At 38.6% G+C, this 57,345-nt stretch overlaps 1 protein-coding gene across 1 annotated transcript; it reads left to right on the forward strand.

Annotated features, from left to right (window-relative positions):
* On the forward strand, positions 33,824-37,584 carry LOC109825669 (RGG repeats nuclear RNA binding protein A-like). Its single transcript, XM_020392533.1, has 6 exons — positions 33,824-33,846; positions 35,144-35,549; positions 36,025-36,181; positions 36,292-36,477; positions 36,579-36,635; positions 37,281-37,584. Exons 3-6 carry the CDS (start codon positions 36,029-36,031, stop codon positions 37,518-37,520), a joined length of 636 nt encoding a protein of 211 aa, XP_020248122.1. The 5' UTR covers positions 33,824-33,846; positions 35,144-35,549; positions 36,025-36,028; the 3' UTR covers positions 37,521-37,584.

The following is a 57,345-nucleotide window of genomic DNA, read 5'->3' on the forward strand; positions in this document are numbered from 1 at the left end:
TTTTGATTTTTCTATATGGTCATATTAATACTTAACGCTAGAATGAGGGTATTAACACTTAGCTCCTAATCATTTGGAACACATGGTATATATATATGAGGGATTCCTTGTTTGGATTTTTCGCCCGATGTACTAGTTTCGTTTAGATAGGGGTTAAGTGAGAGTATTTGCATTATAGATTGTTAAGCATAGATATTACTAGTGATTCATATCTAGGGATTAATGATATGAGATGTGTATGAGAGGGTTTCCTTGTCTGGATTATCCCTTCTTAATGCTTTTCTCATATTATTAATTACTAAGATACAATTGCGGGATTTCGAGGATGAAATTCTTTTAAGGGGGGAAGAATGTAAAACTCCGAAAATTTGAATATAGTGTGATAAATAATTATAAATATGTTATATGGTGAAAATAATGTATTTTGATGTTTGAGTATGATAAGAATTGATTTGAGATCAATTCAATGTATATTTGTGAATATATGAGTGTAAATAAACAAAACATGCACAAAGGCCAAGAGTGAAAATCTGAGAATTTTGACCAGTTGAGAGTTTCTATATTTTTCATATTGATTCAGTTAGAATCTGGAAACGTGTATAAGATCAAAGTTGTAGGTCTCTTCAATATCTTTCCAACGAATCTTAAATCACCTCATTCCGAGATCGTATGTGAAAGTTACAACCTTTTTACCGAACCCCGGTCTGAGCACGGCCCAGAACTCTGAGCAGTCGACCGCCGTGGTCGCTGCGGTCGACCGCTGGGCGTGCAGACGCCAGTTTCGGTTCTGTTTCGGGTTAGTTTTGTTTATACCAAACCCGGTTGTTATCCTAGTTATATATACTCGTTTTGAAGCTCTCAGAACCCTCTTTCAAACCCTAATAGCCTCAGCCCCCCTTCTCTCTCTCCTCTCAAACCCTAACTTCGTTTTTGGTGATTTTTGAGGAGCTCGAAGGATTTGCGATGGATTTTTGTATGGATCAGCAAAGGGGATCATTCTCTTGTGAATCCAGGAGCTTTGTTCACCTTAGAGGCGAGTAACATCTCGCCCAATCTCTCACCTATGTTTTTACAAGCTTTTCTAACGATTTTAATGAGTTTTCTTGAGCCTAAATCACTACTTTGCGTATATAGATAGATCTTTATGATATGAGATGTGAAAACCAAGTATTTCAGTTTTTAAATACTCACCAATGATTTTGGTTAAAGAGATCTAAATCTAAAAATGCTTTATTAAGAGTTAAAATTTCGATTTACTATTTTATAACTTTTAAATCATGTGTATATAAGTTCACAAATCTTGGTGATGATTTTGTTTACATGCTAGATGTTATTATATGATGATTCATATGTATTAGAATGAGTAATATATTGTTTGGAAGCATGGATGTATTGTTTGGATCGATTTCGAAGCAGAACAGAAACCTGGAAAAGCTTCTGTCCGTTTCGCGGTCGACCGCATGTGACGCGGCGGTCGACCGCTGGGCGTTCTGTCTTGGAAGCATGGGTGTATTGTTTGGATCGATTTCGAAGCAGAACAGAAACCTGGAAAAGCTTCTGTCAGTTTTGCGGTCGACCGCGTGTGACGCGGCGGTCGACCGCTGGGCGTTCAGTCGAGCAGAATGCCTCTGCCCTATGCGCGGTCGACCGGAGTGGTCTCTGCGGTCGACCGCCGCGCTGTTTGTGTATATATTTGTTTTGGTTGTGTATTTTATACGCCCGAGGGGTCGCCTTGATTATCTGACACTACATTGCAATGATAGTGACTTGTCTATACATGTGAGTTGACACTTTTGACACAAGTTTAGACCCGCACATCGAGACACGTGCGAGTATAGGATATGTATATCTTTCCACATATACCTTTGACAATTGCACCTCTTTACTTATAGTCCATGTGTTGGGCATATCTTACTGTTGATCCATGTGTTGGATACTTATCATTTCGGTCCATGTGTTGGACACGTATTTTATTCAGTCCATGTGTTGGACATGCATTCACATTTCAGTCCTCGTGTTGGACTATAATCCATTGAAGTCCTCGTGTTGGGCTACAATTTATTTCAGTCCTCGTGTTGGACATTTACATATTAGACCACGTGTTGGACATTTACATATTAGACCACGCGCTGGACATTTGTTAAGCTATAAGTATGACACTCATCTAAATCAGGACATAACTTGATTACATGAGATTTGGACATGATAGCTACCTAGACTGGACACGACACTTATGTGATATTGACATTTGACACTTATATGGTTTTGACGTGACTTTTGATTAAGTATTAAGATGAGCTGTTTCTTTTAGTTTATTATTCATGTATTAGACTTTGGGTTTGGTAATTAGGGATTTACAATTTGAGATAAAAGGTATATACATGAGGGTTTCCTTGTTTGGATTATTCCGCTCGACGTACCTATGCTCGTGTTGTAATTTCCTAAATACTAAAACCCATTATTTGCTAGGAGTAATGATTTTAACTATTATGTAATAACTGTACTTTCTGTATATAACGAGCACTTTCCCTTGGGGTTGGTTGTGATGTTGCTCGCTAGCGCTTTGACGCTCGTTGTCCCTCCCCCTTTCAGGTAACAAGCCAGGAGCCCGGAGAGTCGCAGGTTGATGGCGACACACTTTAGTGTTTAGCTGACTATTTTTAGATATGTTTTATTTTGGAGCTCCACTGTAAACTGTGTTTAGACATTTGAGGACTTTATTCTAGATGTGTAAAGGTTGTGTGCCTTATTTCCTTTACTCAGACTTGTTGTATTTGAGATTTGTTAAGAACTCCAGTTTATTCATTTCAAATATTGACTTTGTATTCCTGTATGTTGGATGATGAAATATTATTTTGATCTCTATCATTTCATCAGTTATCTCTTGTAGTACTTTATTGACTCTACTAGAGTGATAGAATTGGGATGGTGAAACATGTTATTATACGGTGTGGTGCATGGCAGGTTTGACATTCTTGGTTTCACCTTGGACTGCAGCCTTGTGTGAACCCAGGGGCGTCACAGAGTTATATATAAAAATATTTTCTTGAGTGATAACTGGCTCCAATTAGGTTATCTAAAAGTTATCAAGTGAATTTAGTTTTTACTGACTTCTTTAATTTGGCAAGTTGACCGAATTTTGTGGGTAACCTAGGGGTTTAAAGGCTTGTTGTATACGCTAAATACAATCGCGATTCCTGTAAAAGTGAGTTAGGATTTTCTTTTTATTTTCTTTGCTAGAGGACTAGCAAAAGTTTAGGTGTGGGGGTATTTGATAATCATATTTTTATTACAATTTTATACCCTCATTATCTATTTTACATGAATAAATATACCATTAATAATTGTTGTTAGATTAGTTTTCACATAATTGAATGAAAATATAAATAAATATTATTAAATGTAAAAACCCTCAAAATCTCTCTTCTCTATTTTTGTAGCATTTTAGAAGCCAAAAAAATCAAGCTCCTTGAAGGCCAAAAGCCCATCAACAAATGACTACACCCAAGGACCGGACTTGGCTGCAAATAATTAGAATGAATTGGGTTTTTATGCAAAGCATTGGATTTCATGACCGGACTTTTCTTGTGCTGGCGCTGCAATCAATGGGCCGGAGATTTTGATGAATTGGGATTTAATGCATTGGACCCAATTGGCTTGGATTTTCACAAGAAATACATTGGGCCGGTTTGCTACATTTTCATTTTATCAATGGCCGGACCAGCTGGATGAAAAACTTTGAATTGGGCCGGATTATTTTTTTTGGACTGCTGATTGTCATCAAGACCGGATGCAAACTGTAGGCATCTAAAATTGTCTACGAGAGCCCGCACGAAACTCGAAGCAATGAATGGGTGAGTCAAGAAGATTCACCTAATCAGCTCGCGCGCGTCGCTTAGCGCACTTACACCATTCAGCCCGTGCGCGTCGGTCAGCGCGCGTACGTCAAGCCAACTCGTGCGCGTCGGTCAGCGCGCGTACGTCAAATCATCGCGTGCACGTCAAATCAACTCGTACGCGCCGGTCAACGCGCGCACGTCAATCAGCCCGCGCGCATCGATCAGCACGCGTATATGAACCAACGCGCGTTCGACGATCGGTCTCACGACAAAGCATACAAGTCAACAAATCGACCGAATACGCGACAAGAATAAGTCCCGGAAGAAAGAAAACAGAAAAGGGAAAAAGTCGGCGAACCCGCGCTAGCGCAGGACGGGATGATCCGACCCGCGCATGCGCGGGTCGGATGATTCCGACCCGCGCGAGCGCGGGTCGGGCACGGGTCGGATGATTCCGACCCGCGCAAGCGTGGGTCGGATGATTCCGACCCGCGCAAGCGCGGGTCGGATCGGTCTGCCGCGCAGTAATGTACCCAAAACGCGTTTTGACGGTTTTAAAGTGGTTTTTCGCAGGATTCATCTGTTCCAGGGGTTCTTAACTGACTTGAGATCATCTCCAAACATGGTTAGGCTGTTGTCAACTGAAGATAGAGCCAAATCACTTGTTCTTATCCAAATAACCGCATCCGAGGCCTATAAATATGAGCCAAAAGGCCTCCATTTTCGAGATCTGGAATTTTACCAAGAGGACGAGGTGCTGCTGGATTGGAGAGTGAAGGAGCACGAAATTTCAGCGAAGCTCAGCGAGATCCCGGCGAACTTCAGCACAAAGGAGAAGCCGTTCGAAGGATCCGAAGCCCGTACGTCCGTTCCTTGAGATTAGGCTTGGTCTTAATCTCGAGAAGAGCCCTGATTTCGCTTTGTTGATCTCAGCGCTTCAAACAAAAACCCCTTTTGGTGAAGGCGAAGCTCTGCCGAATTTTCCTACAACCGGATCTGATTCGCGGTCGTCCACGGATTAACCCCGGCACCGGCAAAGAACCCACGCAAGCAAGAGCCGATAAACGGATCTTGTGTTTATTTTCAAGAAAGTTATAATCTTTTATTCTTTTGTTGTTTGAATTCATTTGTAATGCTTAAAGTTTAATGAAATCAATGACTAAGGTAACTTTTGACGGAAACAAACTGGCGACCATAGTGGGAGCCGACAGCCTTTCTGCGAAGGCTGACGTGTCGCAACCTCGGATCCCGATCCCGGTTGAAACGGAGGTCGAATATGAGTTCGACCAGCAGATTACGAGGAATACTTGTCCTCCTCCTCCAGATCGGCCACTCCTCGCAGATGCAGGAAGGCCTACTCCAGGAAGACCCATTGGACTTCAGCTGCAGAAGCCCAAGAAGAAGATCTTCCCGCCACCGCTGCACCCGTGGCTCACAACGCCCCGTCGGCATCCGACGAGGCTAAAACTACAGATCTGAACCCCTTAAGCAAAGGGTCGACTGTTGATGATGTGCCCATTCTATCAAAGAGAGCACGCCAGAGGCGACGCCAACGCCTCGCACGCCAACTGGCCAAAGCCTTGGAACCAGTGGATGAAATCCGCTATGAGGCGGATCTGAAGTATAGGAGGTGCCAACCATCACAACAGAGAATGGACAGCCCCTCCCCTTTCAAACCAGCGAAGAACGAATGGGTTCGCGTCAAAAGGACCCGATCGACTCTTCAAGAGCGGATTCACAAACGCCGCGCATTGCTTGCACAAGCAAAAATTCTTGTGCAAGAGGCCAAGAAATTGGAGAAAGAAGGAGTGGAACATAAGCCACAAAGACAGTAGCAAGTATGGAGACCAAAGTCTAAAACGGCGGCCAAAAACGTCGAGAAACGCGGGTCACTCCAATCCGACCCGCGAAATCGCGGGTCACTCCAATCCGACCATCCGACCCGGCAAAACGCGGGTCACTCCAATCCGACCCGCCAAAACACGGGTCACTCCAATCCGACCTTCCAGCCTGCAGGTCGTCCAAATCCGACCTTCCAACTTGCGGGTCACCCAAGTCTGACCCGCAACAGATTCAAGGCAGAAGATGTTCTGCACCTATTTCTTCGATTCCTTCGAGTTCCACACCTCCGGTTGAAATTTGTGACAGTGTGGATTTGTCCCATTTTAAGATGACCATCAAATATCGCCTTGGCCCTTCACCCGATGATCGAGGCAAAGCTCCGGTCAAAGAGCGCTTAGGCCGATTGAATGAATCTCGAGCACATTGTCAGGCTGGAGGTCGTCATCCTAAGCAGTAGAGGAGAATGTATAATGAGAAAAGTCCCACAAATGACCGCATTAGATTGCGTGTTGAAATCCAGGAGCATGTTAAGGGCCGACATTCACAAAAACGTCGCCTCAGACATGTGACTCCTGAAAATGCTAACAAAGCTTTGTATCCCCAGAAGAAAACGTACTCATCAGACGAAGACGTTATACCTAGGAAGTCATGCCAACATACGATAGGTTGCTCCAGTCATCAAACTGACGAGTTATACTATCAAGCTGGGGGTGCGAACAAATCCAGGAAAATGAGTGCCCGGGACACAGATTCTCACTGTCCATGTGCCAAAATCATCAAGGCAGTTTTGTCAGAATGTTGCTGTTCCAAGACCACCCCGGAGAGAGTTTCAGTATTTGAAAGAATCTCCACCAAAACATCTGAATCCGGACCAAGATGTTTCCGAAAGAAGAGAGCTGCTCTCCAAGATGATGAATTTCCAAGAGCATCTGTTAACATGACCGGGAGAGGAAAGTCAACGCGACACTTCAGTCCGGATCAGTTTGCCGCAGTGTCCCAGCGTATAACTCGATTGCGATCGGGGACCAGTAGACGAAGGGATTACCAAAGAATGCAGAGGGGACTTCCTTCAGATGATGAAACCTCGGACGCTTGTTTAGATGTTTGCTCGGATGCTTGCTCAGCAATGGCTTCCGATGACACCGCATCGAGTGCAGGACAACCCTACGAATCACTCATGATTAGCGCCGAGCAAGTGGCTAAGATTCTTGAGGACGCTTTAACCAAGCAAAAAGATAGTTTTAAATTTGAAATGGAATTGGCCATGCAGCAAATGAGGGAGATGCATGACCAGCAAATCGCGACACTGACGACTCATCAAGGAGAGTCTAGTCTTCGCAATAATCCGAATCAAGATGATAACGAGCGGGAAGAGGATAATGCCAACATGAACACCCCTCCCGTCAACAACAATAATGGGGGTGGCCCTTCGGATGATAACAACACAAAGGAGGATCACGTTACTTCTCCCCGAAATCACTCGAAAATAGATACGAGTGAGGATAAGAAAATGAGGGACTTGGAAAGCAAGATTAACGCATTGATGAGTGCTCAAGAAGTGAAAAGGTCTGGGATACCATGTCCATATCTAAGGGAATGGGAATCAATTCCATACCCGGCGAAATTCAACTTGATCAATTTTACGCCGTTTGATGGGAAGGGCTCCCTAACCCAACATTTGATATATTTTAAGTCCCATTTAGGAATAATCTCCGGGAATGAACCCTTAATGGTGCGGTCATTCATTGGCACTCTTCGCGGAGCAGCCTTCGATTGGTATCGCCGCCTCAAGCCGAGGAGTATCAGCAGTTGGGATGATATGGAGGACATGTTTCTGACAAACTTCTTCGATGACGACACCGAGATTTCAATCGGCACACTATTTGACGAGAAACAGAAAAATGGTGAGACGGTCGAAAACTTCGTGAAGAGATTCCGAAACAAAGCAATGAACTGCAGGGATCCGGTCAGCAAAGACTTTATCCTCGAGACTTGTCACAATAATCTTTCATTGGACATCCTCGAAGCCATGGGAATAGCACCACCAAAGACCTGGAAGGACTTAAAAGTGCAAGGAGAACGAGTCGAGCGATTCCTTAAAAGGAAGAAGGCAGAAAGAGGTCAGACGGCAAATAACGCTCCACAACAGAATTTTGCCCCTAAAGGTAAAGGAAAAGCACAGGCGAATGCGGTGGACGCGAACCAAACGTTCGAAGTACAAGCACAACCGCAACAGCAGCAGCAGAAGACGCCTCAACAATCAAGGTGGCAACAACAGCCCCAGAAGCAAAAGGCCTCAGAGCCGAAATTCCCAAAGGTCTATTCGTTCAAAGAGGATGAAGTTCCCGGTATTTTCAAATACTTTATAGAGAACAACAAAATCAAGTTGCCTCCGGTCCAGGATCAGGAAGGTGCTAAAAGAATTAGCGATCCAAAATACTACGCATTTCATAGAGCGGTGCACCATCCTACCAAGGCGTGTTATGCCCTTAAAGACAAGATCCAAGCTCTAATCGACGTCGGGGTCATCACTATGAAGCAACCTAAGGAGAAGAAGGTGGGTGCAAATGCAGTGTTGATCAGCTTCGAATCGGTCCCGTTGAACTGGTTTCAGCCCGAACCTGTGATGAAGGTTGCAATGAACACCGTGAACGATGATCCTTATAAACAACGTCAGAAGGGACTTGTGCCACACACGGCCCCGAATGGCGAAGTTCTCTGGGTTCACCCCGACTTGATTGAAGATGAACAGTGGACCGGATCCTCTTCCAAGAGAAAGTCAAAAGGAAAAGGAAAGTCCTGCTATGGAGCCTCTGCTATTCTAGGAGAAGATGACGAAAGCATCCCAGCTTTCCCGCTTTCCGAAGATGAACAAGAAGTCTTTGCGACCCGGAGTGGAAATGAGTATCACTTCAAGTATCCGGATGATTCCGAGCAGTTAGCTAAGCAGGGGGTAACCAAAACCGTTCCCTCCAAGACATTAGCAGAAATGGGAATTATCACAACTCCTCCAACACCCGTAGTTGCAGAGAAAACCCAACAAAAGCAAAAAGGGAAAGAACCCTTATACCAAGAGGGTCAGAACCCGAAGCAGTCTCGATTCAATCTACCGATTGGAAGAGACAAACCGGGAAGTTCAGGCGCTCCACTTTATTTCAATATTATGACGCAATTAGCCAATATACCAGCTAGAATAACCCTATATGAGCTGCTGCGTCTTTCAAAGGACACAAGGGAAGCATTACAAGAGGCCTTGTCTAATTCTGAAGTCTTCCTGACTCGGATCAAGCCATCTCCTGAAGAACCAGAGCCGCCGGTTCAACATTGTAACCTCGTGACGCACCGTTTTCCTTGCATTTCTTTCACCAAAGAAGACATGCAAACGAAGAATTCAAAGCATGACCAGCCCCTATATTTTACCGGGCACATAGGCTCCAGCGTTGTCAACCGGATCTAAGTCGATCCGGGTTCCGCTGTCAGCATCATGCCACTCCGATTGATGTACAATCTCGGAATACCGGCTTGTAAGTTAGCCTCTACAGGCACTACGATCTACGGATTCAACACCAGTGGGTCCAGACCATTGGGAAAAATTCGAGTGAAGTGCCAGATTAGGAATTTGAAGTCAGAAGTCACATGCTACGTGATTGACGCGGAGACCTCTTATAACCTACTGTTGGGTCGACCCTGGATCCACGGTAATCTTATAGTCCCATCAACTCTCCATCAATGTCTCAAATATGTGGACGCCAATAATGAAGTCAAGACGGTGGTCGCGGATAAGCAACCGTTTAAGGGGTTGGAAAACTACTTTACCGACTCCATTCTATACGGTGCCGAATCCGATACTGAACCATCGGCTCAAGGAACGGACAGCGGGGACGAAGCTGATACCGAAGCTGGGTTTGATTATGATGGTGGTTTTGTACTTAATGATATTGTACCCATTGTAATCAATCTTGACGATGAAGAATCATCGGAAAGTAGTTGTAATTGGCAACTTGCCGAAGAAATATCAATAAATGATGATTTAGAGTATTCGTTGTGTCTTGATAATATCACTAAGGAACTGTATGATGACCCTGACTTGTATATGCCACTTCAATCATTGTGTATGACAAAAAAGCAGGTACAGGATACATGCGGAATGACACTTATCATCCCCGCAAAGACAGGAGGTGAAAGAGAAGTTATCTACGATAAAGGAAGAGAATCTCCGATACCCAACCACTTCTTGGAAGAGGGGGACAATGACGATAAACCTGCCCCTCATCTATTTAGGTATAACATGAAAGTGCGCGATCTCATGGAGAAGTATAGATATGATTTCACGCTAGGAGAAGGTCTTTGCTTTGGTCGAGGTCCGCGAGTTCCGCCCCGAATGGCCTATGTACCAAAAGGAAAACCTGATGATTATTATCGCCACAGAAGAGGTTTAGGTTATGTCTCCTCGTCCGATGACGAATGTTGCTGGCAGGTCATTGACCAGATCGCTAATAAGGGAAAAAATGGATATTCTTCCGACTCTTCAGCCTGGGACTCCGACGCCAGTCTCGGAGAAATGTTTAAAAAGCTAATGGTGAACATGACTACGATTGATCCTGCTACAATAGAGGAAGACGATCAAATGCCAACTTGGGAGGACCCTTGGGTTCATCACTTGAATATGCAATACGGTGATAGGTTTGAACAAAGAGAACCGCCTACCGAAGATCAAGTAGTCCAGGTGAACATGGGTAACAAGGATAATCTGAAGCCAATATTCATTAGCGACAGCCTCCCGCCAAATGAGAAAGAAGAATTAATCTCTCTCATTAGGGAATACATCGATGTGTTCGCTTGGAATTATGAAGATATGCCAGGGCTCGATCCAAATGTAGCAGTGCATTGTCTCAATATTAAACCGGATGTCAAACCTGTCAAACAACAACAAAGACGGTTTCGTCCGCAAATTATGGAGGCAATCGAATCCGAAGTCAAAAAGCTTATCGATTCGGGTTTCGTCAGGGAGGAGCAACATCCTGAATGGCTTGCCAATATCGTCCCAGTCCTTAAGAAGAACGGGAAGATCAGAATTTGTATTGATTTTAGAGACCTGAACACTGCATGTCCAAAAGACAATTTCCCTCTTCCCATCACGGACGTTATTATTGACAACACGTGCGGATTCGAGAGAATGTCTTTTATGGACGGGTTATCTGGTTATAATCAGATAAAGATGCACCCAGATGATGAAAAGCATACCGCATTTAGAACACCCCTCGGTGTTTTCTGCTATACGGTTATGCCCTTCGGCTTGAAGAATGCAGGTGCCACATATTAGAGAGCCATGTCGAAGATTTTTTAGGAGCATCTCCGAAAGACTGTCGAGTGTTACGTGGACGACCTGGTCGTAAAAAGTCGCGACAAAAAGGATCACATCAAGGATTTAAAGATAATGTTTGATCTGATGCGGACTCATCAACTAAAGATGAATCCTACCAAATCTTTTCTCGGAATGTCCAGCGGTAAATTCCTTGGATTCGTCGTCACAACTAGGGGTATTCACATTGATCCTGACAAAGTGAAGGCGATTAACGAGTTGCAACCTCCGAGAAACCTTAAGGAGCTCAGAGGACTACAAGGACGGTTGGCTTATATCCGTCGATTCATTTCGAATCTTTCGGGAAAATGTCAGCCCTTTTCCAGGCTTACAAAGAAGGGCGTATCATTCATATGGGACGACGCTTGTCAAAAAGCGTTCGAGAGTATTAAAGAATATCTCTCAAAATCCCCTGTACTCGTTGCACCGAAATCGGGCAAACCGTTCTTGATTTATGTCAAGGCGACTAGCCACTCATTAAGTGCACTACTTGCACAAGATGACGATAACGGTCACGAACAGGCAGTATATTATCTAAGCCGGACCTTGGTAGGTGCCGAATCCCGGTATCCCATGATTGAAAGGGAATGTCTCGCCTTGGTGTTCGCAATCCAAAAGATGCGACACTACTTGGTGGGGCAAACTATCTACGTCATCTCCAATGTTAACCCAGTCAGAATATTCATGACACAACCTACTTTCATAAACTGGCGGTTAGCGAAATGGGCTTTACTGCTGTCCCAATACGACTTGTATTTTAAACAACAAAAATCAGTTAAGGGACAAGCTATTTGTGATCTCCTGGCGGCAAACCCAACTACAGATACCGCCGAGGTGTACGATGATTTGCCAGATGAAACCCACGAAGTCAACGTAACCTCCCATCAACAGGTGTGGCGTTTGTACTTCGACGGGGCCTCTCGAGCGACCAATGTAGCAAGTGCTCCTGGACCCTCTAAGATTTCCTCCGGAGTTGGAGTTGTCTTAGTTTCCCCAGGAAAACATGTGATGCCTAGAGCTTACTCGCTGACCGAGCCGTGCTTGAACAACGTAGCCGAATATAATGCGCTGCTTATTGGACTCAGCTTTGCCAAAGAGCTGGGGGTCGAGTATCTCGAAGCTTTTGGTGATTCTCAACTAGTAGTTAAACAAATTCAGGGAGAGTATGAGGTCAGAAATCAAGACTTGATACCATACCACAAGATGGCCGTTGAGATGGCAGAATCGTTTGAGGGATTCTTCATCGAATACATTCCACGCTTACAAAACACGTACGCAGACGCGCTTGCAGCATTAGCTGTGTCCCTAGCACAGCCTCCCAAAACGGAACAGTTCGTTACGGTGAGAACTCACCAACTCTTCGTGCCGATCTACAATAAAGATGATAAGGAAGAGAATATTAAAGAAGTACATTCAACTCAAGTTGAGTTCGAACCTCGAGATTGGTGTTTTCCTATCATAGATTACGTCCTGCACGGAATCTTACCATAAGACGTGAAGGAAAGGGACTCGATCCGACGAAGAGCACCAAGATTCTACTATAACATGGAGAGTCGAACGTTATATCGCAGGGGGTACGACGACTTACTACTACGTTGTTTGTCATTTAAAGAAGCAGAAGAAGTCCTGAAAGAGACGCACGAAGGGGTTTGTGGTGCACACCAACCTGGCCCCAAACTTTATGACCGCATCAGAAGAATGGGATATTATTGGCCCACCATGATTAAAGATGCGGTCGCATATGCCCGAAAGTGTCACGCGTGTCAAGTACACGCGAATTATATGCACCAACCCCTGGAGCATTTGCATCCGTCGGCTACGTCATGGCCTTTTGATACTTGGGAAATGGATATCGTTGGTCCCATAAATCCCCCGTCAGTCAGAGAAGACCGATTTATTCTCGCGATTACCTATTACTTCTTCAAATGGGCTGAAGCGATTCCGCTCAGGGAAGTTAAGACAAGCAACGTTATTGCATTCATCAAACACCATATTATTTACCGATATGGTGTCCCAAGACGGATTATACACAACAATGGTCCTCAATTCGTCAGCAATGCCTACATTAAGTTTTGCGAGAAGTTCAGAATTCAGGACCTCTCGTCAACGGTGTACAATCCCGCAGCAAATGGATTAGCTGAAGCCTTTAACAAGACTATCATCAAGATTCTATCAAAACTCGTAAAGACTAACAAACGAGATTGGGATGATAAACTCGGCAAAGCACTATGGGCTTACCGCACCACAGTTCGCACGCCTACTGGCGCAACCCCGTATTCCTTAGTGTACGGGTGTGAAGCCGTCCTTCCGTTGGAAATACAAATTCCATCTCTTCGAATCGCCCTCGCAACCCAGATGACGACCGAAGAACAACATCAGAATCGTCTCGAAGAACTCGAGATGCTCGATGAAAAGCGCTTAGAAGCTCAACAACACATTGAGTTTTACCAAGCCAGAATTTCTCGAGCTTTCGACAAGAAGGTTCGACAACGGAGTTTTAAAGAAGGGGATTTGGTTTTAGCTGAGAAGCGGCCTATGATCCTTAACTCCAAGAAGAAAGGCAAATTTGAACCCAAATGGGAGGGACCATTCGTAGTAGAGACAGTCTACTCGAGTGGCGCATATCGCCTAGTCACCAAGGACGGCGACCGGCTTATGATGCCGATAAACGGCAAGTTCCTGAAAAATACTATCCTTAGTATCTTCAAGATAACTAATGTATCGGGAAGTTCCCGGAAGAATACCACATGGGGTATTCTTAGGGATAACCCAGTCACTGTAGAAGTGATGAATAAGAAATCCACGTTCGAACTCTGAATGTCGGAATGTTTCTTCTTATTATTGTCAAATTCTCTAACTCTAATGAGTTATTTTTGTGAGACGATATCCAATCCTTTGACGGGTTAGTCTTTCCTCACCAAACCATCCGCCGATCAAATTAATCGACGGTGGACTCACCAAAATTTCTATCCGCCAGTCATTGGCAATTCTCAGACTCAACATGTTAGGTCCTAATCACTTAGCATTAAAGTCCTCCTTTGAGTGATAGTACGAGTTGACATTTTCATTGCTACCTGTATTCCACTCTCTTTGCTTTCAGGTCAAACCTATAAAAGTTAGGGCCAAAGCCAAATTCCTCTCTCGATTCCTTCCATGAACGAGAGGTCCACTTTCAATTCGAACAATCAAACCTATAAAAGTTAGGATTGTTCCCAATCTCACTTAGTCAAGCCTACAAATAGTTAGGACTAAGACCAAGTCATTCCTTTTCGATAAACGAAAGTCTGCCTTTGTTCCTTTTTCCATCAAACCTATAAAAGTTAGGGTCGAAATTGGGCTTTCTCCTCAATAAATGAGGGACTCTTTTTGGATCAAACGACCAATCCTATAAAAGTTAGGGTCGTTTGAATCTTTCCGATTCTCGGAGTGGAGATCCCACTCTTAGTTTTATCTTTTCGGATTCTGGGGGTGGAGATCCCACCTTGAGTTTCCTTTCCAACTGAAGATAGAATATAAAATTCTTCCTGTTCAGTGCAGGGAGATAGAATATAAAATTCTTCCTCTTCCATTTTCCAGTCCGTCTTTACTCTGAGAAAAGACACAATTCCCAACTTCCAATCCGTGCATTTTGTGCACGGGGAATTTTATCTCAACTCCTAAATAGAGATAAGCCTACGCCTAACACGCGTTATCGGTTTAGTCTTTCATCGATTGAAAAAGATACCGGAGTTTAATTCTGGGGACTTTTATCCTAAATCCTAAGTAGGGATGAGTCAACGCCTAACACGCGTTGCTGGGTACCTTTTCCCATGAGAAATAGTGAATTCTATGTATTCAAAATCATAGCACAAAGTCTAAGATAAGTAATTCTTTTAGCGCAACGTCACATGTGAGACGGGTTTAAAATTCACATGCTAGCCCGATTCAAACGGTAATCGGTAAAGGCATATCAAACCCGTTGAAGGCTGGGGGTTTGCCAAAAATCCTAAAGTCTATGTCTAACACACATTGCCGGTTTAGTCTTTCACCGATTGAAAAAGACACCAGAGTTTAAGTCTGGTGAATTTTATCCTGAAACCTAAGCAGGGATAAGTCGGCGCCTAATACGTGCCGCCAGTTTGTCTTTTACCGTAAAAAGTGACCAAGTCTACGTATTCAAATTCGTAGCATTAAGTCTAAAGGGGTTCATCCCTTTAGCATAACGTTACTTGTGAAACGGACCCAGATAATTCACAGGCTAGCCCGATTCAAACGGTAATCGGTAAAGGCATATCAAATCCGTTAACGGCTGAGGATTTGCCAAAAATTCTATAAGTGTTATGGTTGATTATTCTAAACAGAATGAGAAATCATAATGAGAATTGAAAAAAAAAAGCACGGAACAAAACACACGAGTCATTAATAAAAAAAGTGTTCAGATACAACAACACCAATCACTTTACATTGTATTTTTGACTAATAATTTCCTGCTCAAGCTTGATTAACTTTTCAGCATAAGCACGTTCAAGCTCACGCTGCAGCTCGATTTTGAAGGAGTCCTCAGAAGCAGATAAGAGTTGGGCGGCTTCTTCCTCCATCTTGGCTAATCTTTCCCTTGAGAGCATCACTTTGCTGGATATCACGGCCTTGCTATGCTCCTCGCCGGCCTTGGTCACCTCCAAAATAGTTTTTCGCTGTTTTGCTTCCACTAGTTTCCGCTCAAGCTCCGCTATTTCGGCATCAACAGAGTCTAATGACGAGTCGATTTCACGCAAATGATCCAATCTTTCGGAAAGAACTCCCTCCACTTGGTCGACACATTTTCTCTGCGCCTGGATCCCAAGCCCGACGGATTCTCGAGATTCACGCCATGACTGCACACGAGCCTCCATTCGCGCAGCAACATAGCCAGAAACACTAACAGATTGAAGCTCTTGTAGTTTCACAAATCTGCATTCGAATTGATTTACATTGTCGATCAAAGCTTCAGCTATGTCGAGGGGAACAGTGTCCTTTATTAAGGCTATTTTACGCTCAAGGACCGGCCGAAAATGGCTGAAAGGGATCCTCTTCTCCAGAAGCTTGCCAATCAGTGACTCTACAAAATTAAGAAAATTGCTGACCTCCAAGCAGAGGAGGAGCTTATCTGGGTCATCATCAGACAATAAAGCCTCAACGCGCACGCGCAAGTGAGATGACGATCCTAGGAAGAGAAAGCGCAAAACTATGAATATCCAGAAATGATAAGTCAGAAAAATAAAAGGAAAGGATAGCACACGGGATTTACCAGTCCCCGAAGAGCTTTCTATGACCGAATGCACTACACCTGCTTCTCGCCGCTCAACTTCATGAGTCGCAGGGAGCATCATAGGTGTAGTAACCGTTGAAGCAGCAACTCCTGTAGTTGGTCCCACGGGCAAACTCTCGCTAATAGTTGCGGCAGGCACGGTAGTCGGCATTCCTAAAGAAACCGAGAGTTGCCGAGCGTCAATAACAACTCCTGCCAACAGCAAGAAATCAAGACCCTCGAGAACGTCAGATATCCCAACAATAGTAGTTGCATCAGTCTTAACGACTGGTCCTACAATTATAACACCCTTACGATTAAGTCTGGTAAGGAAACGATTTTCATAAGGACAAAATCCATACCTGCAGAGGAACTATCCTCGAGGACTGGTTCAACAATCTTAAAAACTGGTTCGACCGTCTCGATGACCGGGTCAGCAGTTTCAACAACCGGTTCAATAGCATCTCGGCGTGTTTGCTCTGACAGCATGTCATCGAGTAGCCTATCGCCCGAGCCCAAAGGGTCCTGTATAGGATCAGACAGGGGTGTATCGGCTGCATGATGAGAGGTTTCTTTGTCATTTGAGTCTTCCGTTGAAGCATCTGGAGAAAATTCTAAATGCTAAGACATGAAAAAAGAAGTTGAAAATCAGCAATGAAAAAAAAGTTAAATTTACCTCCTATGGTGACAACATGCTCTCCAACCCCAACGTCACCAGTTGCCTCTTGTAGTTTTTCTAAAAGAGCCAGAAGCATATAAGCAATTAGTAGAGGGACGAACTCTGAATCGTTTAATACCCAAGATTGCCATCTAAAAGTCGTACTACCGGTAATAGGTGTACCTGGGTTAGCAATCACCATGGACGAATCAGATCCCACGATGATACCTTCGCCAATCTCAGGTGCCACGTCTGTTTCGGCACCTGGCAGATCTTGATTCGCTGCCTCATCTGCTTGCGATACGAAGCAAGATTCTCCAAAAAAGCCTATGTCGGGAGAGGAGGGATCGCACATCATCGTGTCTTCGTCGTGACCCCCTGGGACATAGAATTTGCTAAGTTCGAAGCTTGGTAAAAAAAATGATGACAATGACTGAAATATTACCTTCCTCACCAACGAGTGTATCGTCAACCGCCTCCGTTCGAGAAGTATGGGGTTCAGCGCGTCGCTTGATGGTCAACTTCAAGCGTTTAGTAGGTCGCGTCTCTTTAAGATCTACAGGCATGTCCTGTGTAGATGCAGCGCGTGACTCAATTTGCAGTCCTGCTTGAGTTGTAACCCGAGATCGAGTATGTGGGACAAGGCTACATCTCCCCTCTTCTTCTTCGGAATCTGCATCTGAAAGTTCAACAATCATCCTATTGTAAGTTGGCAAAATTCTCCATTTTTTTCGAGCCTTAAGTCGACGAACTCGATCAGCAATCGATAAGTCCTATAGTTCTTTACAAAAAGATTCAGACAAACCTGCAGCGTCTTCCTCGAAGCCACTGTTGACTTCTGTAGCACCACCAGTAGCGACTTCATCTTCTTCGAAAGTTTCCTCCTCAGAAGCAAATGACTCCTCTTCTATTTCCTTCATTTTCTGCTTTCCTTTGCTTGAGGGGCCAGCTATCTTTCCGTCGCGTCTCTTTCTTTCCAATGCATTCTCTTGAGCTACCCTTTCAACAATGCGCGCTGCAGATTCAGCTATCAGCTCTTTAATTGATCGTAGAGGGACGAGTTCACTAGCAACCATGATCCATCTACAATATAGATATGTGAGCTCTAAGCGACGGTCGGCATTCGGAAGACTAAATCTAGCGCCAGTACAGCCCGTTACGTTCCACAGCCAAGCACGAGCGCCGTCCACTAGCCCACCGCGAGTGTGAAACTGTTGGTTTGGATTCTCGATATATAATTGATCATATCCAAACTGACGGGCGAACCGACATGGCAGATAAGTGTAGGCTGTCTAAAAATCACAATAGATAGCTGATCCCCATCAAACACCGATGATGGAAGTTACAATCTGACGACTTCTAGAAGGCTACAATTTGAAGACTTTCACGTAGATCGCTGAAGGTTACAATCTGACGACCTTCACGACAACTGATGAGAGCTCTAGTTCAACAGCCTTCACCATCAACATCGAGAGTTACAATCTGACGACTCTTGCATATCAAAGAGCTAAAGTAAAGATTACAAAATGACGATCTTTGCAACGCTTCGCTCCAAACGCAGCTCAGATCCGCTGCCAAACGCAGCTCTTAAATCGTACAAACGCAGCTTCCAAATTGCTGTAAACGCAGCTCAGATCCGCTGCCAAACGCAGCTCTTAAATCGCTGCAAATGAGCTTCCAAACGCTGCGTCCGAGCTTCCAGATGCTGCGTTCAAGCTTTTAGGCATTGCGTTTGGACACAGAATTCATGCCAGAACGCGAGCCTGCGTTTGACTCGTTCAAACACGAGCTAAACGGTTTCAAAACCGTTTTCCCATGATCTGAGGAGATCACAACTCTACTCAAGAGTGATTTAAGGGGCGGTTACATCCCATTAGCCCCACTTAAGAGCGAATTAAGGAGGTGGTTACACCCCTTAATCCCCTATAAATAACAACAAACTCAACAGAGTTGGGGAGATCGGATTTTTTATAATCAGATCGAGGAGTTGGATCGGTTGGAGCTTTTGAGATCGGCAACAAGATCTTCTTCATCCTTGGCTTATAACCGATTTCGGTTAAATCAACTCTTTCATAGAGTTTCAAACTCGTTCAGAGTTCTCCACAACGTCAAATCGTGAGGAGAAGACCACGTTCCAGTGAAACAAGACGTCGGATCGTCAACGAGAAGCAAACTCGACGTGAGCATTCGAGGGAGGCATCTCATCGCTACCGTGAAGAACCCAGATTTAAACAAAGGGGAGAATCCAGATCATTCTCCTCTCTTTTGTAATCAGGAAATCCAATTGTAACTGAGATTAAAGGAATACAAATCAATTTTCCTTCGTTTCTTTTACTGCAAATTTTCCACCAAACAATAAGGCTCTAAATAACAGCGCCCCTTCACTCTGAAAATGAGATGGCCCGGCCTTATGTTCATGAGCCATCTGAAACAGCCAACATCAAGAGAAGTCCGGTCAGTCCCGGGTGCTTCCACATCAGCAAGCATCCCACTATATCTACCGACAAATCGAGGAAGACATGGGTTAACTACCCAACCCTTGTGCATGCGCAAGCTCTTCCTGATATCTGAGAAGGTCCGAGTTGGCCATTTACACTCCTCGTATAGTTGTAGCAAAGGAGTAGACAGATCTGCACTTTTGGGAGGTGACATCAAGTCGGGGCGATGAAGAACCAACCACCCCATCAGGAGTAGACAGATCTGCACTTTTGGGAGGTGACATCAAGTCGGGGCGATGAAGAACCAACCACCCCATCAAATAGGTATAAGGGAATTCTGTCTTCGGCGTAGGGATCTTCGCAGATGGGATCTCATCAGTCTGAGTGAAAGTTGTAGTCAGTTGGCGAAGCCCACGATGGATACCGGCGATCATTGCTGGCAAAAGAGATAAATTCTTCCCATAGGCAAGCTGGACAGGGGGAAACAATACCTCAATCGGCAAGGCATCTGAAGTTTGATACGGCACCACGCACTTCTTCAACCAAAGTGCGATATAACCGGCCAGCAAAGTCTTAGGATGGATGGATTTCTCCGCTTGCAATAAGAAGGTCCTGAACTTGGTTCCTGCACAAAATCGGTCTTGAGCACTCGCAATGGTGTAAGAGCGGGCGTCACATTTCTTAATTAACTTGTCAATCTCCGAACGGGCCAGCGGTTCCAGTTCACAAATAGTCTCACCAGTTTTCTCCAAATTCTTAAATAAGTAACACGAGAATTGCTTCAAACTTATCTGAGGAGACTTCTTCCTCGCAACAAGGTTAGTTCCGGCCAGAGCAATCTGATAATGACACGTGAGTTCCCATAACGTGTCGTATCGAGCGGCCTTATGTTTTTTTAATAGATGTAGCTCCCGGTTGGAGGGAAAATATTCCTGATACGGCATGTTTCCCATTTGAAGTCCGGAGACTTTGTGCATCTCATGGAAGGGTAATCTGAATTCCCTGTTCCGGGTAAGAAAGGTGTTGGTATCGGGATTATACAGCTCTATTAATCCCAAGAAATGGTTAGCATTCACCAGTAACCCGTATTGAGTGGCGCGAATAGCTTCATGCAACCCTATCAACTTCAGTTCAGCACCCTATCGTTGAATGACATAACCTGTCATCCGCCCCCACCATGCTTTGTCTGAGGAATGAGACCAACCAAAGCATCTGTAATTTTCAATAGGTAACTCTCGTCCTAGTTCAGCGAGACGATCCCTCACGGTGCGAGCTATTATAGGTATCTCCCCTGTAGGCGGCTCCTCCAACCCCATTACGCCAGGTTGTAATCCTGTAATGTGTCTCCTACCGGTAGAACCCGGGAGTGAATGACCAGTGACGTATCCACAAGGAATATTGGTGTGCTCTTCTGTCAGAATCCACGGCATTTGTCGCATCACCGCTTGTCCCCGCAAGTCGGCTAGCGAATGATGGCGAGGGAACGGAGGGAGGTATATTCTTGAAGGCAAGAATATACAAATAACAAAATCTCTCTTATTAGTTGTATATCTTTTATTCTTTTATTCTTTTATTCTTTTGTTATTTGTATATTCTTGCTCATAATTAGTTGTATATCTATCTTACAAGAATATATTTGTTAATAAGTTTTAATTGGCATATAATCGGATTAGATTAGCATAAGACCCTAATCACCCCACCTCTAGGGTCTAACACTTTCTTTTCTGCAGACTCAACCCTATTAATTAAAAAAACAATCTGGTAATTTAGCCAAATTGACATGTATTTTAGTTTTCGTTTGGGTACCATAGTGTTTTCTTTGTTGTGTTTTTATAAAAAAAACACTATGGTGTTAGACCCTAGAAGGGGGGTGATTAGGGTCTTATGCTAATCTAATCCCAATTAAATGCCAATTAAAATTATATAGATCAATGTGTTCTTGCAAGAAATAGATATGAACAATAAGAACAATAAGAATATGAACAAATAAAATATGAGACAAGCAAAACGCAAACACACGATATGTTCACGAGGTTCGGTCCCCACAACCTACGTCCCCGCTCCTCACCTCGAGGAGATATCCACTATCACTATCTGGTTTGGAAGCCGGAACTTCTACACACTCGGTTTACAAGTTCACCAAAAACTCTCACACTACACAATCACTCAACAATCACACTTTACACACTAAGTGTAGGAATCTAGCCCGTGTCCTCCTCCTCAAGTGCTCGATTATAACCTCTCCCTAGGTTCGTCAATCGACGCCACTCCTATTGGATTTGACCCCGTCTCTCTCTCCTCACACTTCTCTCGGTGTACAAGTGTATTACAAGTGATTCTCACAAATAAAAGTTAAATACAATGATTTGTTCTCAATTAACAAGTGAGAACACAATGAAGCTCACACTCACTAAATCCCACACCACAACCCACAATATAATATGAGAATATAAAGCTCAATAAGTGTGTTCTTAGTTCTAGAGAGGAAGAGCAGCAATGGGGTATATATAGTACCCCAATACAACAGCTAAAAGTAGGCAAAAAGACCAAAAAACCCATTTGAAAAACTAGCCGTTATACACATCTGGCAACTCGATGGTCGACCGGTTCGGTCGACCGGAAGGCATAAAAACTCAAAGAATCAGGGTTTAGAGCTGGCGGTCGACCGACGGAACTTTCGGTCGACCGGAAATTCTCTTGGTCGACCGGTGCGGTCGACCGGAAGGCACTCTGGAAATTGGCTCAGAAAAAGAACAACTGTCGGTCGACCGTACCGGTCGACCGAAAACTGACATATGTAATATTGACAGGTTTTGGGCAGTTTTAAAAATTCATTAAAAATATCAAATCACATCCAAAAATAGTGAAACTTTGGGGAAAGTTTCTAAATGATGAAATGAACATGTTTGAACAGGAATTTTTGGAAAAACAAATTTCATTTGTGAAAACTACCTGTTTTTGAAAAAAAGCTTAGAAAACCTGTATTTTTATGAAAGTGAAAGTTGATATAGGACTTGTAAATATTCATATATATATTTTGCATATATTATATGTATATAATGAAGTACGAAAGAGCTGTAAACATGAGATAAAGATATTTTAACAACGTTTGATGAAAAATCATCTATATGATAGAAAACGTCAGAAACCGTGTTAAGTGTATATATATTGAGCTTAGATATAATCATACAATATATGTAAGTAAACCAAACATATACTATATTGAGCTTAGATATAATCATACAATATATGTAAGTAAACCAAACATATACCTAGGTAAATCCACACGAATGAACTTGAATCTTTAACGCTTGATTGACGTGTGTTGAAATACCTGAAAAGAGAGCATGAACACAAAACACTAGAAAACTTATTAGTAGTAAATTGTTTGTCAAATCATCATCAAAACTATAGGGTCAACAATCTCCCCCTTTTTGATGATGGCAAAAAATTTATACATGAATATAAAATATAAACTGATAACCCACATATTAGCTAAAGCATAGACAAAACATGCATGAATGATCACATAAACTCACATATGAATATGAATAAGTATATGAGCTATATGTGGATTTTTCTCCCCCTTTGACAACATCAAAAAGGGAAAAATGAAAGATAGGAGCAATGCTCCCCCTGCTTATGAGCACAGATATAAAACAATAAAGAAATGTATGCCAAAAGCTCCCCCTGTCAAATAGAATAAATGATACTAAAGAGTATGTAAAGGAGCTAAGCAAACTAACCAATCATAAACAGTACATAAAACAAAGAGCTCATTATTAGCAACTTATTTTCCACACACCAAAAAATATGAATATTGTTTCAACTATGCATTGATCATAGAGGAAATCAATCAAAACACAATAAGTCACAAACCATCAAATAGGCATTAGAAACTACATAGTTTTGCATAAACATAGATTCGTCCACAAGGTAGCAAACCACACACATAAATCCATAGAGTTATTACACTCAAACAAAATATAGCTTTCAAGTTTTACAACCCAGAATAGAACATCAAAACAAATAAAAAACATCACATAGAACAACTCCAATAAGCAGCAAGATCACTCATCATCATCACCATCATCATTACCACCATCACCACCATCACCATTGCCATCAGAAGATCCTGATCCTTCAGCAGAGCCCTCCTCAGAGTCAGACTCAGAACTACAAGAGGTATCCGAAATCCCAAGAGACTGACGCTGAAAGGAAAGAATAGTCCTAACATCCCTCTGAATAGATGAGACCTGATTCTGAACGTTTGAGAACTGAGTCTCAAGACGGTCCAGTCGGTCATAAATATCAGAAGCGGATGATGTAGCTCTAGAACGGGAGCGAGAGGATGATGAAGGAGTGGAATCAATGGACATCTGCATTCTAGAAAGAGAAACCTTATCAAAGAAGTCTCTCTTTGATTCAATCTTAGGTTCATTTGAGAGGTCAACGTTGAAGTGTTGGAAGATGAGGGTGAGAAAGGAGCCAAAATGTAGAAACTTGGTATGCTTTGATGCCATGTTATTGACAAAGATAGTTGCCCAATTTACTTTGATTTTGGCAAAAATGGCATAAACAGCATTAATCTTATCAGAAGCAAAATGATCAAAACTACCGGTCTTAGGAATCAAATTTTGAGCAACAATTCTAGCAATGAGTTTGGCAATTGGATTAAGTGAATTGTTGTTCATAGGATAAGAGAATCCGGGTTTAAACATTAGTTGGTTGGTAGCAGGATCACTAAGCTCAATAGACATAAGATCAACGTCACCTGTTGGGATTTCAAGAATCCCCGCAAGTTCGTTGGCATTAAAGGATATAGCAATGTTTTTCACAGATGAGGTAATGGTCAAACTACCATCAGCAGAGGATGATGTGGACAGATTGGCATAAAACAGATAAACTACAGCAGAGGATGATGTGGACAGATTGGCATAAAACAGATAAACTAAAAAAGGATAGAAAGGAACTTTATATACCTCATCTAGCAATCTATTAAAAAAGGATAGAAAGGAACTTTATATACCTCATCTAGCAATCTATCTAACCCAACATTATGAAGGATGAACTGAGTGTCATACATGAATAGCTCGGGATATTTGATATACCTAGTTGGGAGAATTTTCAATTTACACAGTTCCCTATATTTCCTAACAAGAGATTTAAAAAGCAGATAATCCTCATAATGTGAAGCTTTTATAGAGGAGGAACTAGTTTCAGGTTTAGATCTCTTTTTGGAGGGCTTAGGAGGCATGATAGATAAAAGAAATTATCAATTTCCTGTAAACAATAAAGAATTTAGAGCAAATTAACAAATTGCCCTAAAATAGAAACCCTAGATTAAGAAGAGTAAACACTAGATCAATGACATAAGATCAAATAAATAGGAAAGAGATCATTACCTAGCAAAAACTGGTAGAAAACGACGGAGAAATAGGATTGCGGTCGATGGATGCAGGCGACCGTGAAGAAATTTGACAGATTGAGAAAAAATTTCGAAATGAGGGGAAAGAGAAGAGTCGGGTCAAGGAGATGGTGAGGGAACGGCTGGGATTAATTCAGGAGATAGATTAACGGTGATAAGCAAGACGGGTTAAAAACAGATACCCAATAAAACCAAAACCCGATAAGTAAAAAGGATCGCTGCTGCAGGAATTTCAATTCGGTCGACCGACGCGGTCGACCGGAATGATTACAGAGAGACCTTCGGTCAACCGGGTCGGTCGACCGCGAGAAACTGAAAAGCACAGGTTATGGAAAAATTGTTTTGAGAGTTTTTTATAATTTTGACCTTTTGGAAATCTGTTTTATAAAATACTAAGAGTTTTATAAGATATATATAAGTGTTTTTAATTATAAAAACATAAAAATAATTTATTTTTAACATAAAGATTATAATTTGTCAAAAAAATTTTATTCAAAAATAAGAGCAAAAACATAACAAACCATCAAAAACAAAAGGAATACTATACAAGTCTTTTTGGTACCCAAATCATTTTGGTACCACTAGAACTTGGGACATGACCCCTATCATTTAAATCCAAGGCCCTAGGGTTATGAACCCGTTTGGGCATATTTTGTGCATCGATACGATCAAAGCAAAAATTGTAAACGTGACCCATACGATTGCAATTTGTGTAATGTAGAGGTTTGAATGGTTTACGTTGACCGAAATGGAATGCACGTGGTTCATTTGCAAATATAGATTTTTCTTTGTAATTATTTTGCAAACGAAAATTTCTTTTCAAATCGAAACAAAACATGGTCAAATGACCAAAACGACCACAATAATCACATTTATACACATGAGCATGTTTATGATTTACACTATGTGTGTGTACATGTGTTTGTGATGAAGAAGCTTGATGGGATGCACAATCATGTGTAGGCTTGTTAATTTTTGGTGCATTATGACAAAATTGAGCTACATGGCCTTTAAGACCGCAAATAGAATATTTGTGAATTTTGTCATACATATGTTCATAGTGAATAGGTTTCTTAGAAGAATTAACATTGAACTTTGCACATAAGTCCATAAGCTTTTTATTATTAGCAATACAAGTGTTTAGTGTTGAATCTAACGTAGATATTCTTTTTCTCATTTGATTCAACTCATCATTGTGCATGCAAGCATTGCTACTAGAAGTAGGATAAACAAGATTACTCATCATAGATTTCAACTTATCTACTTCTAACATAGCATCACGTTTTTCATGAAGCAAACTAGCATTTTCAATTTTCAAATTTTCATTGCATTCTTTAAGAATTATATTTTCATTTGCAATGAAATTAAACTTGGTAGCTAGTGTTTCATGAATGGATTTCATATTAACATACTTACTCTTTACATCAATATAGCAATTGTGTAATTTTTCAAACTCAAGAGCAAGTTCATCAAAAGTAAGAATATCATCGTTATCGCATGCCTCACTAGGGTTATCACCTAGTGGTATTGTACATGGGCATGAGGCTTCCTTAGAACTCAAAGTAGGATTTTCCAACGCTTGTTGAATAGCCTCTAATTTCCCTTTATGTGCTTCAATAAATTTCCACAAAGCGTGAGCACTATCAAAATTAGCAAATTTGTTAGAAAACGATGAGTGAAAGGCACTAATCAAATATTCTAACAAAAGCTTATTCATGTTAAACAATCTTTTATCATTCTCACACCATTTGGATTTTTCCAAAGTGGGAACAACATAGGCATCCTCAATAATTTCCCATAAATCAAATTGATTAGATTGAACGAAAAGTTTGAATCTAATACGCCATTGAGCATAAGGAAAAATATCCAAACGAGGAGCAATATTAATAGCATATCCTAAACAAGATGAATCATACATATCCATAAAGATAAAATGCAAGAGGCACAATGTAATTAGATTAGCACAAATACAATAACTTGGATCTTTAACTCAAGGCGGTTAGTCCTTAAATCAAAGAGCACCAAGCTCTGATACCAATTGTTAGACCCTAGAGGGGGGTGATTAGGGTCTTATGCTAATCTAATCCCAATTAAATGCCAATTAAAATTATATAGATCAATGTGTTCTTGCAAGAAATAGATATGAACAATAAGAACAATAAGAATATGAACAAATAAAATATGAAACAAGCAAAACGCAAACACACGATATGTTCACGAGGTTCGGTCCCCACGACCTACGTCCCCGCTCCTCACCTCGAGGAGATATCCACTATCACAATCCGGTTTGGAAGCCGGAACTTCTACACACTCGGTTTACAAGTTCACCGAAAACTCTCACACTACACAATCACTCAACAATCACACTTTACACACTAAGTGTAGGAATCTAGCCCGTGTCCTCCTCCTCAAGTGCTCGATTATAACCTCTCCCTAGGTTCGTCAATCGACGCCACTCCTATTGCATTTGACACCGTCTCTCTCTCCTCACACTTCTCTCGGTGTACAAGTGCATTACAAGTGATTCTCACAAATAAAAGTTAAATACAATGATTTGTTCTCAAATAACAAGTGAGAACTCAATGAAGCTCACACTCACTAAATCACACCCCACAACCCACAATATATAATATGAAAATATTAAGCTCAATAAGTGTGTGTGATAATAGTGAATGAAACACAATAAATATAACTCAATGAATATAGCTAAACAAATAAAAGTGAAACAATAAGCTATATAAAGAAGAGTTTAGAAAACTTCTCAATGGACAAGAAGAGCTGAAGAAATGATGATCCCAATAGGATTTGCAAGCCTCTTCTTGTTGTAGAAAAACTTCTCTTGAAAACTGAACTCTTAAACAGCTCTTAAACGAGATTAACAACTTGTTAAATAGCAAACTTGGATTTCTTGATAGATTGAGAGGAAGAGCAGCAATGGGGTATATATAGCACCCCAAAACAATCCCAAATACCTCTCGTCACTTGATTATCTACTCTTAACAGATAGCGGAGAGCCGGAGTGTTATGAATAGGCAGTGCAAGTGAGTGAATCTCAGCAGTGGGAGCATGCGATGCAGGAGTAGATGGATTCTCTACTCACTAATGAGACATGGGAGTTAGCCCAGCTACCTGCGCAGAAGAAAGCCTTGCAACTCAAAGAATCAGGGTTTAGAGCTGGCGGTCGACCGACGGAATTTTCGGTCGACCGGAAATTCTCTCGATCGACCGGTGCGGTCGACCGGAAGGCACTTTGGAAATTGGCTCAGAAAAAGAACAACTGTCGGTCGACCGTACCGGTCGACCGAAAACTGACATATGCAATATTGACAGGTTTTGGGTAGTTTTGAAAATTCGTTAAAAATATCAAATCACATCCAAAAATAGTGAAACTTTGGGAAAGTTTCTAAATGATGAAATGAACATGTTTGAACAGGAATTTTTGGAAAAAAAAATTTCGTTTGTGAAAACTACCTGTTTTTGAAAAAAAGCTTAGAAAACCTGTATTTTTATGAAAGTGAAAGTTGATATAGGACTTGTAAATATTCATATATATATTGTGCATATATTATATGTATATAATGAAGTACGAAAGAATTGTAAACATGAGATAAAGATATTTTAACAACGTTTGATGAAAAATCATCTATATGATAGAAAACGTCAGAAATCGTGTTAAGTGTATATATATTGAGCTTAGATATAATCATACAATATATGTAAGTAAACCAAACATATACCTAGGTAAATCCACACGAATGAACTTGAATCTTTAACGCTTGATTGATGTGTGTTGAAATACCTGAAAAGAGAGCATGAACACAAAACACTAGAAAACTTATTAGTAGTAAATTGTTTGTCAAATCATCATCAAAACTATAGGGTCAACATATGGTGTTGTGTTTTCCCTTAAAACGTTTTCAAAACATCATGTTAAGTATTTATGGTCAATGCTAGTTTGACCCATTACAATATTAGTATTAAACATAGTATTAATATATTATATATTAATTATAATAAATTATATTATAAATAAAATGTTATAATATTTAGTTTACATTATTATAGTATTAGAAGTACTAAATATAATGCAATATAAAACTATATAATGTATTATAATATTATATTGTACTTAGTGAGTTATATTATATTATAATTATTACATATTATTTTCAAATAATTATATATTTAATTATTTTCGTATATCAATTTGTTACTGTTATATATTATATTAATATTTTTATAATAATGTTATTATTATATAATATAATAATATTTTATATATTATATTACATTTACTGTATAATATATTATAATACTATTATTATTATTTTATTATTTTATTTTAAATATGTTACTATTATATAATATTTTACAATTATTAATTTATTATAGTTTATTTATTAAAAGGTTAATAATATTAATATAGCGATTATACTATTATGTAGTATATTATTATATTATTATTTATTATCAATAACTTTTTTATTTATTTTTTATTAGTTTATTTATATTTTATTATTATTTATTATTATATAATACATTGTTAACATATTAAATACTAGTACTTAATATGTTATTATATTGTTATATAAGATATTTTATTTATTATATTTTTATATTATTTAATAAATATTACTAATCTATTAGATTAACTATAGTATAGTATACTATAGTATAGTATTGTATAATAAACATGTTGTTAATAACTCTATATTAATTACATTTAATATATTATGTTAGATATTATATTAACACATTCTCAAACTCAAAACCAAAACACCAAACTTAAAACACTTTTTAGGTGTTTTAAAATAAGTGTTGTGTTTTTAGTTTGAGGATGATTTAACTCAAAAAACATCATGGTTTCCAAACGCATGGTGTTTCGTTTTTGACAAAAACACAATGGAAACAAGTAAAACACCACGATATCCAAACAGAGCCTAATTAGAAATTAGAGTTTTTCTTCTTCAAAAAACACATTTTTTCTCTAACCTATTGATTGGATCGTGAACTTGAGCTTAAAGAGGCCATCGTGTTAGATGAATGCGTGTTGTCTTTCCTACTACCAAGCTTTCATTTGTTTCTATCTGAGTCATGGACTCTAGCTAGTTTCAACCTTTTTTTGTTCCACTACATCTCGATCTTTACCGCGTCAACAAGGCCCCCAGCCTCTCTAAACTGGTTAAAATGATCACATGTTTGCACATGAGCTATCCAACAATTTCTCATTACAAGTCTTAACGCGTCAAATATTAGGTAAAGATGTCTTAGAAATTACCATATAATAAAAAGTACTGACTACAAATAACAATATATAATAATTTAGCGCTAACAGAAGTATGAAAGTACATAAATTACAATTCAGAGACATCACGAACGTTGCAACGAACAAAATGTCGGATATTTGAGTTAAGAAACGGGCAAAAGCAACTTTAACTTGCTTTTTGTAGGGTCCAAAAGAATGGCGATTTTGGGGATGAGTTCGAAGGAGTTGATTGAGCCAATTGAAACAACAAATTTTGTGGCTCAAAAAATTTGGGGTGAAGTTGTTCCTTCTTTAATCTCTGATTCTCTCTTTGTTTCAAAGCCCAGTTCCTCACAACCTAAAGTTTGGCCTGTTTTGGGTGAAACTAGGGTTTGTGATGAAACTAGGGTTAATTTTGTGGCTGAGGTTGAGTTAAAATCAACGGTGGGAGTTGGAGTTGATCCATCATGTAGATCTCAAGAGGAATTGAAGGTGGATATTGATAAGGGCGATTGGGTTAGTGTTGTTAAACAAAACCCTAGATCGCTGTAGTCTATCAAAAAATCTGCTTCTCCCCTTTATCTTTCTACTGATCTTATCCAAAGGAATCGTTTGTGCTTTCGTTGTGGAGGATCGAAACACATGGCGAAAAATTATAGAGATCCGATTGTGTGGTTCAGATGTCAAGGAGTTGGGCATGAAGCTAAGAATTGTTTTCAATTTGAATATGGAGGTCATGGTAATGGAGGTAGAAGATCTGAATATGGAGTGCGTGGCCATTTTGGTGGTCGATCTGGAGGTAATCTTGGGAATCATGGTGGCGATGGTCGTTTTGGGCAAAACCCTAATAACGGTGGTGGTACTGGTCGGTTGAATCCTTAGCAATGGCGTCGGGAGAGGGCGACGTCGGTTCAATCTTCTTCAAGAAAACATGATTCTTTACAACGACAGGATAAAGGAAAAAGACCTATTTCATCAGTAGTTGAAGGGCAAGAAAATATTCTTCAGTGTCAAGATAATGGACCAAGAGATTTTGGGGATCTGGAGGCTGAATTGAAGATTTCACGTGATCGTCCTCGTTTCTCTTCTGTTGTTCTTCATTTTGAAGGGGAGGTGAATTCTGGCTTTCAAAAATTCAGAAATTTTGCTATAATTTCTTTTGTTGAGGGTGGTAATGTCTCTTTAGAAAGGCTGGAGTTAGATTTGAGAGCTTATTTTCTGTTAAATAAATATTGGGATGTGAGACTTTTTACTAATGGAGAAGTATTGGTTAAAATTCAACCGTGGAGACAAATGGAGGAATTGGGATGTGAGACTTTTTACTAATGGAGAAGTATTGGTTAAAATTCAACCGTGGAGACAAATGGAGGATTTAATAAAGATGGGGGTTATATCCTGGAGAAGTATTGGTTAAAATTCAACCGTGGAGACAAATGGAGGATTTAATAAAGATGGGGGTTATATCCCTAAGATCTTGTAAAATTAAGTTTCGAAGATGGAATGCTTGGGAAGGGAATGTGGTTGAAAAGAGGAATTCTCTGGTGTGGATCAAATTGAAAAATGTTCCTCCTCATTTATGGAATAGAGAATCCTTTGAGTTGATGGTGAAACCTTTTGCTGATTTGGTTTATCTAGCTTCGCTGACAAGTGTTGGTTCTGAGTTTGTGGATATTGTTTTGTTAGTCAGATGTTTAGAATACATTGACATTCCTAAGGTCTTGAAGATTTTTGTTGGAAAAAATTAGTATAATGTTACAGTTTCTATTATGTCGGTTATGGGTGAAGTTGTTGAAGTTGAAAAGAAAAAAAATAGAAAGTGGATCATATGGAAGATAACAATAAGAGCTCTTATCAGGATAAATGATTTAAGGGGAGAAAGGATAGTGGATCTGGTTCTTCTTCTTTCAAAGATTCTGACACTAATTCATGGACTGTTAGACAGGATTTGCGGAATAATCCATGGGATTCTCCAGCTGCCAGATTGTGGAATGATGCTAAGATTTTTTATCAGAATAAAAAATCTGTGTGGGGGATTTGGGAAGATAATTCTTCAAAGGATATTGGGGCTGAGCAAGTTACAGAACAAGTGATTGTTTCTGAAAATGAAGTGTTGGTTGATCAGGATGTGGATGATGATGATAGTAAGAGTAAAGAGTCTGAGGTGGAGTTGAATGTCTCTTTGTCTCCTATCATTTCCGAAAATAATTTAGCTCATGAAATAGAAGAGAGTGTTTTAATTGAAGATTCTAAAGGCAAAGCTCTTATGGCTAATGAAAATAATGATGGTGAGAAATGGTTGCCAGTGCTTTTCAATAGTGAGGAAGTTTTAGAAAAGGAAGATGACATTCCAATTATTCATCCTCTGAATTCCTTACCTTCTACAGATCCTAGTTTCAATTCAAAAGTTGCTTATGTCAGAAGATGTTCTAGGTTTGTGGATTATGAACCTATGACTGCTTTGGACAGAGCTACTTCAAGAGCTGGTTTGAAAAATACTGATAAAAGTTCTCATGGAGCTTCTTCAAGTGGTTCAGGTGAAAGTCCTTCTTCTTTGGGTTCTTCTTTGGGTTCCAACGCCACTCCTCTTGGAATTAACCTCGTCTCTCACCAACCACTTCTCTCGGTGTCCTTGTGTATTACAATGTGATCTCAACAAATAGTCTCACAAATACAAATGGTTTGTTCTCTTAACAAGATGAGAACTCAATTAAACTCACTCTCAATGTTACAACTCCCACAACTCAAATATACAATATGTAAAAATACTAAAAGCTCAAGTGAGTTGTGTGTGTAAACCATGAGTATAATGAAATGCAAACTCAATATAAAAACTAGCTTAATGAAATTGATAATCAACAAATAAATATATAAAGTTAGAATTGAGTTAGCAAAAATTTCTCTACAACAAGAGTGATGGAGATGAGAAATTGAAACCCAAACAAGAATGAATAATCTCCTCTTCCTCTTGTGAAAATTACTTCACATAAACACTTGAAAAAACAAACTCAAAACACCCTTAAACTCTTGTAAACTTATTTTTAAAACTTTCTTAGTAATACTCAGAAGTTAGAGGACATGGGGTATAGTATAGTATAATGTAATATAAAACAATATAATAAGCATGTCGGTACCTATATATTAATTATATTTAATATAGAGATATTATATTAATATTTTCTCAAACTCAAAATCAAAATACCAAACTTAAAATTAGGTGTTTTGAAATAAATGTTATGTTTTTGGTTTGATAATGATTTAGCTCAAAAAAATCATCATTTTCAAACTCATGGTGTTTTATTTTTTGTAAAAAACATCATATATAGAAACAAGATAAAACACGGATGTGAGAGTAGCCAAATTCTTCCGATTGGATTTTGATTCCAGCCCAAATCACGGTACCCTTAACGGGTCAAATCCCTACAACTATCAAACCCGACTCAACATCCTACCAGAATCCCAGCGGCTACGGAAACTTCTCCGCCAAGGAACCCGAGCCCTATAAGTATCCCCTCAAAACCATGAAACCCTCTCGAACTCCTTCCTCTCTTTTGTTAGGGTTAGGGTTAGGGTTAGGGTTTCATCAATGCTGGCCTAAAGATCTCTCCTTTTTAAAAGAGGAGAAAACTAAAATCCTTGGCATCTCCCTCTTCTTCAAAAAGTACCAAAACTACCCTAGAGGGAAAAAAAAAACAATCATCTGATGGCTCTCGGCAATTCCTTCGCTCTTTTGGAAAACGCCCGTGCAGTATATCGCTGTGTCAGACAAAGGTGGGGTTTCAAGATGATTGCTTTTCTCTTTTATTGTTTATCAGCAATGCTTGTGTATTGTAAGTTCTATTATTGTTCGTTTGATTTTTTTTTTTTTTAAATCTATTATTGTTCGCTCAGAAATTCTAATTTGATAAATAAATACGGCACCTCTTTTTAGCAAATCATACAAACAAATAAAATAAATTAATAAATAAAACTTTAGCTTCCTAATAATTAACATATAATGATGACTACTTACGAAATCTAATCTGTTTGGTTAGATTGATCATATATTCCAAACCAATTTTGTAATTGCTTAATTTGAGGAATTAAAACTGATTTTTGACGTGAGGTCTAAATTAATAATATTAAGTTGGCCGCTAGTTATTAATTTCATAAAGCAGGAGCTCATGCCACTGATCCAATGTTGATACCTGATTCTTACTTCAAGTGCTTTGATCTCATAATTATCGTTAGGATCTTATAATAAAATTTTTACAACAATTGGCTCCATTATGCATGCACGATAACAATAATATATAGTCTAATTTAATAAGTATTATACAGGTTGAAGATTAAGTTAAAACAATATGTTAGTCTTGGAAAGTTTTAGATCTCGTAAGTAATTTCAAATAGTTGTGAACAATTTTGTCTATTGTGGAATATATTGTACGAGTTCAATAACATCTTGCGACATATTTCATGAATAGATAAGATATATAAGTTTTTTATTCTCTTTTTAAAAAATATTCACATTTGATAGAGTAGAATAAGATTCTTCATTAGGGATTGAGATGTGATATTGTAACTGATGTGAAATCAAACAGGAAATCCTGTAACCGATGGAGGTTTACAAAATCCACCAAAATTTACAACTACCCTAAATGCTTTTACCATTTAAGTGATTTACATGAAGGGATGTAGGTTAGGATTTTCTTCCTTCTTTATTTACATCTTAAGACCTATTTCGTGGATAGATAAAGATACGTAATCTGATCTGTTTGATATACAAGACCCCATATATATGTTGTTTGCTGCTCGCTACTTAAATCAGTCTTTTATTTATTTATTTTGGGTTTTCACATGTTGCCTTGTTCTATATCACTTTCCTTGTATTCGATCGAAATTTATCTCTTTCGATCTGAGGGGGAAAAACTGTTTTTGAGTTATTTTGTTGGGCTTTCTTGTTGGTTACCATCCTTAATATTTTTCTATTTATTTTGTGGTGTTTTATGTTATTCTCTTTCTTTTTAATCAGAGAATGCTTATTTCATATGTCATATCGTTTTCTTAACGTATTCCCTTTGTTTTGCAGCTAGGGGAAGAGGAAATGGTGCCCAAAGCCAAGGCAATGGGGATTTTAATGGAAGAAGAGGACAAGGAAGGGGGTACAATCGTGAGCAGAGGAATTTGAGAAATGAGAATTTCAGAAACGGGAATCGGGTTCCTCGTCAGAATGAGAATCAACACCGTAATGGTTCTGGTTCGGAGAATGGAAGTGAAATCCAAGAAAGTCCGCGAGGAAATGGTAACGGTTTTCCTAGAAACAGGTATGAGAGTGGAAACAACAATGGGGGGAAAGATTATCCAAGGAGATCTAATTATAATGACGGGGAGCCTCAGAAGTTTGCTGGTGGACGGAACTGGAGGAATGATCGAAGGAATAATGGTCAATATGTTGACAACAAGAATGCTAACAACGGTCAAGATGCATCTGAGAGGTACTGACTTACTTTTTATATAATGATCATTGATTGGTTCGATTTTTTTAATTCCTATTCATGGTGATCAATTTTGTTTCATGGCTTTGATTGTTGCCTTCTGTTTTGTGTAAATGGAATTTTAGCGTTGACAGATATTATTTTATTAATGTAATTAAAACGCAATGTGATCTCCAGACACCAGTAAAATATAAGGTGACTGGATATGTGCCATAGATGGCATGTGAAATTTTTAATATTTTTTAACAATAAATGTTATATTTTCTCTGATTATCTGATTTGAACGTGAAGGATGTGGTTTACTTAATTCAACATTTATTTTGGGCAGAATTTACTTTTTACTAGCTTTTCTCTTGTATTTTAACTGATTTGCTTGATTTATAATTACCTGCGATGTCATTATTTTGGGCTTACGACGACTGTATTGTCAGTCTTATGGCATTTATATCAAACTGACCTTATTCCATTTTTGCAGGAAAATGAGTAAAACTGCTGAAGTGCAAAATGTTGAACAGCCTGCGAAGACCCTCACTGAAGAGGAAAAGAGACGTCTTGAAGAGAAAGAAAAGATGGAACGTGAATGGAATGAAAAGAGTGAACGATTGAAGAAAGAGAGGGAAGCGGAAGCAAAGGTGAATTTGTCATTTGGTTAGCCTTGCTGATTAACAGCATGTAATCAAGCATGCTGAACGTTTCTATATATGTGTCGTACACAAATAAACTGTTTCTGATATTGTTTCAGAAACTTACACTTCATCAATATGAGGAAAAATGCCAAGAGAAAAGAAAGGCACTAGAAGAGAAACTGAAGAAATTTGAAGAGGAGAAAAAGACACCAGAAGGTTTGAAGCCTGAGGAAAGGAAGGTCGTGATTGAAAGAGAAGTGAAAATTATTGAGAAAAAGAAAGATGAAGTTTTCGTTCAGCTGGTACGTAATTGGTTGGTTTCTTTATCGTACACTTTTTTTTTTTTTTGAAACATGTAGGATCTGTCCTTGACCAACAAATGGCTTCTTTGTTCTCGGTACAGAAATCTGATAAGCTGCAGAGGAGAAATAGTCATGGAAAGAAAGACAAAGTTCGTGAGGTAGTGTATTTGAACCTTTTATCGCGTTCGATCAATTTTTATATATCTGGGTTTACGTTTGCACACGTTGGGTTTTCAATATGCGGAAGTGATTGATATCCCCGCATCTTCCATGTCTTGCTTCTTTTATGAGCTTGCATCTTTCTCAGCATTACAACAGTTATATTTCAACCTCGGTTGCTTGCTTTCGTCTCGATCCTCAGCTAGTCTTATTTGAAATCTGCTGCAAAACATTGCACTATAAGGATTCGGCTCTAGATATATTGAAATGCTACCAAATTGCACTAGTTTACTTTGGTCAAGATATTATCTACTGAGGTTTTTTTGAGTTACTTTTAAGTTGTGCTTTTATTACTGTTATATAAATTTTCCATTTCCTAGCTATCGATCGAATTTGCAGAAAGCGGACAAAATGCTGGTCTATAAGTTTTTAGCATTTTGCAGTCAATTAAAAGAAGGCTATTTGTTTATTTGCATACAACAAACATACTGATAAATAAAGCTTTCAGAAGGTTAAGGTTTTGTTGATGCATTTTTAGGAATGTGTGTATGAAATTTGCATAAATAAATAAATACACACATGAAGATCATCACACCTTGCGGGTTGAGACATGGAGACTGACCTTCTCTCGTTGATACTTGCAGCCAATCATCCCAAATTTTCAGTTCCGTAGACCTGAAAGGAGTGATCATCGCAGAAACAATAACGACCAAGGCCCAGACAACCGCAATGGCGGCAGAGATTATACTCGAGGTGGTTTCTCTGCTCGCATGCCTGAGAAAGAGGCAAAGCCTGAGCCTAAGCCTGCTCCTAAGGCTTCTCATGCACCTGTAATTGAAGATTGTGGCCAGTTCCCAGCTCTTGGTGGTGCTCCGAAGGCATAGATTTTGTTAGTCAGTGTTTTCCCTTTTTTTTTTTTTTTTTTTTTTTTTTTTCCCCCTTTTTTTTTTTGGTTTTTTTCCTTTTTTTTTTTTTTTTTTTTTTTTTTTGCCCCTCTCTCTTCTTTGGAGAAGAGTGGCATTTAGGCTTTTTGGAGGGTACGTAGTTAAGAACGAAGTGACTTATCATCTATTATATCCAGACTTAATTATTATATTTTATTGTGTGGATGATAAGATTTATTTATTGACTTATATTCCCGTGTGCCTTTCTCACAGGCTATTTGACGAGCACAATAATGATAATTTTTTATATTTGTAATTTGACTTTCTTTTATTTTAGTTTTGAATAAGAAAGATTTGGCAAGTTTGACCATATTTTAATTTAGTTTTCATTGTGAGAGATTTAAGGGATTTTCTATTTTGTTAGGATTTTAATTTTGAATTTTAAATTTTGAATTTTAAATTTTGGGTCAAATTTGGTTGTAGAGTCTCTCGTTGCAATTTGAGTGATTTGAGAGATTTCAGAATCTGTAATTTTTTTCTCTTTAAAAGACGCAACAATTTGAGTGATTTGAGAGATTTTAGAATTTGTAATTTTTTTTCTCTTTAAAAGACTGCTGCAACCAGAGTTTGGAAAAGAATATTTGAATCAATGAAAAATTTTGTTAATTCATTATTAGTGTGAAGCCTCGGGTGTGAAACCCTAGGCTGACTCTCCTGGCTCCTCTTCCACAAACATCCACCCTCCCATGTTTCTTCTTCGTTTTTCCAAACAACCGTCCCCGCTCTTCTCCTCCTCCAACAGCCTCCGTCGTCGCCTCCTCCCCTGCTCCCTTCCACTTCGAGCGGCCCCGCCAATCACCCCCACTTCGAACAGTCCCGACGAACTTACTCCTGCTTTCCTCCATATCGCGTAGCCACCCCTTCCCCCTCCTCAAACTGTCAGATCCACCTCGAACAGCCGTCCTTGTCATCTCGCTCGCGTACACTCGTTAACCATGTTCTCTCGTTACCCACGTCGCTAGTTTACACGTTGACCTGTCACCCTCATCGTCGCTCGGATTTGCCGCCGTCGTCTCTCAGTTCGGCCGCTGTCCAGTCGTCTCTCAGTCGCCGCCATTGTCGTCGCTCAGTTCGCCGTCGCGTCGTCATCCAGTTCGACGTCGTCGCACCACCTCCAAAGGTCCCTCACGTCGAGTCTCTTCAGGCCGACGAAGGTTTCGATTTCTCTCTATTTTTTTTAATCTCATTTTATTAGTTAATTGCATGAGTATTTCATCTCTAAACTCTTATCATATATTCACTGCTTAGATTATATTTGTGAGTTGAGAGTAATTGAGCATGTGACTGTTAAAGTTTGATATTGATTGTAGAACTTGTGCATGATAATGAATATTGCAATTAAATTGATTGAGATTAGAATTATTCATAATTATTGATGCAAACTTTGTTAAATCCATCTATCACATTAGTTGTTTTGAATTTAATTCATGCCAAAGATCATGAAATTGGGTGAAACAGTGTGTTATTTGAATTAAATCGATGATTCTGATAGACCTGTAAAACCCTAAAAATTTGAATATTATGTGAAAAATAAAAATAAATATGCTATATGGTGAAAAATAATATATTTTGATGTTTGACTATGATAGGAATTGATTTGAGATCAATTCAATGTATATTTGTGAATATATGAGTGCAAATGCACAACACATGCACGAAGAGAAATCTAGAAAAATAACCAGTTAAGAATTTATATATTTTACACACCGATGCAGTTTGAATCTGGAAACAATCAAAAGATCAAATTTGTAGTTCTTTTCAATAGCTTTCCAATAAATCTTATATTACCTCATTCTGAGATCGGATGAGAAAGTTACAGCTAAAATATTAAAGGTTAATTTCCCAGTCAGACTAGGTTTCCTGGTTTGGATCAAACGGGTTTATTTCGGGTTTGCATATATATATATATATATATATACATGTGTTTTCACAAAAATTATTATCTTTTCATCAGAGTTTCAAACCCTAGTAGCCTCTCTTCCTCTCTCTCAAAGACTAGCCCTAAAGTTGAGATTTTAGGAGCGTCTTGTGAGGCGAGAAGCGAGGAAAATGCGAGATCTACGGTGTTTAGAGACGAGGAGTCATTTCACATCAGTTTCAGAGGCTTGCACACGTGATAAGGCAAGATCATCTGCATCCACCTCTCTTCCCTCTCTCAAAGACTAGCCCTAAAGTTGAGATTTTAGGAGCGTCTTGTGAGGCGAGAAGCGAGGAAAATGCGAGATCTACGATATTTGGCGACGAGGAGTCATTTCACATCAGTTTAAGAGGCTTGAACACATGATAAGGCAAGATCATCTGCATCCAAACCTATCCCCATAGTGTTTAATGATTATAAAAGTGTTTAATCAATGTTTGCATACTTAAGGCTTAACCTAATATGATAAAGAGATTTTTGATGATAAATCTTAACCCAATGCTAGATCATTAGCTTTTTCTAATTGTTTATGATAGTAATATGATCATGATCATTGGGGGTACGTGATTAAATTTTTATTTTTTTAACTTGATAATTATGTTTAACTTATGTGTTAACCCAAATTTGTTGTCTAATTGAATTATAAAGAGGTTTAGTTTTTGTTTTCATCATAGATTTTAGAAAACTGCTGCACGTGTATAACATTTAACTAGAAATTTGAGATATCATATAAACTCCAAACTGAACAAATCTAGTGTCAAATGAAATCTATATGAACCTATTTTCCAAAATAGAAAACCACTACAAGAAATAGTTTTTATAGAGAAATATATACTCAATTTACTAATGACATGTTCTGTAAAAAACTGTTGCACGTGTGTAACTTTTTAACTAAAAATTTGAGATATCATATAAACACCAAACTAAACCAAACCAGTGCCAAATGATAGATATATGGATCTTGTTTCCAAAACATAAAACTATTCTTAAAAAGAGTTTGTCTTGAAAAAGATATGCTCAATTTACTAATGATATATTTTACAGAAAACTGCAGATATGCTGATTTGAAATAATTGATATATTACGTGAAGGTTTCTTTGAGTTTTCATGTTAATTAATCATGATTAAACCCTAGGTTTGTGATGCCTAAGTAATATAAACATGTTTAAATAAATTTTACCTCTGTTCATGAGTAGTTTTTATCATATGTTGATAATCACTTTGTTTACATATGAGATAATTGAAGAAATTGTTTAATTAGGATGTTAAACCCTAATTTGGAAGATATAATAATTTAATTTGATGATTCTGATAATTCCTGTTGCATATGCCAAGTATAAAATCTCGCTTTAATGTTATGATATGTACAATTAACATAAGTATTGTTTGTGCACGAAAGAATACGTGTCTTGACAGAGTAGTCGACTACTAAGCTTAGTAGTCAGCAACTCGTGCCCAGTTGAGTATAACAGAAACTATGTGTTTGCAGAGTAGTCGACTAATGTTCTTAATAGTCGACTACTGATACTAATATATGTTATTACAGAGTCTGGATAGACTCAGTGTAGTCGACTACTAAGCCTAGTAGTTGACTATTAAGATTGTTGCCTGAATTTTTATTTTGCATCTGTTTGATATATGTTTGCAGGTTTTGAGCCGCACTTCTTTATACGTAAATTTATAAATAGTATAGTAGCACATACATGGGTATGCTGAAAGGAATTATGATGGGTTTTGACCCGATTACTTTGAGAAAAAGTTTTAGTACATATTATACACACACCTTCTGGATATTGTTGAAGACCTCAGTTCAGTACTACTATATATATATATATATATATATATATATATATATATATATATATATACCTGTGTTTTTACAAAAATTATCATCTTTACATCAGAATTTCAAATCCTAGGAGCACCTCTTCCTCTCTCTCAAACACTAGCCTATATATATATATATATATATATATATATATATATATATATATATATACCTGTGTTTTTACAAAAATTATCATCTTTACATCAGAATTTCAAATCCTAGGAGCACCTCTTCCTCTCTCTCAAACACTAGCCCTAAAGTGAGTTTTTGGGAGAGTTTGTGAAGAGAACGTCGAGGAAAAGTCGGGATTTTCAGTGTTTGGCGATGGGGTAATCACTTGCTGTTCTTTTCAGAGGCTTGTACACGTGCAAAGGCAAGATCACCTCTGTCCAAACCTTTCCCTTGAATAAAAATCATGTTTTTAAGAGATTTATATGTTTAACTTTATGTTTAGGGTCTAAATCTAATATTAAACATGTTACATGTGATGTTTATGATTAAATCTTATGTCAAGAACAGTAGGATGAATCTGAAACTGAGATATCGACATGATCATGATTATTAGGGTTTATTTTAATGAGTTAATTATAGTTTAATATGATTTATATGCTTTAGATTGTCGAAATAAACAAGAATTATATTGTTTTGCATGTTAAACCCTAGATCTATGTGTTCATGTGATTCGTCTTTTTTAAACAAACTCCTGGTTAAGTATACATGACAATGGAATCAAGTTTTATTCATATAATCTGATAAAAACCCGAGTTTTTGAAGAAAACACGAGAGAAGAACAAATTGTGCATTTTCGGCCTGTTCAGTCGACTGAAGATGTCATCAGCCGACTGAAGGGAGGTCATCAGTCGACTGATGGCAAGCATCAATCGACTGACGGGCTTGTGTTTGCCTTGTTGTTTTGTGAACGACCTTATTAGTCAACCGATGAGGTTGTCGGTCAACTGATCAGGTCGGCTTTTGTGAGATTGAACCTTTTGCTTGTGTGTTTGTTTGGTGAGCATTTTTTTTACAATACGTGAGCTGATATTCATGCATAGTTCGAAGAGTACATGTACGGGGATTGAGTATGCATGATTATATTATTTTGGGTATCCAAATAGGTTACAATCATTAAGAGTGACGGTTATTATTATATATATTATAACTATGATCGGATGGGTGGGGTTAGTCAGGTCTTGCAATGAGACTGTGGATGGACTATACTCCGAGTGCTTTAGTCGGGTCCTACAATAAGACCACAAATGGACTACACTTCTTTATTGGTCCGCATAGAGATGCGCAGAGGTTGATATAGTTATATATCGGTCCGCAGAGAGATGCCTAGAGGTTGAAATACCTATCTATCGGTCCGCACAAAGATGCACATAGGTTGATATACCTAACTATCGATCCGCATGGTTATGAGATGAGTTATTATACTTAGTTACCGGTCCGCACGGGAGTGCGATAAATTGACATACCTAGTTATGGGTCCGCATAGGGGTGCGATGAGTTGAAGTATTCCAGAGAAGGACGATTCAATAAATAACCTAAGTGTAGGTGAATATTGACATCATCGATATGATCCATTATGAAAGTATTTCACAACTTAGATACACGAGTGCGTCAATATCTGTTTTACCCACTAAGGGTTGTATGAGGAGTTGATATGACATTTTTGAAGATGTATGATGTGGTATTTCCTGTATTATCTTTCTTGTATTCATTTATTCTTTGTTTTGGAGTTAATATTTAGCGATTCACAATTTGAGACATATAGTATATACATGAGGATTTCCTTGTTTGGATTATTTCGCTCGACATACCAGTCTCGTGTTATGAGTTTCTAAGTATTAACCCCGGTTTAGTACATGGTAAATGAACTAGGTAGACTATGTACTTATAGGTAGAGCCTTCATCATACCTAGTAGCCCTTCCCCTAGGGGCAAATGGAGATGATCCTGCTAGTACTCTGACGCTGTGGTTTTTACTTCTTTTTAGGCAGCGGAGCAGAGTTTCGGAGAGTCGCAGGTTGAAGGATTTTCAGCATAGTTGTCATCATATATGTTTAGTAGTTCTGCTCCATAGATGTTTAGTTTATATTTCTAGTTGATGTTTATATTTGTATTACATTTTGAGAGGTGAGAGAGCCTATGTACTTTTCAGTTGACTCTTGTAGTTAAGATTTTGGATCATTTATTTCAGATTGTTGGACATGTTTTCTTTTATATCTGTTGGGACCTGATTATTTTGAGATTTATCAAATATTTATGTGTTCTATTTCTTATCTTCTTCTCTTTTATATCTGCTTTTACATGTACTGTCTTATTTGTTTCCACTAGAGGGATATTTCTGTGATGGTGAAACATGTCATTGCACAGTATAGGTGCATGGTAGGTTTGACATCATTAGTTTCACCTTGGACTGTAGCCTTGTGTGAACCGGGGGCGTCATAGTTGGTATCAGAGCTCTAGTTCCAACATCCTTAGGATTATCATGTGTCGAGTCGTGAAGTTAGGATAGAGTTTACTAGGATTCATGTATAGAGCCCGCTAGGACTTTCTAGAATGAGTGAGGATGTAATACGTATACCTCAAAAATTATGAAATTTTTTTATGACTACCTTACTTGGATTGAAAAGTATTTGCGTGAATACTATGTGAAACATTATGTTATGTATATATATTTGCAACCTCTTTTACTGTGTTTATTAAGCTCTCCTCTTGATATTATAAATATCGGGGCGAGGATGCGGTTGAGATAAAACTCATACCCGAAGAGCTGGGCAAGCAGAGCCCGAGCCGTAGTAGGCTCCACAGTATCTGATCGACTTCGTAACGCCGATCACAAAAGCAGAGACTAGCAACACTCGAGGAGCGAGTAACGAGCCACATTATATTTTTTAGAGTTCCACCACCAGTTGTACTAGTCGTGCCTATTGAAGAGACAATACTAATGATTTCACCATCACTACAACTAGCTGTTGATAGAGGCACAGAACAGGAGGCTTGGCTCTATAAGAATAAGAAAGACGTCAGACACTGAGAGTACAATAGTTTCAGGGTACACCAGACTCATGTGCAGCCTATAAATGGAAGAAATATGTGAAATTTTCTTAACGTCAACTCAGTACTAAAACGGAGTTAGATGTATTCAGCGTAGAGGATAGCACTGACTTTAGATTTACGTCAGAGCAGCGAATACAACTTATTTGGGAAAATTTTGTTTGCTTCTTTGACAAGCAGTAGAGCTAGTTAGATTAAAGCGGGGAGATATGCCTATAGTTAATTATGGAATCATGACCAGCATAGTGACAATGGAAAGGGCAAGAGACCTGTTGCAGAATCTAGAGAGCCCCGGCAGCGGGGTAAGGATTTTTACCACCACTAACAAGGACAGCATAAGAAGAGAGCACAACCTACAACATGATTCGAGAGTGCCGCAACAGCGCAAAATTCGGCGTACATGTTACAATTGTCGTATTACACCAGTAGGAGACCAGCATGATAGAGGTTAAAATAAGCAGTCTCAGGGCCGCGGTTACGGTAAGTAGCAGAGTATTTGAGGCACATTCAGCCGTCTCGAGGATTGAGGGGTCAGTAGGCCAAATTCATGCCATCTAGGAGATTCCTGAGGGACAGACAGTCCCATATGTTTCACCGCCATTAGCGTAGCAATTGCCAGCCACCGACAAGGTTTATACAGTCATACCACGTGATCATGGTGTGAGCGGAGCTTTCTTAGTGATTTCCTTCCCAGCTCGAATCTTGTTGATATATAAGCTTCACATTCTTTTATCTATCATGATGTAATAATTAGACATCAGCTTGTAGCGCAGCGTTTAGGTGTTCTATTATCAGTTTCTACTCCTTTGGGAAAGGTGACTCTCTTAGAGAGTATCTATAGAAGATGTGTCGTCAGTTTAGACGAGTCTTAGTCCTTGGTCGATTTAATCGTCCTGTGAATGTCCGATGTTTGATGTTATTTTTAGTATGGATTGATTATCATCCTAACACATTAGTATAGACTGTTTTGCAAAGACAGTCAGGTTATGAGCATTCAATGGGTTTTGTATAGATAGTAGCAACCTTATAGGGTAATCAGAATGCTGAGTTATTTCTGGCATACATCGATGTGGTGATGATACGGGATCAGGGTGTAGATTTGAGCGAGATCGGAGTCATCTCAGAGTATCAGGATGTCTTTTAGGACATACCGAGATTTTCTCCAGTGAGAGAGATTATTTTCCTGCATCGAGTTACAGCAGGCACTGTACCGATATTCCGAGCACCCTATCATATGGCACCCGCTGAGATAAGAGAGCTACAGACTTAGCTAGATGAGTTGTTATCTTAGAGTTTTATTTTCCGAAGTCGTTGTCATAGGAGCACCGGTCCTCTTCGTGGAGAAGAAGGACGATAGCATGCAATTATGTATAGATTATAGTGAGTTGAACAAGATCACTTCCCAGATCAGGTATCCATTATCGATGATTTATGACTTGTTCGACTAGCTACGGGGAGCGCATCATTTTTCATATTGATCTTTGTTATGATTATTTTTAGTTGTGAGTGCGGGAAATGGATATTCCCAAAATCACCTTTCTGACTCGTTATGGGTCTTTCAAAGTTCTTGCCATGGCATTTGGGCTGACAAATATACCCGTTAGTGAACTGGGTTTTCCGACCATGTTTGGACCAGTTTGTGGTTGTTTTATCGATAACATCCTTATCTGTTCGAGATTAGAGGTAGAGCATGAGCAACATCTTCGTTTGGCATTGCAAATTTTGCTAGAGCGTCAGTTCCGAGATTAGGTTTTTGGTCATATTATCAGCAAGGAGGGCATTGTAGTGGATCCAGCTAAAGTAAAAACAGTACTTGATTGGGAGCCACCGAAGATAGTTATAGAGATTCATAATTTTTTAGGTTTGGCCGGCTATTATAGGAAGTTCATTCAAGACTTCTTGAAGATAACAAACCACTTACATGTCTTACGCATAAGGGTGTACAGTTTGATTAGGGGTACGGAGTGCCAGGAAGCCTTTGAGACTCTAAAGGCAAAATTGGATACAGTGTCAGTGATGGTTATTCCAAACAGTGATAAAACATTTGTCGTCTATACGGATGCATAGTTAGCGGTTCTAGGAGGTATTGTGATGCAGACCCAGAGAGTTGTGACCTATATTTCGATGCAGCTGAAAACTCATGAGCAGAATTATCCCACGCACGACTTGGAGCTAGCAGTAGTGGTTTTTGCACTAAATATGTGGAGACATTATTTGTATGAAGTGCAGTTTGAGTTATTCACAGATCACCAGAGCTTAAAATATCTCTTCTCACAGAAAAAACTCAACCAAAGGCAGCGGTGATGGGTAGAGTTAATTAAGGATTACGAGTTCGCTATATAGTACCATCTGGGAAATGTGAACATGGTAGCAAATGCGTTAAGCAGGAAGCGATGTCGCGGGCTTGCAGCTTTGAGATGTTCATTACATCGAGATCTTTATACCCTCAGTCACTATGATTTCAGGCCAGAGATTGGGGGGAGCAGTGCTTTCTTAGGAGCTTTATTAGTACAGCCATCTTGGAGCGGTAGAGTGATCGGAGCTCAGCTAGAGAACTCTTGGATTCAAACTCATAAGGGGGAGATTTTCGAGGAACCCAAGACTGATTGGACTATTGGAGCAGATGGAGGCCTTTGGATGAAGGGTCGATTAGTTATGCTGAACAATCCACAGCTAAAGAGAGATCTATTTGATGAGACACATCGTAGCAGATATACAGTGTATCCAGGCACGGCGAAAATATATAAAGACCTGAAGAGACATTTCTGGTGGAGTGGCATGCATAGAGAGATTGCAGAGTATGTGGCTAAGTGTTTTATCTGCCAGTAAGTTAAGGCAGAATATTAGAGACCTGCAAGGACCCTACAGCCTTTACCAATTTCCTAGTGGAAGTGAGAAGATATTTTCATGGATTTTATTATAGGGTTGCTTAAAATAAATAAAGGAAATGATTCTATTTGGGTGATAGTAGATCGGTTGACGAAGTCGGCGTACTTCTTACCTGTGAGGACGACTTATACGGCAGATACATATGCGAGGATTTTCATTCGAGAGATCGTTCGATTACATGGAGTCCTGAAGATGATTGTATCAGATCGAGGCTAAGTCTTCACATCCTATTTCCGGAGGAGTTTTTAGGATGTTTTTGGCAGCCAGTTATCATTTAGTAGTATTTCCCACCCCTAGACCGATGGTTAGACAAAAAGGGCGAATCAGGTATTAGAGGATATGCTGCGAGCATGTGTGATAGATTTTCAGGGTAGTTAGGAGGACCAATCCTATTTGATTGAATTTGCATATATATAATAATAGTTATCAAGCTATTATTGAGATGGCATCGTATGAAGCATTATACGGGAGGCATTGCAAGTCGTCTATATGTTGGGCAGAGCCAGAGGATAGTCTATTACTTGGGCCAGAGCTAATTAGGCAGACCACAGAGAATGTGACATTGATTAGAGAGCACATTCTTGCCACACAGAATCAGCAAAAGAGTTATGCAGATCAGCGGAGACGATCACTAGAGTTCCAGGTCAGAGATTTAATTTTGTTAAAAGTATCACCGATAAAGAGCGTTCAGCGATTTGGTAGACAAGGAAAGCTTGCCCCGAGATATGTTGGTCCATTCAGGATTATTGAGCATATTGGAGTTGTTTCCTATAGATTAGAACTTCTAGCATCGATGTCGAGTGTACACGGTGTCTTTTATATTTCGATGCTCAAGAAGCATTTGTGCGATGATGAGCAGCAGAGGGTGGTTGATGCACCAGAGATCGAGATCTAGGATGATTTGACTACCGTAGAGATTCAGGTATGCATTCTTGCTAGAGAGAATAAAAAGCTTAGAAATAAAGTCATTCCATTAGTGAGAGTTCAGTGGAGCCAGAATGGAGCCAAAGAGATTTCTTGGGAGCGCGAGGAAGATGTACGTTGCGACTACCCATACCTGTTTAAGCAGGTAAGATGTTGATATTTATATGTGCTTATATGCAATGGTAGTTATGATTATATATGTTGTTTAGTCATGTTTATACTTAACGCTAGAATGAAGATATTAACACTTGACTCCTAATAATTTGGAATACATGGTATATATATGGAGGGTTCTTTGTTTGGATTTTTCGCCCGACGTACTAGTTCTGTTGGTTAGGGGTTAAGTGGGAGTATTCGCATTCTAGATTGTTAAGTGTTGTAATGACCGTGAATTTTTATACTAATTAAAATAATTTTTTGGTGTTTTAAATTATTTAATTATGATTTTTAAAAGAGTAATTGTATTTTTCTCGATTTTCTAGATTTTTATATGATTTAAAGTCCAAGTATTATATTTATTTAAATGATATTAATATTTATAAATTAATTTTATGCGGTGAAAATTTTTGGAATTAATCTGTTGTATTATTAATACTATTACATAATATTTTTTAATAATATGTTGTATTATTATTATTACATATTATTTTGTATAATACGTTGTATTATTAATTATGTATTATTTATATAATTTGTTGTATTATTTCTTCTGTTGCATATTATCTGTTGTATTAGTATAACTGGTACGTTTTACTGTGTGGATAATTATCTCATAATTATTTGATTTTAAATATAAGTAATTATATTTTTTATTAATTATTCTTGTTTAATTGTGTAATTTCTTGTATTATTTCTACTGTTACGTATTATCGGTTGTAATACTACAACTGGTACATTTTGATATGTAGATAATTTTCATGTAATTATTTAATTATTTTCGTGATTATTATTATTTTTAATTATTTTTTAGGAAGCCTAATTTCCCCCTCTCTCTCTCTCTCTACTTATATATATATATATTATATATATATAGTATATTAATGATATTATATATATAATTTATATATAATACTAATTATATATATATAATTTTTTGTTCCTTCTTCTCTCTCTCTCTCTCTTCTCTTCCCCAAAAATGCAAATATATACTATATATATAGTATATTAATATATATATATATATATATAATATATATACATATAATATTATTATATTATATATATTGTTTTTCCCTCTCTCTCTCTCTCTTCTCTCCCCAAAAGCAATCCGCCTCAAAAATTTCTCTCTCCTCGTCTCTCCGCTCTCTCTCTCATGATCCCTGCAACCGCCGACTTCTGCACAAGCCCCTGTCGACCGCTTTCCCTCTTCCCCGTCCTCCACATCCGAAACCCAACGCCGCCACCAACCTCCTGCGTCGCATCGCCGTTCACCACCAGGGCTCCGCCTCTGCCTCCTCAGTCCTTCGACTCGCGACCGCTCCACACCCCCCGACCCCCGATCTACCCGACGCCTCCACCCTGCCTCGCCTCCTGCACCCGCCGCGCTTCCTCCCGCCTCCAGCAAACCCGCCCAGACACTAGCCCTCTTCACCCATGCCGCCCAAGCTCTTCCCCAACGCCAGTTTCACTCCTCGTCACCGACGGAGCCAACCGCCCGACCGCTGCTGCCTCCTCCTTCATCGGCTAACCCGATAGCCCGTCGGGTCCTTCCTACCTCCCGACCCGACAGACCGCCGTTGACCGTCGCTCCCCTCTCCCCCGACGTCGTCGATCCCTCATCGACGTTGACCACTACCGATGATCATGCTGCCTCGAGCACCCAGCAGCGCCTTTAGATCCGTAGTCCACTCGTTCGATAGCCGAGGTAAGATCCCTCTTGCACTTCGCCTCGTCAACTTAATATTTATATCTATGATGAATTGTTTTGATTATTTACAGGGATATATGTGAAATTATTTGATTACTGAAACTAATAACATAAAACATGATCAGAGAAAAAGAAAGAACATGAAATTATTTGATTACTGAAACTAATAACATAAAACATGATCAGAGAAAAAGAAAGAACAGAAAAAGAATAACATGTTTAGGAAAGAATATCGGAGAAAAAGAAAGAACAGAAAAAGAATAACATGTTTAGGAAAGAATATCGTTTGGACAGTGCCTGAGTCGACCCGACCTGACGTGTCGACACGCATGAGTCGACATGAAAGACGGAGTGCGACGACCGATCTTCAAGTCGACGCCGTAAGTCAACTCGAAGGGAGGTGAGACCCGACCCGACAAGTCGTAGGATTTTATTGGGAGCAATGTCGACATTTCATGTGTATAATAACTACTAATTGTGATCCCTCTTATACTGTTCAAGCATAACGTATTGTTCGTAGTTTCTAATCATGTTTTATAATCTTTATTTTATTGTATTAGTCTTAATTACTTATTCTTTCATGTTGTGATTGAGAATCTTAGTAGTTCATGACTTAGTGGCCTCGTGCGTCATGAACAGACTTAGTAACATATGTGGGTGTGTTAACTGAATTTAGGTGGTGAACCAGAGATATTGTGAACTTTGATTGTTGACTTAGAAAAACAAGAAGAGTTAGGATGAGAAAGTTTTTATTCATGTGATCGGATGTGGCTGTTGATGTATCTTCTAGGCTCGCACCAGTGAGTTTGTGTAGCTGTCATGCTCCGCTTTCCAAAAATACCCGGGAATTGGAACGTGAACAAGCCCGCGACGTATTAGATTGAGAAGAAATATACACTATTATTTTTTTCCTCTTTTCTTTCCTTCTCAATCCAATACGCTAAGCGTCAAATATATAAATCTCAATCACAGGTCCCCGGTCTCAATAGCAAGAATATAAAGACAATCCAAAATAAGAAATAAACATATCATCCATGATAAATCATCCCAGACATAAAAATATAGGTTAAACATACCCTTATTACAAAAATGGTCCAACTAGGATTAAAAATACATAGTCCGTAAAAGAAAGTACTGTTAAAAATACTAGATCCATTATCAATTAAGAAAAGTATGGTAAAAGAGTTTTAATGTCTAACTACTACTACGGAAGAAAATCACTACCCTTCAGTTGGTTCTTCTACTCCTTCTGCAAGATACCCCTGCTAAGAATCCTCTGGCTCATGTACGATTCCGAACTGAGGATGTCCATCTCCTAAATCTGATGTACACCCAGAAAATAGGAGTATGTTAGCGTGTATACACACGGCAAGATCCCCCAAGGCAGGAACAAATACAATAACGGTAATGATAATATATGCGTGGTCAATGCGATAACAGAATAGAAATAGAACATGTGATGATAGTAATAACGATAGAGGCATACAACTGGAATACTAATAATCAGAAGAATCCAAAAAATCAACCAAGTAACAAGATCATACAGGTAGCGATCCGAAACCATCCAAGCAACAATGTTATACAATAGATGGAATTAATACTTAAAAATCTACAACTCGAGACGTAGTACGTCGAGCGAAATAATCCAAACAAGGAAACCCTCATGTATATACCATATGTCTCAAATTGTAGATAATTAAATATTGACCCCGATATATGTATGAAAAGAAATACAACTAGTTCTCATCTCACAAGAATCCATAATCATCTAAGTAACAATGTCATGTAACTAGCCATCCTATAACAGGTCACTGGTCCAAATCTCACTTCTGCGTGCAATGATATCCCTGCTCCTCAGACCCACCCCAGAGTGAAACGATCCACTGGTGCGAGCCTGGAAAATAATCAACAACCACGATACACAATCACGATATCACTGCTCCTCAGACCCACCCCAGAGTGAAACAATCCACTGGTGCGAGCCTGGAAAATAATCAACATCCATGATGTCACTGCCCCTCAGACCCACCCCAGAGTGAAACGATCCACTGGTGCGAGCTCGGAATATATATAATCATCCACATCCGATCACATGAACCAAGAATTCCTCATCCCAACTCTTCTCGCTTTCCTAAGTCAACAATCATAATCCACACTATAACTCAGATTCACCACCTAAATTCAGTCAACACACCCACACATGTCATTAGGCTTGTTCATGACGCACAATGCCACTAAGTCATGAACTACTAAGGTTCTCAAACACAACAAGGCGGTATTAACAAAATTAATTTCACGCAACCACATCATGACATGTCGAATACAGTAAAATATTCACAAACATGAAATGTAATCATGAACAACAACTATGTAATTCAGAAAATAATTCATTTTCCAAAATAATTTCTTTTAAAATTATTTCTCATTATAATAATCCAAAATATTCTCTTTTCCAGAATAAATTCTTTAAAATTATTTCTCATCAATTATTATTCTAAAATAATTCCTTTTCTCAAAAATAAATTCTTTTTAAATATTATAAATTCTCTAAAATGATTTCGTTATCAAAATAAATTCTTTCACTTCATTATCATTATTCCGAAAATACTATTTATCATATAATGATATAACTATGATTTAATCAATATTATTCAGCAAACAACTCACGCAGATAATTATATTACAACTAATCTACACATATAATTAATAATTATTGAAATAACAAGGAGAGGAGGGATCTTGCCTAGGCGCATCGAACGGATCGACGTCGGCGGCGCGGGGCTGCTGGAGGACGAGATCTCGATACGGACAGCGACGTGTCGGTGCTGGCAAGTCGGCTGTGTCGCGTATCTCGACCGAGAGGAGGAGCGGGGCCTTCGGTAAGGCGACTGGCCGTTGGAGGTTGCACGGTTTACTGGAGGAGCAGTGGCTGCTAGGGGGCATGAGAGGCGGCTGCGGTTCTACGTCGGGCAGCGGAGGAGGAACGATGGGGTGGTGCTGGTGGTGGTGCACGTATTGGAAATATTAGCTGTTTAGACAATAACGAAAATCAGTTTAAGCAATTTAATAATTAACAGATAATCACTATTATAACACAAATATAAGAAATATATCAAATGAAAAAGAAACAGAGTTAGAAATACGGCCTGATGGTCGAGGCGTGCAAGCACTGTCCCAAGAAACTAATTGTCCCCTCTCGTACAGGGCTACGCGGCAAAAGTCCCCGGAGATATAACGACCCTCGGTCAGGCGACCTCCTTCTCGTCGGCACGAGCTTCAAGAAGGTTTTGCGAATTCTTCTAGACTTTTAGGGAACCAGCGTAAACAGAAAACTATTTTGAAAAGAGAAGGAGAGAAGAGATCAGTTGATTTTTCACTGTATAAAACTATTCGGGTTTTGGTCCTTTTATAGGGTTAAACAGCCGTTATACATAAACCCGTAGTTAATACGTTTTAATCACGTTAATAAAACTTAGCCGTTATAAAATTAAAAAACGCTTCCGTTACATAATAAATTCACAAAATATTTATCACGTTTTTAATCACACTAATAAATTTTTACCGTTACAAAATATTTCTGTTACAAAATATTTATCACATGTTAATTGTTCAAAAATAAAAATTATATTTTAATTATTCAAAAATAAAAATGTAGCAGATTAAGAGCCCCTCAGTCCGGAGCTGCATTCGTGTCCGCAGGTCGTGTGCGCGCGCCACCCGACCCGACCCGAGCCCGAGCCCGGCCCGGCCGGCGCGCGCGTGTGTGGTGTGGAGCATAACCTTTGTTTTCTTCTAGGCATAGGAGAGAAAGGGAAGGCTTATAAAGAGCCTATCTTCCCATCTCTTTTCCAATGTGGGACTAAAGTTTTCCTCCTTTCCTCTACAAACCCAAGTTTTAAGTTATCTTTATTATATAACTCCAACAATCACCCACATAACTTAAAACTTAAAATAATTCAGAAATAACAATAAAAGAAGAACTTAAAAATAAATAAGATTGCTGGTTCTCTTATACTATGTAATAGGTGGAGGTACCTTTCGGTTTGAACCTTCACTTAGTGACAGTTGTACAGATCCGTGAGAGCTTGGTGCACTTCGCCTTGAACCAGTCCCATTTATCGGATTTCTACAGAAAGCACACATAGTACAGTTTTGAAGAATTCTAAACGGGTTGCGCTATTATCGGCCTTGCGCAGGTATCTTTCATGTGTGTTACTAGGGAGCAGCCCTGATCAATACGAGAGAGAGAGAGAGAGGGGTATATATATAGGATTTAAAATTAGGGTTAGGGTTTAGGTATTTAACTAAATTAATTAAAATAATTAATTACTGGTATTTAAAAACTAAACCAATTACATAATAATTATCTACAATTAAAAACGTACATGTTGAGCTAATACAATATTTGATACGAAATAATTAAAAAATACCCATATTGTATAATTAAACAAGAATAATTAATAATAAAAATATTTCTACTTAAATTTAAAATTCAATAATTATGGGACAATTACGTACACAGTAAAACGTACTAGTTATACTAATTCGACAGATAATATGTAACAATAGAAATAATACAATAAATTATACCAAAAAACACGTAATTAATAATACCATGTATTATATGAAATAATTTGTAATAATATTAATAATACAATATATTATTTAAAATATTACGTAATAGTACTGATAACACAACAAATTAATTCCAAAATTTTTTACCGCACAAAATAAATTTATAAATATCAAAATCATTTAAATAAATATATAATCAGATTTTTAAATCATAGAAAATTATAGGAAATTGAGAAAAATACAAATACTCTTTTAAAAATCATCATAGAAAATTATAGGAAATTGAGAAAAATACAAATACTCTTTTAAAAATAATAATTAAATATTTTATAATGCTAGAAAATTATTTTAATTAATATCAAAATTTCACGGTCATTACAGTAGCACTAGGGTTGGTTTGTTGGTTCAAAGTGAAGTTTGTGTAGTTACTTTGGTCCGTAAGTTTGATATTCAGCCGAGTTTAGCTCGAGTCCGGACCAGGCTAAAAACAGATTGCGTGTAGTCCTCTGACCGAGTTTGTATAGCGGTATTGGATGCACGTAGAGGAATTGTGAACAGTCAGTTATCTGATGATATGAGCGTTGACTTTGTGTGAGATGTGGACTAGTGACCTGTTATAGAATAGCTAGTTACATGACCTTGTTACCTAAGGTGATAATGGATTTTTGTGAGATGTAGGTCAGTTGTATTTCTTTTCATACATAGATCGGGATTAATATTTAACTATCTATAATTTGAGACATATGGTATATATATGAGGGTTTCCTTATTTGGATTATTTCGCTCGACGTACTATTTGAGACATATGGTATATATATGAGGGTTTCCTTATTTGGATTATTTCGCTCGACGTACTACGTCTCTTGTTGTAGATTTTTAAGTATTATTATTTCGCTCGACGTACTACGTCTCTTGTTGTAGATTTTTAAGTATTAATTTTATCTAGTTGTATGACATTGTTACTTGGATGATTATTCTGATCGCTAGCTGCATGATCTTATTTCTTGGTTGATTTTTTTTGGATTCTTCTGATTATTATATTCTAGTGATAGATTGCATTTAGATTATTAGTATTCCAGTAGCATGCTTCTATCATTATTATATCTGTTTTTGCCTTGGTCGTTCGACCGTTTCTTTCTCCCTCGTGGGATCTTGTCGTGTGCCATGCACGCTGGCGTACACCTATTTTCTCTTGTGTACGTCAGATTTAGGAGACGGACAACCTCAGTTCGGAATCTTACAGGAGCCAGGGGATTCTCAACAGGAATGTCTTGCAGACGGAGTAGAAGAACAAGCTGAAGCGTAATAGTTTTCTTCTGTAGTAGTTGTGGGACCTTAGAACTCTTTATCATATTTTTCTTTAGTTTGATAATAGATTTCGTATTTTTAGCAGTAATTTCTCTTATTATGGATTATGTATATTTATATTTCTAATTGGACCATTTTGTAATAAGGGTATGTTTGACCCATATTTTTATGTCTAGGATGATCTACTTTTGATGATATGTCTATTTCTTATTGTGAGTTGTTATTATATTTTTACTATTATGATCGGGGACCTATGCCTTTGCATTGTATTTATTTCCAGACGCTTACCATATTAGGTTGAGGAAAAATAATTATTTTATTTATTCTCCTTAATCTAATACGTCACGGGCTTGTTCACGTTCCAGTTCTCCAGTATTTTGGAAAGCGGGGCATGATAGATTTTTTTGGTGGCTCATGCAAGTCACGGTCCCGAGATCCTACCAGTGAGAATATAATGGACAATTTAGACGCATATCATGATTTCATCCATGAGACTATTCTTGAGCTCTTATCCTATTTTCTTGATAGATTTCGTTTCATCTCTATCTTATCACTTTTTAACTCCGGAACTTTCCACTGTTTATTATCTCATAACTTCTCATTGTTTCTTGTTTCTTGTCTCCTCTACTTATGGATATTGTTCTATATCTGTCCTTGGGTTACTTCTTATTTTAATTCCGATGGCGGAATTTATTTTAAGGTGGGTAGAATATAATAATTGTGAATTTTGATACTAATTAAAATAATTTTTTAGTATTTTAAAATATTTAATTATGATTTTTAAAAGAGTAATTGTACTTTTCTCGATTTTTTAGATTTTTCCATTATTTAAAGTCCAAGTTTTATATTTATTTAAATAATATTAATATTTATAAATTAATTTTATGCGATGAAAATTTTTGGAATTAATCTGTTGTATTATTGATACTATTACATATTATTGTTTAATAATATATTGTATTATTATTATTACATATTATTTCATATAATACGTTGTATTATTAATTACGTATTATTTATATAATTTGTATTATTTCTTCTGTTACATATTATCTGTCGTATTAGTATAACTGGTACGTTTTACTGTGTGGATAATTATCCCATAATTATGTGATTTTAAATATGAGTAATTATAATTTTTTTATTAATTATTCTTGTTTAATTGTGTAATTTCTTACATTACTTCTACTGTTGCGTATTATCGGTTGTAATACTACAACTGGTGTGTTTTGATGTGTTGATAATTTTGAAGTAAAAATTTAATTTTTTTCGTGATTATTATTATTTTTAATTAATTTTTTAGGAACCCTAATTTCCTCCCTCTCTCTCTATATATATATTATTATTTTTGTTTTCCCCCCCCTCTCTCTCTCTCTCTCTCCTTATCTTCTTCCATA

The sequence above is a fragment of the Asparagus officinalis genome, chromosome 10 (genome assembly GCF_001876935.1).
Source record: "Asparagus officinalis chromosome 10, Aspof.V1, whole genome shotgun sequence".
Lineage (NCBI taxonomy): Eukaryota > Viridiplantae > Streptophyta > Magnoliopsida > Asparagales > Asparagaceae > Asparagus > Asparagus officinalis.

Excerpts from the sequence above, each read along its gene's own strand:
- LOC109825669 (XM_020392533.1), top strand. The coding sequence starts at position 36,029 with ATGAGTAAAACTGCTGAAGTGCAAAATGTTGAACAGCCTGCGAAGACC. Across the intron at positions 36,182-36,291 it reads AGAGGGAAGCGGAAGCAAAG|AAACTTACACTTCATCAATA; the intron begins GTGAATTTGTCA and ends ATATTGTTTCAG. Across the intron at positions 36,478-36,578 it reads ATGAAGTTTTCGTTCAGCTG|AAATCTGATAAGCTGCAGAG; the intron begins GTACGTAATTGG and ends TTCTCGGTACAG.